At 34.0% G+C, this 61,818-nt stretch overlaps 1 protein-coding gene and 1 long non-coding RNA gene across 3 annotated transcripts; one reads left to right on the top strand and one right to left on the bottom strand.

Annotated features, from left to right (window-relative positions):
- Window positions 1–8,093: 8,093 nt before the first annotated feature.
- Window positions 8,094–19,001, top strand: LOC143243045 (uncharacterized). Of its 2 annotated transcripts, none has more exons than XR_013023795.1 (3): window positions 8,094–8,185; window positions 11,712–11,783; window positions 18,523–19,001. It is a non-coding gene; the product is annotated as an uncharacterized LOC143243045 (long non-coding RNA). The 2 variants fall into 2 exon arrangements; XR_013023796.1 differs by lacking the exon at window positions 18,523–19,001 and adding an exon at window positions 15,766–16,253.
- Window positions 19,002–23,539: 4,538 nt separating this feature from the next.
- LOC143242795 (uncharacterized) lies at window positions 23,540–30,688 on the bottom strand. The gene is made up of 2 exons (XM_076486294.1): window positions 29,833–30,688; window positions 23,540–24,124 (listed from the first exon to the last, which is right to left on the bottom strand). Exons 1-2 carry the CDS (start codon window positions 29,923–29,925, stop codon window positions 23,846–23,848), a joined length of 372 nt encoding a protein of 123 aa, XP_076342409.1. The 5' UTR covers window positions 29,926–30,688; the 3' UTR covers window positions 23,540–23,845.
- Between the last annotated feature and the right edge of the window lie 31,130 nt (window positions 30,689–61,818).

Below are 61,818 nucleotides of genomic sequence, written 5' to 3'. Positions count from 1 at the left end.
CCTGACGATGACCGAAAAAGGTCGAAAGTTGTTCGCTCCTCCACATAAATATTTCTCAACCAATACTCAGCTGTTTTAAAATATATATTTCTTTCTTTACAAGTTGTTTTTTCTCGTCATCACAGATTAAAAAAAAATGTGTTTGTTTTTTCCCCAATAACACGTAACTAAATACATGAAACCCAGTTTATGTGTGTCTGTGTACGCATGAAGACCTTTTCACATCTCAGAACACATCAGTTCATTATATACGTATGGACAACACAAAACCACCCGAGCAGAACATTTAATATACTGAAACGAAACATAAAACATAGAAACTAAAACAGTTTAAAGTTTCTATCTTACAGTAAATCAAAGATCTTAAAAAAGATAAATACAATGGAAGCTATACCCGTTAACGATATAAATATAAAAATAAACAGATACAATGGACGGTACATGTAATTAAACCGATGTTCAAAAACAACACACAATAGCAATATATTTGATATTATTACTTTTACTTTAACACTTACATATTGTAAAGTATCACACAATATTACAGTTTGTTTTTATCACAACTAGAAAATTGTGTATCCTTTCAACTTTAAAACACAGAAATAGATGCTGCTAAAAACAAACTAATCAGAAAACAATCGTGGTTCTCTTTATTTTTATATTTCATGTAATACAAACATATATATACGTTTAAACTTGTATATGCAGAATAAATCTACAGACGAGAAACATCTCAAACTTGTTTCTCTGTGATTTACACCAACAAATCGTTACATTCGTCGTGAAGAACGACCTTTATTTATACTCTAGGTACAAATTGTTAACTAAGTTTAAGAGAAACTGTCTTTTGTATAACTCTAATTTTAAAATATTCACTTTTCAGTTTGATATTTCTCTTTTGATTTTCCTTTTCTTTCATTACGTAATTTAACAATTGATTGAGCAGTATTGTTTCACTTCTAACCAATATAAATTGTGAGACAAAACAATAAAGTTGAACCACGATACTATTAAATATCTGTATGTAGTAACTATGGAGACGAAATATTAAAATATAAACCGAACTGTGCGAAGAAAGAACAAAATATTTATGGTCAAAGGCTGCTCACCTCGTATTCCCCGTGTTCTTCGGCCATTACAGTTTGTAGGTATAATGTTTTGCATAAATATTTTAAATGTGAATTAAATTCTTGAAATGAGAAACAAAAGTTAGACAACTGGTAACATTTACTTTACTCTGCAACCTATGAGAAGGTTAGCGATTACTGGGCTGTTTTACATCACGTCGTACTGGAAAACTTTGAAAAAAGTAAAAATTTTCTAAAAAAAAAGATTCAGTTTACAGCAAATACTGCAGGGGAAAAGTGTTCAGGTTGTGCTGATTCAAACAGTCATTTTGTATCTCTTAAATGTGCTACACTTTGTTAAAGAAAACACACCAGTTTTTCTTTTCTTAAAACTATACTTATAAATTACATCATTAAAATATAATCAAACCTTCAGGTTCAGTCCAGGTTCTTGTTACAAGAAGAATACTTAAAATTATATCTGTGACAAACAAAGGAATTTTATACGTATCGTACTTATTTTTGTAATTGTCTGAATCTAGAATACCAAAAGTGGAAATTTTAAATAGATTTTTGTTTGTGGTGCCATTTGATAGATATGCCATAACTCATTTATTGTTTCGGTCACATACACTGATAGATACAGATATACATGCCATATTATAGTAAGATTAGAAAATGTGACGTTATTAATTCTTTATATTGGACTCACCAAACATATATATCTTCAACACTATATAATGCTCCAATTGGTAATACATAGCCGATACTATGTTCTTGTATTATTAATTAACTTTGCATTTACTTCGTGATTTTAGTAAATTTATAATAATTATTTTACAACAATTACGCTAACAACTTAATATACTGTGATGGTTTACCCGGTGTCTTCTCATCATCAGACAAATGTCTACAACACTTTTGTTACTAAGTTTTCTCAAGCATTTTTGTTCATTTTGAAATTTCACACAAAGATACATGAAGGTTATATGCGATAGCCGTCCTCAATTTAGCAGTGTTAGACGAAAGAGAAAGCAACCAGTCATCACCACCCACTACCAATTCTTCGGTTACTCTTTTACCAACAAATAATAGTATTGACCGTAACATTATCACGAACCCACGGGAGAAAGGACGAGCATGGTTGGTGTGATGGGATTTGTACCTGTGACCCTCAGATTACGAATCAAGCGCCTTAATCATCTGGTCATCTTTGGAATGTTTCCTTAAGTAATAATTTAAGGATCATTGATAAGGATATTAAATTTGGTAAAGTGGTCAAGAATAACCACTTTTTGGTTAAGTGGTCATTTCGGGTAAGAATAACAATGGTACTCTTGGATGATATAACCTGAATATTTTTATTCAGTGATTGTTCTTTTAAAATATTTCTTTCGGGCTCAGAAGGTTAGGATGAATCTAAACATAAATTTATAAAAAAGTAGAAAAGGTAGAATTTTCTGTAAAGGAAGAATAGGGTAGACAACTTTTTATTGTTTTCTTGGAAAGTTCCAAATGTTTAATAGCTCTTACTATTTGGTTTGGTTTCGTCAGTATAACAGACCATACGGTCTTCATACGTATAAAATATATACAAGCTTCGAGTTAAGAGAAATTCGGATGACTTTAGTCAGAAGAAATCTTGTGTGTATGATATGGGGTTAAAACTAACCTGGAACTAAAACGTAATTTGTGAGTTATAAAATAACCATTACTAATCATCTACTGCAATGCATTTTTTTAACTTTTTTGATCTTTTACTGCACCTGTTTTTTTATCCTTCCACAACTTGTGAGCATCTTTCAGGTTTTGAGTGCGCACCAACATATCATATTTTAAACTTTAAGTAAAAAATAATTATAAATCTGTATGAACAGTTTTACTCAGACATACATTATAATTTTGTAACATTTAGTGAGTGTAAGTCACAAAGAAGTAAGAAACCAATCCAGACTTTCATGTTTGTTAACATGCACGTATGTGTATTTTCTTAGAACAAAACACATTGGGCCATCTGCTGAGTCCACCGAGGGGAATCAAACGCCTGATTTTAGCGTTGTAAGTCCGTAGACTTGCTGCTGTACTTGTGGGGGACTGTTTAATATCTAAACTCTAACGTGTTTCTCCAGTAGACAATTTACCTATTAATTATTAAATCATAATCCCAAATCCTATGATTGTATTTGTTAATAAATGTTTATTACTTAACATACTAATTACTCATGTTTTGGTTTTCTTACAGTTTTCTTTGTGGTTTATTTGCTATAAACTTTATGTTTTACAACTCTATGATATTACAGACTTCGATCTGAACAACAACCAATGAAGATCGACTTTGAAAGTATCTATCGTCAACATCTGAATATGATTGGACATTATATACTACTATTATATATATATATCGTGAGCCGTAGTGTCTTTCCAACAGTTTATCTTTGTCTCCTGTTTATAGTATCTTTTTCTCGCGCTAAGTTTGAAAACCTCGGACGAAGACAGAGCTCAACATTTTTTTAAATAACGAAATAACAGGTATGAATAATGTTAACAACAAACAGAATATTCTTCGCTAACTTGTAAGGAATTAATTACACTGTCATTCACATTTTAAAATGTGACGTAACGGTATGTTATTGTTGAGTGGCTTTTAACAGAACACTTCCTATACAAACTTGAAACATAAAATATGGAAAACTGACACCCTTTTGACACACTTACTCTTGAGCAGTGGTTCCCAACCTTTTTTATGCCCCGCACCCCTAAAATTTTTTTTAGAGTATCACAAAATAACTCAATTTGTTTTTATTACTGGTAGTAACTTGTGTATCCTTTCAACTTTATATGTTTGTTTCTTAGTAGTACCTATTTATGTATTTTAATCTAATCATAAAACATTTTGCGGTTCTTTCTATTTTTATTTTTCACATATTACGACTGGATAATAAATATATATATATATATATATGTATACACACACATATATATAAATCTACAGACGACATGTATGATTTGTCACATCTCAAACTTTTTCCTCTGAGATATACACCAACAAACGGTTATACACGTAATCGCGAAGGGCGACCCTTCATTCATGCTCTAGGTACAATTTGTTGAAAAAGTTTAAAGGAGAAATTGTTTTTTAAAACTCAACTTTGAACATCTTCCGTCTTTTCCAACTGCTATCCCTCACTTGTCTGTTTTATATTTCTGTCTTCATTTTCCTTACGTCATATATATACAACAATTGATTGACAAGTATTGCTCAATACAAACTGAGAAACACAATAACGAAATTGTTGGGAGTCTGTTGATAGAAACGGACATCTGTTAAACTTGCTACTGTTTATTGATAAAAACAAGTTTGTTTTATTTTTTTAAACTGCGTTTCTTAAAGCACCCCGCTAGTGCAGTGGTATGTCTCCGGATTTACAACGCTTAAATTAGGGGTTGGATTCCCTTTGGCTTCACTGTAAGAAAGCACACACCATTTCTTATAACTATAAGTTACATCAATAAAGATACAATCAAACTTTCAGGTTTAGTCCAAGTGAAAGCTGGGTTCTTGTCACAAGGAGGGTACTTAACATTCTATCGATCTTAAACAAAGGAATGTTATAAGTATCGTATTTAGTTTTATAACTGTATGAATCTAGAATAGTAAATGTGGGAATTTTTAAATAGATTTTGATTTGTGGTGACATTTTATAGATATGCTATGATGTATTTATTGTTTCTGTAGATAGATACAGATATAAACATCATCTTATAGTAATATTAAAAAATATGACGTAATTCTATATATTGAATATAGAATATATTATGATGTATTTATTGTTTCTGTAGATAGATACAGATATAAACACCATCTTATAGTAAGATTAAAAAAATATGACGTAATTCTATATATTGAATATAGAATATGCTATGATGTATTTATTGTTTCTGTAGATAGATATAAACACCATCTTATAGTAAGATTAAAAAATATGACGTAATTCTATATATTGAATTTACCAAAAATATTTTTATTCAACATTGTAACATGCTACACTTGTTAATATACAGCCTATACTATGTTGTTGTATTATTAATTAACTTTGCTTTTGTTCGTGATTTTAGTAAAGTTTGATAATTATAATTATATAACCCACAACAACTTAATATTCTGTGAGGGTTCACCTGGTGTCGTATTATCATTACTAACAACAACTTAATACACTGTGATGGTTCACCTAGTATCGTATTATCATTACTAACAACAACTTAATACACTGTGATGGTTCACCTGATGTCGTATTATCATTACTAAAATGTTTACGACATTTCAATTTCTCAGCTGTGTATGGAACATTTTCTCACGTTGGGTGATACTCAATTAAGGGGCAGTGATAATGTGGTTGAGTTTACAACAACAAGCAATATTTTGATCAGGTAGTCATTTTAGTTAAAATAACAATTTTAGGTAGAATGTTGTTGTTTTGAATTAAGCACAAAGCTATACAATGGGCTATGACTCGTGACTGGGCGGTATGCTGTAGCGGTCAATCCAATTATTTCCTTGTAAAACAGTGTTTTGACACACCTACTCTAGAACAACCCTTTATTTATAACCTAGGTATAATTTGTTAACTACCTTTAAAGGAGAAATTGTCTGTTTTATAACTCAACTTTGAACATCTGAATTTTCCCACTGCTATCTCTCACTTATCTGTTTTATATTTTTGTATTCATTTTCCTTTTTGTTCGGTCCCCCATGGTACAGCGGTAAGTTTACGGATCTACAACACTAAAATCACGCGTTCGATTCTCCCCTGTGGACTCAGCAGATAGTTTGGTGCGGCTTTGCTATAAAAAACATACACGTTCTCTTTAGGTTACGTCACGTATTTACAACAATTGATTGACGAGTATTGTTACGCTTTTAACCAATACAGACTGTTAAAGACAACAATAAAATGTAGCTATAATGTTATTGAATATTTGCATATAGTAACTAAGGAGACAAGATGTTAAAGTAGGAACCGAACTGTGCGAAGAAAAAGTAAAATTTTGTAGTCGAAAGTTTCTAACATTACATTTCGTTGGTATTTTGGCCAGTACAATTTGCAGGTATAAAGTTTTGTATAAATATTTTAAATGTATATTCACATGAGATTATTATATAAATCTGAATTAAATTCTTGAAATGAAAAACAAAACTTAAACAATATGTAGGGAACATTCATGTTACTCTACAACCTGTGAGAGGCTTAGTAATTAGGGTAAGCAAACATGGGGCTGTTTTTGATAGTATGGCACTGAAATATTTAGAAAAAGTGAACATTTTATGAGAAAAAAGATTCTTCTTACGGCAGCTACTTGATTGTGCTAATACAAACAATCATTTTTTATACAATAAATGTGCTACTGTTTATTGAATAATTTGTTTGTTTGTTTTGGAATTTCGCACAAAGCTACTCGAGGGCTATCTGTGCTAGCTGTCCCTAATTTAGCAGTGTAAGACTAAAGGGAAGGCAGCTAGTCATCACCACCCACCGCCAACTCTTGGGCTACTCTTTTAGCAACGAATAGTGGGATTGACCGTCACATTATACACCCCCACGGCTGGGAGGGTGAGCATGTTTAGCGCGACGCGGGCGCGAACATCTCTGTTATTTCTCTAAATCTTAATTGCTGTTAACGACACATCTTTTATCAGTAAAGTTATGCTTCTAATCTTTACTTTGTTCCACAGATTTATTTGATAATACTACTACCCTAACCCTGATTCTTCTGCGTACGCGAGTTAAATAGAACCAGTCGGTGGTTTCTGAACTACTGCATTACACGTGTACAAGAGTGTAGTTTAAGTAAATATGACACCTAACGTAACATTTAAGCGTTATTAATGGTAATGTTGGCCATGTAAATTCAAATATTACGTAACAATAATTCTGGTCATGTAAATTATGTACTGTATTTGAAGTTTTATGAACTGCATTTTCGTGGAGTTTAGGATTATATGAGATTTCATTAATATATTTTAAACGTGTGGTAAAAGTTTGGTGAAACGGAGAGCGCCTAGAGACAACAGTTGGTTCGTTTCGTGATACATAGATAACGTACCCTCTTTTGTCTCTGTACTGGTAGTTTCGTTAATAATATTAGCTATAGTATCTAATTATATTACTTGTTAAATATTTATTTATTAGTAAATTTTAGTTATAGATTTTGTTTCGCATTATCAACTTAATATACGTATTTAGGACTAACCTGAATCTCCTAGGCTGGTCTAGCCTCTTGAGATGTTATTGAGATTAAGGCCGAAAATAATACTTTTATAAAAAAAAAGAACGTTAGAAAAGACATTTAATTATCTATACTTATTAAAAGGGTTATTTGTTGTTGTTTTTTTAGAATCACTCTAAGTAGGTAGCTTGCTTTGATCTTAAGTCAATATTAATGTAATTTGTACAACAAAGCTATTGTATGTATTATTAATAACTATTAGCTTGTGTGTACCTCTTGATGTACTTTTAAAGTTACATTTCACATTATGTGCAAGTTATTCAGTAGTTTAATTAATACCTTACGTCTAGTCCATTTAAGTGGTTTAACTGCTCGTGTGTAAATTAAATACAATGACTTTGTGTAATTTATAATAATTTAATCACTTACGTATACCTTCCAAGTTGAAGATGTTTTACCACTTATCAAATTTGTGTGATAGATGTAAGTAGTAATCTAAGAATATTTTAAACTTTGTAGAATTTAAAAGAAAATTGTTATTACCCACTGGTATTTAATATAAGGAATGAAAATACAGCCATTAATTCATTTATATAAGCCTTCAAAGTATTATTTTAAAATACCTTAAGATACACAAAGAACAACACAACTCTGAAGGATGCGTTTTGATTTCTAGTGTCTTACTAAAATATTTTCATCATTATTCAAAGTATGTCTGATTCGTAAGCATTTTGAGTCTTGAGTTATTTTATTTACAGGACTGGTTATGTAAAACTACATTATTCCTCAAAATGTACGAGCAAAACTGAATGTTCATAGAATGTCTCCTACTACATTGCAGTCTGTTTTCAGTAAGGATGCACCACTCAAACTTTACTACTTGATAGGTTGAGGTAAGTAGTTGAGAATAATACGAATCTTATTCTTTTTATTTGTTGTGCCTTGCTACGATGGGTTTAGTTTTAAACCATAGCTACGTGACGTCTTTAATTAAGTAGTACTATATAAATTACTCAATTTAGCTCTTGTTACATGGAGCTTAAACATCATACTGCTATTGTTCAAGCAGTTTCAACATCATTATTATTACCGAAACCAAAGGTAGACTGAGGTTATGTTTGCATCCATGTGTTTGTGTGTTTATCAGCAATATTTCTCGAAAACATTTGGGTAGATTTGAACGAAAGTTAGTATACAATTGGACTATGACCCAACTCAGAAGTGATTAATATTTGGAGGGCCGATGTCAAAGATAACAGCGAGTTCACGAAAAAAAATCATATTTGTTACCATGGAGACCGATTTTGTACACTACTTTTGTTTTATATCTTATTTAAAAACGAACGGATTTGTTGAAACTTTGTAATCATGTAGAATATCATTACTTTTTGGTGTTGAAAACGACAAACATTCAGACACATTTTCAAATGTTTCAAGGATTAAATATGGTCAACGCCATTCAGGTACTGGTATTATTATTTAAAAAATCAATATTATTGTTTTATTATTGACTGAGTTAAAGGTATTGCGTTGAGCAGGTTACAAAATCGTAGTTTAGAATGCACTTGATTACTGATAAATTTAACGCCATCCTTTTGTTTCACTTTAAAACATCCTGTACCGAGTTAGTAACATTGTTAGCACTTGGTTGAATGAGGCCTTACAACAATAACGTTATTTAAACAAACCTGTTTCTAAACGATACAAAACATGGAAACTTACCAACTTGTCGGGATCAATATAAACCAGTGAACTAAATATTTAGTTTGTGAGTTATTTTTTATACAAGCATGATCATGTTTTGTTTATAACAAGAAGCCTTGACTATACCATTTCTTTCCAACCTGAGAATAAAAGATTTAGTCTCAATTGTTAAGTTGGTTAAGAATAACGATATGGATGTCAGATATATAAAAATTATTAAGAATGGATATATGAAGTTCAAATAGCAAGACGATGAAGAATATAGATCTTGGTGAGAAGTGGTCGGTAATACAATGAATAATAGGGATTTGGGTGTCAAATAGTTAGCAAGACGATTAAAAATAGAGACGTGGATATCAAGCAGTCAAGATAATGCAAAATGGAGATCTGATAGTTAGAAAAGAGGTGAACAATAAATATTTGGTTGCCAGATAGTTAGTGAGACGATGAAGAATAAAGATGTGGATGTCAAACAGTTAGAAAGTTAGAATAATGATGTGGAAATCAGATAGTTATAACAATATGAAGAATAGACATATGAAGTTCAAATAGCAAGACGATGAAAAATACAGTACTGTGGTCTTTAATACAATGTATAATAGGGATTTGGGTGTTGTATAGAAAGAAGGACAAAAATAGAGATTTGTGTGTCAAATAGTTAACAAGACGATAAATAATAGAAATATGGATATCAAACAGTTAAAACAGAGTTGAAGAATAAAAATATAGAATCCAGATAGTTATAAAGATATGAATAATAGATATATTGATTTGATATAGCAAAACGAAGAACAATAGAGATGTGGATGGGAAGTTGTGAGTAACATAACAAAGAATAGAGATCTGGGTATTAAACACATAAAAGGACAAGAATAAACATTTCAGTGTCAAATAGTTAGGAAGACGAGGAAGAATAGAGATCTGCATATCAAATAATTAAAAGTTGTATGTCAGATAGTTATAAAATTATCAAGCATAGATTTGTGACGTTGAAATAGCAAGACGATGTCAAACAGTCGTTAAGATAATGCAAAATGGAGATCTAAAGAATTAATAGTTAGAAAAGAGGTGAAGAATAAAGATATTGAAGCCACATAGTTATAAAGATATGAATAATAGACATATGAATATCAAATTGCAAGGATAAAAATAGTTTGTTTGTTTTGGAATTTCGCACAAAGCTACTCGAGGGCTATCTGTGCTAGCCGTCCCTAATTTAGCAGTGTAAGACTAGAGGGAAGGCAGTTAGTCATCACCACCCACCGCCAACTCTTGGGCTACTCTTTTACCAACGAATAGTGGGATTGACCGTCACATTATACACCCCCACGGCTGGGAGGGCGAGCATGTTTTAGCGCGACGCGGGCTCGAACCCGCGACCCTCGGATTACGAGTCGCACACCTTACGCGCTTGGCCATGCCAGGCCTTTCCCATTGCTACCCCTCACTTATCAGTTTTATTTTTATATATCATTTCCTTCTTTTTTGGCTTACGTCACTTTGTTACAACAACTGATTCAAGAGTGTAGTTACACTTGAAACGAATACAAACTGTGAAGAAAGGCAACAATAAAGTGGAACCACAATATTACTGAATATTTGCATATAGTAACTATGGAGACCAGACATTAAAATAAAAGCCGAACTTTGAGAAGAAAGAACAAAATTTTATAGCAAAAAATTACCCACCTTACATTTCATAGGTATTTCGACCAGTACAATTTGTAGGTATAAAGTTTTGTATGAATATTTTAATTGTATATTCACATAAGATGATTCTAAAAATCTCAATTAAATTCTTGAAATAAGAAACAAAAGTCAGACAACTAGTAACATTCATTTTACTCTGCAACCTGTGAGGCTCAGCAATTAGAGTTAACAAGTACTGGGCTGTTTCAGATAGCGTCGTACTGAAAACTTTAGAAAAATGTGTAATTTTCTAAGACAAAAATATTATTTTATACAGTAATTAATGCAGTGGAAAACTGTTCTCATTGTGTGAAGCAAACATTATTTTTGGTCTATTAAGTGTGTTATCGTTTATTTATAAATTAAGAGTTGTGTAACTTCTTTCCTTAAAATTATATTTACAAATTACATCAATAAATATATAAGCAGATTTAGTCCTAGTGAAAGTCTGGTTCTTGTTATGAGGTCAGAACTTTAAAACTCTGTTCTTTCATTAACAAAGGTTTGTCGTACGTATCGTAATTATCATCAGTCAAATGTCCACGATATTTTTCTTTCTAAGTTCCATCAGGTATCTTTAGAATGTTTCCTCACGTTGGATGATAATGAATAGGCTTTGATAAGGAATTTAAAAGTGGTAGAGTTGTCAAGAATAACGACCATTTTGATCAAGTAATTATTTTAGTTGAGAATAACATTGTTATTGTCGGACGATGTAACATAAATATTTTTATTTAATGATAGTTCTTTTAAAAGATTTATTCAGGGCTTAAATGGTAAGGACGAACATTAGAGCTAAAATCATAAGAAGTAGAAAAGGCAGATTTCATTATTTTCGTCATGAAAAAAATTATTGATTCGACAAAGAGTTACTTTGTCTTTCACAAGAAGGTCCTTTAGGTGTCTGTATTGTGATTTAAAAGTGTAAACTATGTTAGGTACATAGAGTTTACGTGGTGGAAGAGAGAACTGAAGACCTTTAGCTATCACTGATTTACACTGATTATTTGTGTTATAATTACATAGGTTAACAATCTGGTCGCCAGGATGAAACTAGGAATGAATGCTGTAATCAACACTGGTATCAATGATTCTAAGGTTAGTACAGTAGACTTTAAACTTTTTTCAGTAAATTTTATGTTCTGTTGACGTTTGGTTCGAAATTCTTGATCCAAACTTTTACTCCACCAAACATGCTCACCCTTTATGATGTGTGTTAGGGGAGGGAGAATATTGTTAGGGTCAGTCTCACTATTCGTTTATGAAAGAGTGGTTAGTGGATGGTGATGACTAGGTACATCTATTCTTTGTTTGTTTTTTGTTTGTTTGTTTTTGAATTTCGCACAAAGCTACTCGAGGGCTATCTGTGCTAGCCGTCCCTAATTTAGTAGTGTAAGACTAGAGGGAAGGCAGCAAGTCATCACCACTCACCGCCAACTCTTGGACTACTCTTTTACCAACAAATAGTATGATTGACCGTAACATTATAACGCCCCCCACGGATGAAAGGGCGAACATGTTTGGTACGACGGGGATTCGAACCCGCAATCCTCAGATTACGAGACGCACGCTTTAACACGTTTGGCCATGCCAGGCCTCTATTCTTTCACTGCTGAATTACGGACGGCTAGCATAGATAGCCCTTGTGTAACTTTAAGCCAAATTTAAAACAAACTCCACCAAAACATGCTCACCCTTTATGATGTGTGTGGGGGGGAGAACATTGTTAGGGTCAATCTCACTATTCGTTTGTGAAAGAGTGGTTAGTGGATGGTGATGATGAGGTACCTCTATTCTTTCACTGCTGAATTACATACGACTAGCGTTGATAGCCCTCGTGTAGCTTCAGCCCAATGTAAATCAAAGCAACAGTATCTTCAGACAAATCTGATAATCTAACAACTTTTGAACATTTTGGTTTGGTTCTTTAAAGTGGAGATACTTTGGATTCACGTTTCGAAGAATGCATTCTGAAGAAAAGCAAATTTCAAGGTTGATGATTAATGGTATAACTATATTGAAGATGAAGAAATAGATTCATACAACAGAAGGGAACAGAGATAAAGTTTTCAATATTTTACAGATTCAGTATTTAAAGCAAAAAAATAAAAAATCTTGATAATGAGAAACCTACTTCAGATAAAATGTATATCAGAATGGCTGGTATGGGTACTAACACTTTTACTGAGAAGGAGAGAAAAACATTTCGACCTTCCAAGATCATCTTCAGGTGAAGAAAGAGAGAGTTCGCAAGTGGCCGTTGCTGGACATATGTCTCAGGGACGATGGTATAAACCAGTGGTGCACAAACGTTTAGAGTCAGGGGCCACAAAAAGTGAAGATTAAAATTGTCCCACAGTTGTTTGACACAAGATGGACATCACATTTAAGAACACACAAATGACGATTACATTAAAGTGTTTGCACATTATTCTGAGAAATGTTACAATACGTCAACTGTCACAAAGTCAATGCGATGGATGGTGCTGCATGTCATCTACGAACTCAGAAATGTCCAGCTTGATGCTTGACGTTGAAAGACGCAAGATTGCTTCCAGATGATCATCAGTCAGCTGATTGCGAGTGTTGTTTTATTCAGTTTCATATACGAGAAAGCCTGTTCACAGGTGGTGTGGACAAGTGCGTTCTCTTTCAGATTAGCAAATGTATCAGGCAACGTTTTGTAGAAGTCAAGCAAACTGTTTTCTCGGTAAATAGCACGCAGTTCATCAGATGCTTCGAGATCAGTAAGTTAAAGCTGATATTCTGCTGAAAAGTCATCCACTGACACACTGAACGGATCAGCAAAAAGTTTCATCAACAATCTGCATTGGTCAAAGTCGTGAGTGAAACCGTGAGTTGAAGGATTGGATCAAAGTATCTAGCTTCCCAACATAAACTTGTGTGTCAATGTCCTGATTCTTCTGTAGCTGTGACTGAAAAGTGGGAAAGTGCACGAAGTTGCCTGATGTTGTTTGCTGCCAGAATAACTGCAACTTTGTCCTGAAAGCTGAGGCGTAATTTGCAAGCTGACAGACAAGCTGATCTTTGCCTTGCAACTTCAAATTCAGATCATTCAAGTGTTGTGTCATGTCGACCAGAAAGGTCAAATCAGCTTACTATGTTGGATTAATCAACTCCAATAATCTTCTGAGCATCTTCCCTCGACTCAGCCAGCGTACTTCACAGTGATACACAAGGTCACCATAGTCTTAATAAATTTTTTCAAGAAGACTTTGAAACTGACTGTGCTTGAGCCCTCGTGATTTGATGAATTTAATGGTTTTCGTCACTAACGCCATCAGTGCCTGAAAACGAAGTTCTTTAATGCACAGGTTCTGTTGGTGAATAATGCAGTGCAACTTCACCAACTATTTGTTCTGCTTTCCTCAATGCTTCATCAACAGTGCTACCAGCCCGCTACTTTCTCCGGTCATGGCTGGTGCTCCATCAGTTGTCACACTTACCAGTTTCGTGAAATCCAATGAAACACTACTATACTACTGTCTCCTCGAACAGAGCAGACCCAGTTGTCTGACCCTTCATGGAACCTTGCTGATTTGTTCCTCTGTGATATCAAACGATGACGACACACCATGAAAAAAAAACTAGTAGCTGTGCTGTTGAACTGATGTCAGTCGACTCGTCTGCTGCTAAAGAGAAGTAGACAAAGTTGGCTGCTTTATTTGAAAGCGGTCTTGTCACATCTGCTGAGAGGTGTGAAATTCTTCACTGAACTGTCGTGCGATTCAAAGCCACCATCTGTAGCTTGCGGACTGCTTCCGGACACAACTTTTCCGATACAGTAATCATGCATTGCTTAACAAAATAACCATCAATGAACGGTTGGCCAGATTTCGCTATCATCAACGAAATATCGTAACTGACCTCACATGCTGCACCTAAATCTGCTGACTGCTTTGAGAAAACGTTCTGCGACTGCCGCAGAGATTCTATTCGAGCTGTTCGTTCATCAGTGACTACGTTGTGGAAATCTTTATGCTTCGACTCATAATGACACTTTATATTGAATACCTTCGCCACTGCTACTGTCGAATGACACAGCAGACAAATCACGTTCTTCTGTTCTTAAAGAAAACAGTACTGTGCAGTACAATCATCATGAAACTGCCGGTTTTCGTCATCAACTTTTCTTTTACGATTAGCTACCATTTTGTGACGAAATAATATCAAAATAGGGCTCGTAAGTAAATCTCGAAGAACAATTGGAACGCGTGAGATTTCGTAATTAAGGAAATATTACGTCATTAAGCCAAAGATTAAATGCCTATGCATTAACGAGATTTTTTTATTAAATTTTCTTTATTGCTCGACACAAATATGGAACCATCAAGTGTCTAATCTAATGCATATTCTTCTATAGCGCTTAATCTTCGCGAATTCTAAGTGCGCGAACTCTCTATGTTTGAGTTTCCTATTGGACATTGCGGGCCTGATTTTGTGCACCACTGACATAAACAGATACGGAAAGTTATTTACCCGTTGATAAAATAAAACGTGGTTATTTTGCTGTCGAAACAAGGGTAAACTGCTATCTGCAGTGTCGTGCATAGAAACAACAAAAACCACAAGAAGGTCTTTCCCCGAATTTTAGTTAAGCTATAGCTAGCAGAAAGGCCGAATTTACACCCTGAACTGGTCTCGCGGGCAGATTGAAATTTTTACTATGTGACTAAGTATCGGGAATGTATTGCTCGTGCTAACTAGACACTGCTAGACAGATCACAGCCAAAAGGAGCTTGCTTGATCGATGTTCATAGGTGTCCGCGACACACACTTCAAAACCCCAGTCGTAATGTTTGTCTGCTCATTCTGTCATTGTTAATTTGTTATGTTACTTAATAGCATTACATACAAAGTAAGTTTTATGTGTGTAAAAACGGCTCGTTTGGGTTGAGAAAATATTTTACGTAGAGGAGCGAACAACGTGGTCAGCTTCCGGTCAGTTACCTCTTTCTTTCTTTGTGAACCTGACGATGACCGAACTAGCCGTTTTTACATATATATTTCTCTACAAGTGGGTTTTCTCGATATCATTAAAGTAAGTTTTACTTTGCAGGTAACATGTTTACCAAACAAATGAAGACAACATGTACTACTCAGTGCACCTCTTTATTGAATCACTAAATGCCAGCACAAATATATATTATGTACACTGAAAGTTTGCCAAATTTCATACAGATACATAAGTCGTATCAATACAGTCCTCTCGAGTTCTTCATGGTAAGTACTCGGATGTTACTCTTTTACCAATACATTTTTAATATTTAGTGTTTGAATTAATTAAATACAGAAACAGATAAGGAAAGTTATTCAACCATTGATGAAACAAAACATGCTTATTGTACTGTCAAAACAAGGGCAAACTGCTATCTGCAGTGTCGTGTATGGAAGCGTCATTAACCACGAGAAGGTCTCCCCCCCTGGTACATCTGTAAAACATACATATCGTGTTGATTTATTTACTGATACCGCTCAACAACATGCATGCCTGGTTCACTAAATTACCCTGTACAACTGAACAACACAGACACCGGGTTCACTAAATTACCCTGTACAACTGAACAACACAGACACCGGGTTCACTAAATTACCCTGTACAACTGAACAACACAGACACCGGGTTCACTAAATTACCCTGTACAAGTGAACAACACAGATACCTGGTTCACTAAATTACCCTCTACAACTGAACAACATAGATACGTGGTTCACTAAATTACCCTGTACAACTGAACAACAAAGATACCTGGTTCACTGAATTACCCTGTACAACTGAACAACATAGATACCTGGTTCACTAAATTACCCTGTACAACAGAACAACAGAGATACCTGGTTCACTAAATTACCCTGTACAACTGAACAACGTAGATACCTGGTTCACTAAATTACCCTCTACAACTGAACAACATAGATACCTGGTTCACTAAATTACTCTGTACAACTGAACAACGTAGATACCTGGTTCACTAAATTACCATGTACAACTGAACAACGTAGATACCTGGTTCACTAAATTACCATGTACAACTGAACAACATAGATACGTGGTTCACTAAATTACCCTGTACAACAGAACAACAGAGATACCTGTTTCACTAAATTACCCTCTACAACTGAACAACATAGATACCTGGTTCACTAAATTACCCTGTACAACTGAACAACAAAGATACCTGGTTCACTAAATTACCCTGTACAACTGAACAACATAGATACCTGGTTCACTAAATTACCCTGTACAACTGAACAACAGAGATACCTGGTTCACTAAATTACCCTGTACAACTGAACAACGTAGATACCTGGTTCACTAAATTACCCTGTACAACTGAACAACAAAGATACCTGGTTCACTGAATTACCCTGTACAACTGAACAACATAGATACCTGGTTCACTAAATTACCCTGTACAACTACCTGGTTCAACCCTGTACAACTGAACAACATAGATACCTGGTTCACTAAATTACCCTGTACAACTGAACAACACAGATATCTGGTTCACTAAATTACCCTGTACAACTGAACATCATACATGCCCAGTTGACTACTTCACTGGTACAACTGAACATCATACAACTTTAAATAATAATTATGAATCTGTACGAACAATTTTACTCACATATACTATAGACTTTATAATTTTGTGAGATGTGAGAAACCAATCGAAACTTTCATGTTTCTTTATATGTGAAGTCTGACAAGATTCCCAGTATACAATTTACCTGTTGTTTTAACCCTTAATCCCAGAGCCTATGGGCGTATTTTTAACAATAGATAATTTACCTATTGGTTTTTTAACTTCTAATCCCAAATTCTGTTGTTGTATTTGTTATCTAATTCTCATTTCTTGACATAGTAAATACTCAAGCCTCGTTTTTTGTACAATTTTCTTAGAGGTTTACTTTTGACAGACTTTTTATCTCATCCTTTTATATTGTTACAGAATTCGATATCAACACCAATCAGTGAAGACTGACTTTGAAAGCAGCTGTAGACAATATTTGATTGGACAGAGAACATTATGTACTGCTTGTTTTATATATACTGTGAACAGTGGTGTCTGTCCATCAGTTCATCTGTCTCCTGTTTATAACGGCTTCACTTCTCATGTTGAGTGTGAAAAGCTATGGATGAAGTCAAAGTACAACATTAACTTTTAAATAACAGTAGAACAGGTATGAATAATGTTAACAACAAACAGGATATTCTACACTAACTTGTTATGAATTAATAACACTATGTATCAGAATTTGAAATGTGACATAACGGTTTGTTATTGTTAAATTGTTCTTAGCAGAACACTTACTATACAAACATAGAAAATCAAAACTCATGTAACACCCTTACTCTAGAGTATCACACAATCTTACAATTAGTCTTTAGTCACTGCTACACGAGGGCTATTTGCGCTAGTCGGCCATAATGTAGCAGAAAGACCAGACATCGCTACCAACCGCCAATTCTTGGTCTACTATTTTATCAACGAATAGTGGGATTGACTGTAATATTATAATGTCCTCATGGCTGAATGGTCGATCATGTTTGGCGTGGCGTGGAGAAGTACACCGGACTTTTGTACCATTTGCTGGTGTATAACTCATCACATACAAACATGGATCACCATTAGGTTCCTCGACTCAAATCACTACAAGTTGGTGTATATATAAATAATTTACGTAGGTTCTCATACACTTTCTCACTCAATTATCACGATAACTGTATTTATATATACACATATATATGTATGTACATAGTTGTAGATGGACGAGAATTTAAATAGAAATGTTGTTGGTTGTTTTTTTTTAGGGTAACACTGTCTTCTCAGTCAACGTTGTACGAATGTTGATGACGAAGCTACATATGGATAATTCCACAGAAACTGCGCATGTCAGGTAGATATTAGTGGTTGTCTTATTTAATAACAAACTCAGCGATGGTAAAACCTATTTTAAAATTTGAAGAAAAATAAACATATGAGTATCTAGAAAACTATGGGAAAATATCAGTATATTTAGTGAAGTAATTGTTGTATTTTTTACTTTATAAGTAATTCTATCTTTCTAAAAGTAGTGACACAGAAATTCAAAAATGTTCTGGTGTTTGTCCTGTTTTGAATTATTAAGATTTTTATTGATTACATCAATTACCACTCCTCAACATATTTCACACCTGAACATTGATAATAAAACTGTAAACAGTTTCAGGTTTGATTTGTTTTCTTTTAATCAATAGCTTAACCTTTTAATGTACTTCTGTACATCAGAATTCCCAGATGTTGAGTGATTTATAGAACTGTGCATTCTTAAAAACACATTAACTCATTACAATAAAATTTATATCAGGCTGTGACTGTTATACAAGATTAAATATTAAAATAAATAGATACAGCTTAAAGGATTTACCGGAGTTTTCAAAATCTATAAAATAAAAATTAGTCGTAGAATCACTAGAAACAAAAGTCCACGAAACGTATTAGGGATTTTATTGGAAAGAAATGTAAACAGCTTTCCAAAGGAAAATAAATGTCAGAAGAGAATAAATAACTGTTTTATAGGAAAGTCATCAAAGCTACTGCGCTTCTTTTCCGTTTACTCGGAATCACTTATCTTCTGCATCAGTCCTCATGACGATACTCACCTAGAGAGGGAGTACATGGTAACTAACGCCTTGTTGTAGTCCTCCAAGTAAGTATTTCAAGTCTGATTTTATATGAACGGGGAAAACAGAAAAATGTGGGTGTGGTTCTTACTGGCCATAAATCTGTTATTTTCACATCGCTTCCAAGTCCTTGACAGTGCTGGATATTAAACCTTACGGTCCGTCCAGTTACTATTATTTCTGTATCTTACACAGTTAGGACTGGCATGGCTTAGCGCGTTAAGGCGTGTGCTTCGTAATCTTAGGGTCGCGGGGTCGCGCCAAACATGCTCGCCCTCCCAGCCGTGGGGGCGTTATAATGTGACGGTCAATCCCACTATTCGTTGGTAAAAGAGTAGCCCAAGAGTTGGCGGTGGGTAGTGATGACTAGCTGCCTTCCCTCTAGTCTTACACTGCTAAATTAGGGACGGCTAGCACAGATAGCCCTCGAGTAGCTTTGTGCGAAATTCCAAAACAAAGAAACAAAAAATCTTACACAGTTCGTAAGTTTGTGTGTGTGTTTTCTTACAGGAAAGCCACATCGGGCTGTCTGCTGAGCCCGCTGAGGGGAATAGAATCCATGAATTTAGCGTTGTAAATCCTAGACTTTCCGCTGTACCAGCGGGAGGGGGGAGAGTTTGAAAACTGTCTGACAGAATATTTATTAATCATTTCTCTAATATGTCAATGTATGTATAATCACAACTATCTGGCTATAATTCTTAAGCCTCCTGAACTGACTAAAAGAACAACAGTGGGAAATTATCATTACTTAAACTTAAGTCAAATTATTTACCGACAAACTAACTCAGTGTAACATCTGAACTGGTCATCACCAACCACTGCCTAATCTTGGGCTACTCCTTTACTTACGAATAGTGTTATTGAAGGTCACATAATGACACCTCAACGTCTGAAAGAGCGGCCACGTATAGTAACTAAGGAGACAAGATATTAAAATGAGAACCGAACTGTGCGAAGAAAAAACAAAATTTTATGGAAGAAAGTTTCTCACACTGCTGTTCATGGGTACTTCGTCCAGCACAATTTGTAGGTATAACGTTTTCTATAAATATTTTAATTGTATATTCCCATGGAAACATTTTATACATCTGAATTAAATTCTTAAAATAAGAAACAAAAGTTAGACAATTAGTAAGTAACATTCACTTTACTCCACAACCAGTGAGAAGCCTAGTAAATAATGTTAGCAAATACTTGTCTGTTTTCAATAACGTCGTGTTGAAAAGTTTAGAAAAATTGAACATTTTCTATAAAAAAAAGAGAGAATCTTTTTACGACACGTACTGCATGGGAAAGGTTTTCGGACTGTTCTAATATACACTATATTTTATTATCTGTTAAATGTGGTACCGTTTTTAAAAAAAGATATAATCAAATCTTCAGGTTTAGTCCCAGTGAAGGTAGGGCTCTTGTTATACGAAGAGTACTTAATATTCATTTCTATGGAAAAACAAACGCTTGTTGTTTGTATCATAGTTACTTTTAAAATTATCCGAATTTAGAATGTTAAAGTGAGAATTTTTTATAGATTTTTCTTTATAGAGACATTTGATAAATAGTGACACACTGTATTTATTATTTCGGTCAAATAGACACAGATATGCACGTCATGTCGTTTATGTAATAGTGAGATTAGAAAATATAACTTAATTAATTTTTTATATTGGATTTACCTAAAATATATATCCTGAATGTTATATAATGCTGCAATTGTTAATATGTAGCGTAAAATATCTTACATATTCCACATTCACTATTTAAAGCAAAACAAAAATAATACATTATTTCTACCTAAATAACTAAAATACATTGCTGAAATAACAATTATTTAATCAAAACTAAAATATATCGAAAGTTAATTACTAAAAATAAAAAAAAAATCTTCATATATTAAATGGAACGATTTTAATGAAGACCACATGATATTTGGTGTTGGTTAAAGTTGTTTGATGTAGATGGTTTCTTTAAGTATAAATTCCAGATCAGTATCATCCCCACAAAGAATATTTATATTTTATCGTTCGTGTCCTGTTTCTTCACATGTTAGCGTATAAACGAAAACCATGTGTCACCGAACATTTCTGTGTGTTTTCATGAACAATCCCGTATTTTATTAGTTCTTACTACTAGATGGCGTTCGGCTTTCTCAGTACATCAGGCCATGCAGTTTTCTTGGGTGAAAATATGGACAAGCCCTGAACAAAGATAAATTTGGATGTCTTTAGTCAGAAGAATTCCCTTCTGTATGATATGGGGTTAAACTTAATCTGGAACTAAAACATAATTTGTGAGTTATAAAAAGCGGTTACCTATCACCATATTGATCTGTATTTTTTATCCTATTTTTAACTTAACTGTTTTTTTTATCCAACACGAACTTGTAAGCACCTTTGACATGTTGTGTGCACACCCACATATCATATTTTAAACTTTAAGTAAAACATAATTATAAATGTATACTAACAGTTTTATTCATAAATACTTTAGACTTTATAATTATGAATCATTCATTCAGTGTATGTCAAGAATTAAAACCAATCCAGATTTCATGTTTGTTTAAATGTGAACGAGTTTCTTCAGTAGACAACCAACCTATTGATTTTGACTCCAAATCCTATGATTGTAGTTGTTAACTAATTATCATTTCTTCACATACTAATTACTCATGTCTTGTTTTTCGTACAATTTTCTTAGTGGTTTACTTTCTGCAATCTTTTTATCTTACCTTTTATGATATTACAGAATTTGACCTGAACAACGACCACGACTTGTGAGTAACTTTCAGATGTAGAGTGCACACGTTTATATTAAATATTAAACTGTAAGCAAGAAATAATTCTAAAGCTGTATGAACAGTTTTACTCAGAAATACTTTGTAATTTATAATTTTGTGACATCCATTGAGTGTTAAGTCACAAAGAAAAAAGGAAATCAATCCAGATTGGACAGAGAACGTTATCTACTACGTTTTATACAACATACTGTGAACCGTGGTGTCCGTTCATCTGTCTCCTGTTTATGTTGAGAATGAAAAGCTACACCAACGTGTTATAAATTAATAACACTGATTCACACATCAACATGTGACGTAACGGTATGTTATTGTTGAGTGGTTCTTAACATGACTGAATCATTACTTCTTGTAGTTGTTGGTATAAGGAATATAGGTTCAGAAAGTTTGATTAATAACAACAAAATTTACCAATCATTCAAATTAATATAGAATTTTGTCTAATGAACAATTAATTTTATGTTTAAGGACATTAAAGTCATTTATTCTGTTTCGTATTATATCTGAGATGATTACCAACTTTAGGTTCCAATTACATACAGATAATTTGAACACATTTAATCCTAGCATTTCGTTACCATTATATAACAAATACTATGCTTCATATATTTTAATATAATTCATTCCCCATATGGTACAGCACTTATTGTACAGAGTTACAACGTAAAAATCATGGTTTAAATTATTATCAGTTAACAGATAGCCAGATATGGCTTTACTACAGAAATAAGACACACATCATATAATTTAATTTTATTTAATGTTATACTTGGAAAAATGTTTATTTCACAATATATTTTTCAACAAATTATTGACTAATATTTTTATTCAGATATTTTGTACTCGATATAAAGTTAATAGTCGTGATTTTATTTAAATATTGATTTCAGATATTATTACATTATTATTTGTCATGTAAAAGGTTGAGTTTTGTTTACATAGTTGTATTCATAGTTAATGGTTTGTTTTGATTTACAGAATTCTACCGAATATACTGCAGCATAATTATCTGAGATAACTTGAAATTACTGGTTCAAGTGTTAATGGAAACTATAAGAAGAAACGAAGGAGAAAAGATATTTCTGTTTGTCTGCCACATTAATTGGTTGAATTCAGAGTATTAGAAATGTTTGATTGGCAGACACAAACTTTATTTTGGAAGGACAATGTAATAAGATTCGCAAAATGTTTTTTTAGGCATCATTTTGAAAAATATTTAAAACTATATACTCATAGAAGATTATACCAGATTATTGTACATAGTCTAAAATATCTAGTTTCATACTATTTTCGATAGAATATCTTTTTGTTCTCACATAACAGCTATTATTGTTCAGTGCAGCCTTCAATATGCGAAAATATTTTGGTTCCACTAGCCTTGAAAATCTCATCTACCGCACGTTTCAACAATGGTTCGTCTGCGTTGTAGCATGTAAATAAACAAGCACAACGCTTCACTGAAACATACTCTACTATCAAAGCTGGAAGCTGGCTTCCTATTTACTGTAGAACACAATCTTCAAAGTTGACAGAAAAGAAGTACCAGAAGTGTGAGGAGAGTAAAGTATCAATGGGAAATATATTTTCACTGTAAGAAAACATCAACTTTGACTCGATATCTTACCTAAAAATAACAGGAATCACATTGAGAAGCTCATATTGACTTGGTGGAGGAACCTAGATGAGCAGTCCTCGGAAAGTGTCCACAAGATGCCCTCGGAGTGTGACTTCTCTTCTTGGAGGAACGCACTTGTGGGATAACGTGTAAATAATTAGGTACACTATTTTTCCTATCTTGAAAGTACGGGTCACGACGCTGGGTGTAAAATGACATTTTAAACTGTAGATATCCGGGCTGATCCACCTTCTTTCCCATGTTGGGGGGAGGGACATCTTAGCAGATACAGTACATATAAAGTTGTCCATCTTTTTTTCCCATGGTAGAGTGGGGAACATCTTAGTAAACACAATACATATAAATTAGTCCACCTTCTTTCCCATGGTAGAGTGGGAAAAAAAGATGGACAACTTTATATGTACTGTATCTGCTAAGATGCCCTCGGAGTGTGACTTCTCTTCTTGGAGGAACGCACTTGTGGGATAACGTGTAAATAATTAGGTACACTATTTTTCCTATCTTGAAAGTACGGGTCACGACGCTGGGTGTAAAATGACATTTTAAACTGTAGATATCCGGGCTGATCCACCTTCTTTCCCATGTTGGGGGGAGGGACATCTTAGCAGATACAGTACATATAAAGTTGTCCATCTTTTTTTCCCATGGTAGAGTGGGTACATCTTAGTAATCACAATACATATAAATTAGTCCACCTTCTTTCCCATGGTAGAGTGGGGAGCATCTTAGCAAACACAACACATATAAATTAGTCTACCTTCCTTCCCATGGTAGAGTGGGGAACATCATAGTAAACACAATACATATAAATTAGTCCACCTTTCTTCCCATGGTAGAGTGGGGAACATCATAGTAAACACAATACATATAAATTAGTCCACCTTCCTTCCCATGGTAGAGTGGGGAACATCATAGTAAACACAATACATATAAATTAGTCCACCTTCTTTCTCATGGTAGAGTGGGGAGCATCTTAGTAAATACAATACATATAAATTAGTCCACCTTCTTTCTCATGGTAGAGTCAGGAGCATCTTAGTAAACACAATAGATATAAATTAGTCCACCTTCTTTCCCATGACAGAGTGGGGAGCATCATAGTAATCGCAATACATATAAATTAGTCCACCTTCTTTCCCATGATAGGGTGGAGAGCATCATAGTAAACACAATACATATAAATTAGTCCACCTTCTTTCCCATGGTAGAGTGGGGAGTATCTTAGTAAACACAATACATATAAATTAGTCCACCTTCTTTCCCATGACAGAGTGGGGAGCATCATAGTAATCGCATTACATATAAATTAGTCCACCTTCTTTCCCATGATAGGGTGGAGAGCATCATAGTAAACACAATACATATAAATTAGTCCACCTTCTTTCCCATGGTAGAGTGGGGAGTATCTTAGTAAACACAATACATATAAATTAGTCCACCTTCCTTCCCATGGTAGAGTGGGGAACATCATAGTAAACACAATACATATAAATTAGTCCACCTTCCTTCCCATGGTAGAGTGGGGAGCATCTTAGTAAATACAATACATATAAATTAGTCCACCTTCTTTCCCATGACAGAGTGGGGAGCATCATAGTAATCGCAATACATATAAATTAGTCCATCTTCTTTCCCATGATAGGGTGGAGAGCATCATAGTAAACACAATACATATAAATTAGTCCACCTTCTTTCCCATGGTAGAGTGGGGAGTATCTTAGTAAACACAATACATATAAATTAGTCCACCTTCTTTCCCATGAGAGAGTGGGGAGCATCATAGTAATCGCATTACATATAAATTAGTCCACCTTCTTTCTTCCCATGATAGGGTGGAGAGCATCATAGTAAACACAATACATATAAATTAGTCCACCTTCTTTCCCACGGTAGAGTGGGGAGTATCTTAGTAAACACAATACATATAAATTAGTCCACCTTCCTTCCCATGGTAGAGTGGGGAACATCATAGTAAACACAATACATATAAATTAGAACACCTTCCTTCTCATGGTAGAGTGGGGAGCATCTCAGTAAACACAATACATATAATCAGTGTTGTCGAGAAACCCACTTGTAGAGAAATATATATGCAAAAACGGCTCGTTTGGGTTGAGAAGATATTTTACATAAAAGAGCGAACAACGTTTCGACCTTCTTCGGTCATCGTCAGGTTCACAAAGAAAGAGGTAACTGACCGGAAGCTGACCACATGTTTCAAAGGAATTGTGTAACTGAAAGTTGGAATGTAGAGGGCGGTGTTAGATGTTTGAATATATAATTTTATTTATTTTATTATATTAATATAGGTATAAAGGCGTTCCTTTATATTCGTTTATTTTGAGTTTTAGTTGTTGTATAAGTAAGGCTTTTTTAATTTTGCGTTTGTTTATGTTTGTTTCTTTATTTAGTATTTGAGTGTTTTCTATCGTTATGTTGTGTTTATTTGACTTGCAGTGTTCGAAAACGTGTGAAGGTGACTTTTTATGTTCTTTGAATCTGGTTTCCATTTTTCTACTTGTTTCTCCAATATAGAAGTCGTGGCAGTTATCACATTGTATTTTATAAATAATGTTGGTGTGGTGTTTGTCAGTGTAGTTTTTACATAGTATAGACCTCAGTTTTGTGCGTTGCTTTTGAATAAATTTGGTATTAACTAGAATGTCGTATTTTGTTACTAGTTTTTTGCCAAATGTTGGTTATTTGTTTGCTGATGTCAGGAATATATGGTATACAGCAGTATATGGTTTCGTGATTTTTTGATTCGTGAGATGTGTTTACTTTAGTTGGTTGATTTTGCTTTCTGTCTAGGTGTTTGCGTATAATGTTTTCTACGGTTTGTGGAGGAAACTTATTGATGTTTATGAAATATTGTTTTATTTTGTCTGATTCATCGTTAATTTTATCTGGTGATCATCGGTTTTTGGCTGAGTTTATTTGGTTTTTTAGTATGTTGAGTTTTTATTTTGTTTCATGTGCTGAGTCCCAAGGAATGTATAGTCCAGTATGGTTGATTTTTCGGTAGATTTCTGTTTGGAATTGTGTGTCGGTTCTTGTAATTTTGAGGTTAAGAAATGATATTTGATTGCTTTCTTCCTGTTCATTGCGTTCTTCCTGTCTATACTATGTAAAAACTACATTGACAAACACCACAAAAACGTTATTTATAAAATACAATGTGATAACTGCCACGACTTCTATATTGGAGAAGCAATTAGAAAAATGGAAATCAGATTAAAAGAACATAAAAAAGTCACCTTCACTCGTTTTCGAACACTGCAAGTCAAATAAACACAACATAACCATAGAAAACACACAAATACTAAATAAAGAAACAAACATAAACAAACGCAAAATTAAAGAAGCCTTACTTATACAACAACGTAAACCCAAAATAAACCAATATAAAGGAACGCCTTTATACCTGTATTAAATGTAATAAAATAAAATTATATTGTATATTCAAACATCTAACACCGCCCACTACATTCCGACACCCAGTTACACAACCCCTTTCAAAGATGTGGTCAGCTTTCTGTCAGTTACCTCTTTCTTCATGAACCTGACGATGACAGAAGAAGGTCGAAACGTTGTTCGCTCTTCTATGTAAAATATTTTCTCAACCCAAACGAGCCGTTTTGCATATATATTACAATTCATATAAAGTAGTCCACCTTCTTTCCCATGGTAGAGTGGGGAGCATCTTAGTAAACACAATACATATAAATTAGTCCACTTTCTTTCCCATGGTAGAGTGGGGAGCATCTTAGTAAACACAATACATATAAATTAGTCCACCTTCTTTCCCATGGTAGAGTGGGGAGCATCTTAGTAAACACAATATATATAAATTAGTCCACCTTCTTTCCCATGATTGGGTGGGGAGCATTCTTCTCAACGCGATACATCTAAACGGGTTCACCTCTTTTACTATGATAGGGTGGGAAACATCCGAGCTAAAACATTACATCTAAAGTGGTCCACCCTCTTTCTCATGATTGGGTGGGGGGCATCCTAGCCAACACAATACATCTAAACTGGTCCACCTCCTTTCCATACCAGATCTCCAAAGAACCAGCCTGCAGGAGATGGTATGAATGAAGTTTCTCGGCCGACTGGTATATTCATTGGCTGCTACAGCTCCTTCTGAAACAAGATAAACCTTTTAACACAGTTAAGATGTCTTCTCTGTTCGTTTACCTTAGAGATTTTTGTCTTTAAACAATTGCCATCTTGGCTCATGAGATTTCTCATCGTTCAGCATGCGTCTTCCAACAATCTTAGAAAAACTAACTTCCTATTTTCTCGTTCTCTCTGTGGTATTTAAAATTTGTTTTGTAGATTTACTCGTTTTTAATAACAGAGATTTGCTTTGTTTCTCGAATTACATTTTTTTTTCTATTTATTAACGTAGAAGTCCATATCACTATTTCTCTATCCTTTGTGAGAGAAGAATGTTTACATAAGTGAAATTTCAACAGTGGCGAGGAGATGAAAGTTACGTATTGATGACGTGACAGCCACTTTTCATATATTAGTGAACACCATTATGTAGTCTGTAACTTTATTCACATCTATTTGACATGACAGTCACTTTTCATATATTAGTGAACACCATCATGTAGTCTGTAACTTCATTCACATCTATTTGACGTGACAGCCACTTTTCATATATTAGTGAACACCATTATGTAGCCTGTAACTTTATTCACATATATTTGACACTCTTTCATCCCTTCGATGTCAATAGGAAATTCAGCAGAAGGTCAGCTTGTTTGTTTACGTTCATCTACTTCTAAGGCTATGTGAACTTCCCACTGAGGACAGTATTCGACCATCCTCTCATTATGTGGGCTTAATTTCCCGTTTGTATAAATCTAATCCTGATGTATTATTTGTTTTTCATCAGTTACTTATATCTGCATACATACTGATTTCTTTTTTACACCAACTACATTTCCAGGATTATATGTCTGGTCCTCGTAGTCTTACTGATTCATTGATTAAGAATTATAGTTATTTTTACATGCACTATCTAGATTCACAAACTGTGGTATAAATTTTGAATTTTTGGAAAGCTGACCCATTTATTCAGTTCAACTACCCAGTACACAATTACCCTGTCTTTTCCCGAACCTTCTTTGTTTGCCTTCTTGCACTTTACGTCTTCATTTCATGTCAGAAGTACTTCATAGAGATGCTGTTCCCTTTGGAATGATTCTTGTTCCATTCTGTTTTCTGCTGTGGCTTGTTCCATACAATGTTTCTTCCTCTGGTCCTCCATGTCAAATAATGGATGGATTTCAATACCCAAGTGTTCTGATAGTTATCTAATCAGTGAAATACTCAACCTCTGTACACATTTACCACCCATCTCAGAAAGAACAGTCATAACTTTTTGGTCTCCAATACCACATCGTTTTGCTTAGATAGTAAATTAATTCTATTTAGTTAGACCAAGTTACTTATATATGTTTCCTTCTCAAGGTTTTATACGTCACTCAGTCCACACCTGCATCTGTCCTTTTGATAACACATTTATGGCCAGCTCAAACTTAATTTCCAGTCCTTATCCTTCACAAAATACTCCCTCTAAGTATTTCCCCTTAAATATCACTCATTCATCAGACTCGGTGTCAAATTATCATTCCACTATCACCACTCTCCGGTTTCAAACGTGGCTTTTGGATTAACTGTACATGTAGCTTATTTACTTTTCATTTCTATATATCATTTTTCCTATACTATACTACACTAGAGAATGTTATAACTGTACAATCTCCTGCTGGTTAGTTTGTGGTAAAACTGGTTTTAGAAAAGTACTGGACCAACCAAATAGTATTAGTTGGTTAAGACACCCCTGTCATATCTTTTTCAAAAGGTTGATTCCAAGGTGGTCTGGTATAGAAAGGAGACAGACTGGTCTAGATGCACTGTTTTGGCTAGGCCATGGGAAAGGTGGACCAACCATCATATCTACAACTAAGGATGCCATCCTCTTTTTGACACCCAGTTTAGTGAAACGTACTGTCAACGTGGGCGAAGACTTTATCTGGTTATGAGCGTTGTCCCACATGTGTTTTCCTCTGGGTTGGGATGTTGCACTCCAATAGAGATGCATTTGGACACTTTCCGAAGGGTGCTCATCACTGTTTCCTCAACCAAGTCAGTGTGAGTTTAGGTAAGATATCGACTCACACTTCTGGTACTTCTTTTCTGGGAAGCGGCTGCGACAGTAGAAGTAGTCACGTTCCTGTTGAAACCTTGGGTAGGTGGAACTAGTGTAGGCAGAAACTGAACAGTAAAGCCATCTTATGAGAAGTGGTATCTATCGGAAATATATTTAGGGTGTATAAGAAATATTAAGTTTTCATAAATTCACAATCAACGTACAATAACTTTTTTTAAAGAAATATAGACACTACAGATGAAAAGCAAAGCTGAAAATTGACATTACCAAAACTGTATTCAAATTTTATGTGTGTATTCTAGTGTATATATAAATAACTATAGATAAACGTATTTATTGGTCCTTCTGTTTGTAAGTTCAAATGTAGAATTATTTGGTTTTTTTTATACAAAATACTTACCATCATAACTTATCAGAGTGTTTAACCTGTAAAGGCAGATCGCAGATATAATGACACATTTAAATGAAATAACAGTAATATCTGATTCTATGTAGTCCAAAACATCAATTATGGTAAGGATATTGTTGAAACATGTTATTCAGAAGAGATTCAAAGAGACTATGTTCACATGTTCAGATTATTTATTGATACGAATAATTTAAATCATGTATATGTTTTTGCAACAAAATTTTATCAAAACTGTTGGTATGTTGTATAAATAAAATTATAAAAACAAGAACTAAAGTCTGAATTATTTAAACAGTGAACATACAGTTTGACATATTTTTATTGCATTGGTTCTTGACCAACATGAGGAATGCCTTTACATTTGTTAATTTCAATACGAGTATGTACTGAAAATACAAAGTACTAACTAATTTACATTTTATCGTATCTTTTTAAGAGTGCTACTATTATTAGATAGGCTTGTCTGAAAGATTCTAACAAACAAGTTTTTAAATCTTCATAACATGTTCGATCCTACCTGATTCATTCAATACTAAATTATTATTTAACAGAAACTGATCAAGAAAACATTTCTATATTTACTGAAATATTAAAATTGTTCGTGTATGATGATTTAACACGATCACATTTTATATGTTTAGTAGTATACACAGCGTTCAGAATGTTATAATAACCAAATCAACATCTTGAATATAAGGTTCCAGTGGTACAGTAGTAACATTATTTGTAATTAAGTTGTAACTTAGACTTTGTCACATTTGGGAAAGTATGTGATGGTCATGAAAAATAATCATGCACATGGATTGTGAAGATGTGTTCACATGAAGGAGTTTTCAAGATGGAGATAGTCCTTAAACTTAGTTGAATTAAGAAACAAGGCAACATACATCAACATTTAAATATCTTTCACTTACACTATATTATTGGTATAACTTAATTAACACTATATTAGTCCTGTAGGGCCAGATGAGTAGTCGCTTGACTCCCAATTTGAGGGTGACGGGTTCGAATCCATATCCCACCAGACATGCTTGTTCTTTCAGCCAAGTGACAATCAATCCCACTATTCATGACTAGCTGAAGAGTTGGCAGCTTTTTACTGCTAAATTAGGAACGGCTAGCGGAGATAACCCTCGTGTAACTTTGAGAAATGCTATTCCAACCTTGCAACAATAACTGCAGACTAATTTAAAATTATATATTCAAACATATAACACCACCCTCTGCATTCCGACACTCAGTCACACAACCCCTTCCAAACATGTGGTCAGTTACCTCTTTCTTTGTGAACTTGACGATGACCGAAGATGGTCGAAACGTTGTTCGCTCTTCTATGTAAAATATTTTCTCAACCCAAACGAGCCGTTTTTACATATATATTTCTCTACAAGTGGTTTTTCTCGACATCAATGGTACTGAGAAATTATATGAACACCTAACAGCTCTATTCAACTTATCATTTTCAGCATCACTGTTTCTGGGAAGGCAGCAGTAATTTTAATGTTCTAGAAAGAAGGAAAACCAGCAAATAAACCAAACAGTTACCGCCTGATTAGTCTAACTGGCTGCATAGGAAAAATATTATAAAAAATAATTAGTAACCGACTATCTATATACTTAGAAATAAATTCAAAATTACCTGAAATTCAAAACGGATTTAGAAAATACAGACAAACAACCTAATCAGATTAACTGAAACAATTGCAGACAGCTTTAACAAAAACGAATGCACTGTAGCTTGCTTACTCTACATTGAGAAAGAATTCGACACGGTGTGGCATAACGGATTACGTCACCGGTTAACGTAAATGGATTTACCCCAGGATTCGCTGGCTATCTAACTTTCTGGGACAATAAAACGTGTAAAGTAGATGTGAATGGGGCCCACTCAGGGTCCTTTTCACCTGAGGCAGAAGTCTTACAGGAAGGGATAGTTAGCCCTATCTTATGTATCATGTATGTGAGTATTATGGAACAGTCGGACCTAAACTTAGGTTTTGCATCACAATTTGCTGACAATGGAAAACTTATATGCAAAACGGCTCGTTTGCTGAAGGTCGAAACGTTGTTCGCTCTTCTAAAAGTGTTTTCTCAGCCCAAACGAGCCGTTTTGCATATAAATCTCAACAAGTGGGTTTCTCGTCATCACTGACAATGGAAAACTGCCTCCACTCCTTCAATAGCAGCAACAAACCTCCAGCCAGTCTTGAATAATTTAGAAGAATACTGCCAGAAATATAGAATAAGAATAAATATTCCGAAAACCCAAGTAATATTATTCACCAGATTAAATACACTTAAAATATACACGAACGGATCATTTTTACAGACTGCTACTTCGGCTAAATATTTAGGATTAACTTAGGACACCAAATAAACGTGGATACAGCATACTAACAATATCCTGACTGGAATCTGGAAAAGATCAAATGATGCAAGAAGTTTTTCAGGTAAAAATAAAGGCACCTGATAATATAATAAAAATCTACAAAACATATATTAGACCTATAATAGAATACGCATTACGTTCAAAGATTTGGCTTGTTTGTTTCTGAATTTCGCGCAAAGCTAGTGGTCCCTAAGTTAACCAGCCGTGGGGGTGTATAATGTGACGGTCAATCCCACTATTCGTTGATAAAAGAGTTGGCGGTGGGTGGTGATGACTAGCTGCCTTCCCTCTAGTCTTACACTGCTAAATCAGGGACGGCTAGCACAGGTAGCCCTCGAGTAGCTATGTGCGAAATTCCAAAACAAATAAATAAACCCTAAGTTATCAGTATAAGACTGTAGGAAGTCAACTAGTCATCATCACCCACCCATGTTCTTGGGCTACTATATTATACCGTATAGTTTTCACTTTAAACAGAATTTATACACTGGTCTGAAGGTCAACATAACAAACTACAAACACTGAATATCTACAATCACCTAGTGTATGACTTCTCTGAATTCTAATTCATTTCTATTCAAATGAATACTTCACTGTAAATTAATGAACTAATTGTTTAACTGTATGTATATCGATGTACCTAAATATATCTTAGTGTAGTTTACTGAAACTTAACTTTATGTTCCCTCCAGCTAACACCTAAATTAAAACATTGAAAACATAATTTAAAATCATGTATGTTTGTATGAAATAACTTTTTAAACTCTGTTTATTTTATGGTTTTCTATAAAAATCAAGAAAAGTTGAGCTGTTATGTTTGTTCGATTTCAGCTTCGATTCAAGTTGTTTTCTTCGATTTCAATTTTCCAGTTCAATTCAGTTTTGATTTTAATTCCAGTTTTTCATATTTTTTAAAATGGTTATTACTTTCTACTGCACCATTGTGCACTCTTTTTGTAACTTGTGACCTTATTATACATTACATTCACACCTTTTTTGAAAGAAGATATCTTTTTCATCTCCATGTATAAGTTTTTATAGTTAACCTTTATAAATTCCACACTTAGTAACATTATCTATTTTTCCTTCTACTCTCCTGTTTCTTTTTTCTTTCTGAAGGATGAAGCACCGAGTTTGTCTCCTCCTATTCATTATCATTTTTGCTTCTGTTCAGTTACAATCTTTTTATACACATTTAAGACAAGTATTAATAAAATCAACATATTTAACAGAAAACCACTCATTCTTTCCCATACTGTTTTATTTAATTTTCATATTTTGTTTAAACTCTTTAGTAATGCCATTTTTTAGAGTACTCGAGTTTTCATTGCTTTTTACAGCCAATCTTAACATCTTTTCCAACTGATGTACTGGATGCCATCTGCTCTTCACATTTCCAAGTTACTTGAAGTTCAAGTTTAGGATTCATTGCACACAATATGACGTTAAGTTTGATCAAATGATTTACGGCTTGTTCCTGTTCTGCTTCACATATCAAAACACTAAATCTATGATCTAGATATAACGATGCCAGTATTACTTCATTTTTAAGAAGTTTTTTCCTAACTTTCATTAATTCTGTGATGTTGTGAGCCAGCAGACGTTTGATTATGGATATTTCACTTTTACAAACAAGCCACACTTTATAGAAGTCTCCAGGAGTTAAATTTTCTTCTTGTAACTGTACTGTAGCTTTTAAGCCGGTTCTAATACGAGTTTAATTTATTGTAATTTATTTCAGGATTGAAGAGAATGTTTTCAATTATTTCAATAAACGGTGGAAGTTCCACTAAACGTGAGATCACATCACATGTTGAGCACCAAGTTCCACTAAACGTGAGATCACATCACATGTATAGCATCAAGTTCCACTAAACGTGAGATCACATCACATGTAAAGCACCAAGTTCCACTAAACGTGAGATCACATCAGATGTTGAACACCAAGTTCCACTAAACATGAGATCACATCAGATGATTAGCACCAAGTTCCACTAGACATGAGATCACATCAGATGTTGAGCACCAAGTTTTACTAAATGGGAGACCACATCACATGTTGAGCACCAAGTTCCACTAAACGTGAGATCACATCATATGTTGAGCACCATCGCATCTCCCGTCCACAATAAGCATATGATATTTCTTTGTCTTTGAAATATTCTTCATAGCTGGAGTTCGCAGCTTTTACGCCTGAGAAATAGTAATTGCACACAGTTCTTTTACTGCAAGTTGGAAAGTGTAAGCAGCACATTTAACAGAAATAACAGTCTAGTTTAATATAGTTCACTTATATCACTTTCATCACTAACAGTCTCATTTCCTTCATCGGAAATTAATTCCACAACTTTAACTATATTTCTAACATTATCAGTAGTAATAGAATACACTCAAGTTGTTTCGATATTTATAACTATTTCAATGATGTTTTTTTTACCAGAATGTATATAAGTTTGTAACAGCTAACGTTTTTATTTGAAGAAAGTCGCTATCAATGACTTAGACATTAATGACTAGCACAGACCTATCCGGACAAGATGAGATGTTAATGTTCAATGAAAACATCTGTTTTGCATCTCTTCACTTATTTGCTTTACAATTTCTATAGCTTTTTATCATATAAATCTACTATTGTGTCAAGAACATTTGTAATTGATCACTTTGAAAACACACTCTCCTCTACTGTAGGAAAAGGTCTCAAATTTAGAATAACCAACTCTAACATAGCATTATGAAACCTTTTTCTGTCCATTGCAATATTTATCGTTGAAAAAAACAACTCGTGAATAGTTTTTCTACGCTTGGTGTCGCTGTGGTCTTGAGTCTTCTCATATTGCAGAGGTGTTTTAGTTTGTTTTAGCAGTTTTCCATTGTCAGCAAACTGTGATGCAAAACCTAAATTTAGGTCTGACAGAGGCATATTACTCACACGCATGATAAATAATATAGGGATAACAACCCCTCCCTGCGAGACTCCTGCTTCGGGTGAAAAGGACCCCTATTCACATCTACTTTTCAATTCGGTTGTCCAGAGAGTTGGACAGCCAGCGAATAATTTCCTGGGATAAAGCCATTTCCTGTAACCTACGTCGTAATCCATTATGCCACACTGTGTCAAACGCTTTCTCAATATCGAGAAAGCAAGCTACAGTGCATTCATTTTTATTAAAACTGTCAGTAATTGATTCTGTAAGTCGAATCAGGTGTTCTGTAGTTTGGCGGTTTTTCGAAATCCGTTTTGAATTTCGGGTAATTTTGAAATTTCTTCTAAGTATACGGAAAGACGATTACAAATTATCCTCTCTAATATTTTGCCGATACAACTGGTTAGACTAATTGGGCGGTAGTTGTTCGGTTTATTCGCTGGCTTTCCTTCTTTCTGGAACATTAATATTATTGCTTCCTTCCAAGAAGGCCCGGCATGGCCAAGCGTGTTGAGGCGTGCGACTCGTAATCTGAGGGTCGCGAGTTCGCATCGCGGTCGCGCCAAACATGCTCGCCCTTTCAGCCGTGGGGGCGTTATAATGTACGGTCAATCCCACTATTCGTTGGTAAAAGAGTAGCCCAAGAGTTGGCGGTGGGTGGTGATGACTAGCTGCCTTCCCTCTAGTCTTACACTACTAAATTAGGGACGGCTAGCACAGATAGCCCTCAGCTTTGTGCGAAATTCAAAAAAGCAAACAAATTTCTTACGGGAAAAATTGATTCGGTTAATGAACTGCCTTCTGGAACGGACTAATTTCGAGAACCGAGTTACCATTGTATTTGTAAATACTTATCTGTTGTCGTTTATAGTTAAAACAATGGTTTAAACAATGTATTACGTAATATTTTAAAAGTAATGCTTTTTTTCACAGTGTCTGTGAACATTTTCTGAAGGTGACGTCATCAAATTGTAAGAAGCGAAAGTGTGTAGATGAAAACAGAAATTTTAAGCCAGAGTGGGCGGAATATTTTACATTCACCGTTAAAGGAGGTAAATCTTTATATATTACCTGCAACATGTTACTCAGTCATTACAAAGCCAGTAACTTGAAACAACACTGTGAAAAAAATAACAAAAACGTATCGTCTGATTATCCACCTAAATCATAATTACAGATAAAACAAGTTAACTGTGTTAAAATCATCAATAAATAGCCAGCAGACACTGTTTACAATGTTCAGTAAGGAAGTTGATACAACGACTGAAGCTAGTTCTGTTATATCATGGAATATTTCTCGTACTAAACGCCCATATTATCATGGTGAATTTGTTAACAAGAATACAGCTGAAGTTGCTGCAGTGTCACTTTCAAATAACACAAAACTTCAGTGATTAACAGCACAACCAGTAGCTTCACGCCACACTAAAGAGAGACTATCTCCCAGATCAGTACTGAAGTCGCACGCAAAATGATTTAAAGAATTCTCTTGCATTCAGCTTAGCCCTTGACGAATCTACAGACATACAAGACAACTCACAACTGGCGGTATTTATTCGTTATGTTTCCTCTGATGTAACTGTGAAAGAAATGTTGGACTTTCTGGCACTAAAAAAAACAACTCATGGTGTTGACATTAAATATGCGTTTGACAGAACAAATACTGATATTCCACTGGGTAAACTCGTCAGTGTGCAACAGATGTAGCACCTGCAATGGTGGGGAAAAATGAAGGATTAATTGCACTTATGAAAAGTGATCCCAGCTTTACAGAGTTTCTCCTTGTTCACTGTATTATTCATTGTGAACATCTGGCAGCCAGGTACTTCAAGCATGATATATTGCTTGATTTCTAACCAATACAAACTGAGAAAGACAACAATAAAATGTAACCATAATATTATTGAATATTTGCATATAGTAACTAAGGAGACGAAATCTTAAAGTAAGAATCGAACTGTGCGAAGAAAGAACTAAATTTTATAGTCAAAAGTTTCTCACCTTGCATTTCATGGGTACTTCGACCAGTACAATTTGTAGGTATAACGTTTTGTATAAATATTTTAATTGTATATTCACATAAGTTCTTTGTATGAATATGAATTAAATTCTTGTAGTAAGAAACAAAAATTAGGCAACTAGTAAGTAACATTTACATCACTATATAACCTGTGTGAAGCTAAGCAATTAGGGTTAGCAAACTTTGGGCTGGTTTACATTATGTCATACTGAAAACAAAAGTGAAAGTGAATATTTTATAAGAAAAAAGATTCTATTTTACAGCAAGTACTACGGGCGAAAAGTGTTCAGATTGCACTGATATAGACTATTTTTTATCAATTAAATGTGGTATCATTTGTTGAAAAATTACTTTTTAAGAAAAACTCCATTCCTTAAAACTATATAAATTATACCATTAAAGATATAATCACATTTTCAGGTTCAGGTCCAGTGAAAGGTCGAATACTTTTACAGAGTTAAATCTTATGTTTCCTACAACACTTACAAAAGAAATTTCGAAAGGTAATAAAATTGTAATTAAAATGTGTAAAAATATTAATTATATGGTTCAAAGTTTCGCCGGTTCAGTAAACACTGTAGGACAGTGGTTCCCAACCAAATAACATATTTTTTGTTGGCCATGTAGGGTTTATGCAACTTTTAGTTTGTTGTAATATTTTTTTCTTTTTCAAATGTTTCGTTTTGTTTACATATCAATAAAAACTAATTATAAATATTTGCTTTGATCACCTTCACCTTTATTCTTAAATAAATAATTAATGTGAGGGGTGCGAGAACATATTAAAATTTTTTATAGGTGCGGGCCATAAAAAGGTTGGGAACCATTGTTGTAGAATCTGAAGTCGCAGGTGTTCAGTGCTACTGCTCATCCATTTTATGTATGTCGAATTTCGCAGCATATGTGTATGAAAGTGTTATTTGTGCACTTGCTCATAAAATTTACTGTTCTCTTGTTTTAAAGTTGTCAAGTTTTGAATGCGGTGTTAAATTTATCTTAGTTTAAACAATAACACAAATGCAGTAGGCCTAACAACGTATTTGCCTACAAAACTACACTACTTCGGCTACCGTACATTACTGTATAATGTATACATGCATATTACTATTTATTCATTAATGTTTACATTTTTGTTGTGTTTCTTAAAACATAGAAAGTAAATGAGAAATACGTTAATTTCAAGGGCTCCATGAATTATAGTTTAACACTCCTACGAAAATTGGGGCCTAATAGGCCCCAGAGCAACTTGAAAGGTTATTAATATTAGGCTAATAATTTTGTATTTAAATGAAATTACCATTAACTGACCCTATCCCTTTATATTTTAAGGAGCAATAATATTTTGACTTTTCAGACATTTGCGAAATAATATTTAAATTTTTTTTTAAACATCCACTGAGGGTATTTTGGGGCCTATTAGGCCCCAGATCGAAAAACATAAAAATGACTTTATTTATTTCCTGAATAATTCTAGAACAGGCCTGGGCAACCGAAAAAAGCAAATTATCGTAAAAATATATTAATTTTACAACTTCTTTTCAAAAGATGTATATTTAGAATAATAACTCTACTCCAACAATAATTTTAGACGGTCCTGATTATTGCCTAGTTTGCCCACGCCTGTTCTAGAACATTCTAGAAACTTTACAGAAGTATTTAGAATAAACAAGAATATTCTTGAAGCTTCTAGAATATTCTAAAAGAATCCACAAATCCTATATATACAGTAGCTGAAATCTTCAAACCGTGTCAAAAATGATATCTCTTGATAAGCTATACATTTACTGACAAAACCATCCGACGATGAAAGTGAACATGATAATTTCGAAGACTACTCTGAAAGTTGTGATGATGATCCTTCTGAAGCCGAAAATGATGAACAAATCGCTCTGTACCCTTCTGAAAGTGAAGAAAGTAATCAAGAAGATCTTACTACGATGCCAGTGAACGAACTTTTGTCCAAAGATAAGAATTTTAGTTATTCAACAACACCTTCAAGGATCAACAGGAGAACCGCAGCTCTCAATATATTCAATGGGAACCCAGGCATTACAAGGCAAGCTGCTCCAAGAGTCTCTGCACCATTTGAAACATTCAAAATTTTCATTTCTGATAATATGATGGAACAGATCATTCACTCAACAAACACCGTCATGAAAGAACCAATTTTTGAAGAAGACCTCTGGAAATGGATCGCAGCTAATCTTTTCCTTGGAATAAGCAAATCCAAAAATGCATCGATAGACGAAATGTTTTCAACCGAATTCGGTTTGCCATTTTTTGCGAAAACTGATTACGCAAGACAAATTCAAAAAAATGAGCGCAAAAATCAGATTTGACATCCACTCTCAAAGAAATAGAGAAATCAAAGATGCCACCATCTTTGGAGTCTGGAATTTTTTCATTGAAAATTGCAAAAAACAGTTACAACCCAAGCGAATACCTGACAGTGGATGAACAACTATGTAACGGAAATCAAGAACCTTCCTGCCTCCTGAAATAAATGCAAAATCTAGAGAGTTATCACCAAAGTTTTTCTACCATGACGACATCACTCTTCTCAGGCACTCAGACAAACCAGGAAAATATGTGCTACTACTGAGTTCTCAGCATCAGTCTGGTGAAGTAGAAGAGAATGGAAAGCCCGAAATCGTCAATCTTTACAATGCAACGAAGGCAGGTGTCGACCCTCTCGATCAACTGGTGAGATATCATACAACAAAGAGGCGATCAAAGCGCTGATCAGTCTGCATATTCTATAACATTCTAGATCTTGCTGCGTACAATGCTTTCGTTCTATACTCGACAAAACATCCAGAATTTCTTCGTCAACATAAATCAAGAGCCAGAAGAGAATTTATACGGCAATTGGTGCTTGAAATCAAAAAAATTTACTGCAAAGATAATGACAAAACAATCTCATGTGAACCGCCTGCAAAGAGGGCAAAAAAGAGGACGATGCCATTTGTGCGGCAGATCAAAAGATAGACAGTCGAAAATTGTTTGCTCAACTTGTAAAAAAAATGTTTGTCAGAGCCATTCTAAAGTTGTTTGTAATGAATGTTGCTAAATCACTGTGTTTCTATTGGAAAAATATATGGGGCCTGATAGGCCCCAAAATCACTTTAGTGGATGTAAATATTTTTTTCGTAGGAGTGTTAAAAAAAACCACGAGTATCACCCAATCTTACACTTTGTTTTCTTCACTGTTAGTAAACGTGTATATCTTTAAACTTTAAATGCTTGTTTCTTAGCAGAATCTATTTGTTTACTGTAATATAATCTTAAAATATTTGTGGTTCTCTCTATTTTTATATTTTATATAATACACGCATATAGTGAATATAAATAAATATATATAAAAGGTTAAAGTCGTATGTACAGAATAAATCTACAGACGATAAAAAAACTTGTCACATTTAAGATCTTACACCGACAAATCATCATACACGTGATCGCGAAAAAAACCTTTTATTTATAATCTAGGTACAATTTCTTTATTAGATTTAAAGGATAAAACTTCGTTTTCATCACTCAACTTTGAATATCTTCTGAGTTTTCCCATTGCTACCGCTCACTTATCAGTTTTATTTTTGTATCATTTCCTTCTCTTTGGCGTACGTCATTTCATAACAACAATTGATTCAAGAGTATAGTTACACTTAAAACCAATACAAACTGTGAAGAAAGGCAACAATAAAGTTAAACCACAAAATTACTGAATATTTGCATATAGTAACTATGGAGACCAGATATTAAAATAAAAGCCGACTTTGAGAAGAAATAACAAAATTTTATAGCAAAACATTACCAACCTCACATTCCACGGATATTTCGACCAGTACAATTTGTTGGTTTAAAGTTTTGTATGAATACTTTTATTGTATATTTACATAAGATGATTCTAAAAATCTCAATCAACTTCTTGAAATAAGAAGCAAAAGTCAGACAAGTAACATTCACTTTACTCTGCAACCTGTGAGAGGCTTATCAATTAGGCTTAACAAGTACTGGGCTGTTTTCGACAATGTCGTACTGAAAAATTTAGAAAAATTGGTCATTTTTTAAGATAAAAATACTATTTTTACAGTAATTAATGCAATGGAAAACTGTTCTCATTGTGCGAAGCAAACATTATTTTTGGTCTATTAAGTGTGTTATCGTTTATTTAAAAATTAACAGTTTTTAACTCCTTTCCTTAAAACTATATTTAGATATTACATCAATAAAGATATAATAAAACCTTCAGATTTAGTTCTAGTGAAAGTCGGGTTCTTGTTATGAGGACAGTACTTTAAAATTCTGTTCTTTGATAAATATAGGTTTGTCATACGTATCGTAGTTATTTTTATAATTGTCTGAATTTAGAATACCAAAGTGGGAATTTTTATAGATTGTTTTGTGTGGTGCCATTTAGTAGATAGTGAAACAATGTATTTGTTGTTTCGGTTACATAGATACAAATATGCACGCCATGTCGTATAGATAATAGTTAAATTAGAAAATATAACGTAATTAATACTTTATATTGGATTTACTAAAATATATTTTTTCAGTATAAGATAATGCTGCTTTTTGTTTTGTTTTGAATTAAGCACAAAGCTACACAATGGGCTATCTGTGCTCTGCCCACAACGGATATCGAAACTCGGATTTTAGCGTGTAAGTCCGCAGACATACCGCTGAGCCACTGGGGGCCCAAAGGGAGAGCATATTTGGTGTGACGTGGATTCGAACCCGCGACCCTCGGATTACGAGTCGAATGCCTTAACCACCTAGCCATTCCAGGCCAATAATTAATGGGCTATCTGTGCTCTGCCCACCACGGGTATCGAAACCCGGATTTTAGCGTGTAAATCAGCAGACATACCGCTGAGCCACTGGGGGTCGATAATTCTGCAATGGTTAATAGATAGCCTGTACCATGTTGCTGTATTATTAATAAACTGTGCTTTTAGTTCGTGATTTTAGTCAATTTAGGATAATTATATCTATATAACCCACAATAGCGACTTAATACACTGTGATGGTTTACATGGTGTCGTCTCATTATCAGTCAAATGTCTACGATATTTTTCTTTCTAAGTTCTCTCAGGTATCTTTGAAATGTTTCGTTACGTTCGATGATAATGAATTAATAGGTATTAATAAGGATTTTAAATGTGCTTTTGTTGTAAAGAATAACCACCATTTTGATCAAGTAATTAATTTAGTTAAGAATAATAATGTTATTGTCGGACGATGTAACATAAATATTTTTATTTAACGACAGTTCTTTTAAAATATTTCTTCAGGGGTTAAACGGTAAGAACGAACATTAGGGATAAAATCACAAGAAGTAGTTCTTTATTTTCGTCATAAAAATGTTACTCAATCGATAAAGAGTTATTTTATCTTTCATAAGAAGGTCCTTCAGGTGTCTGTATTGTGATTTGAAAGTGTAAACTAAATTAGGTACGTAGAGTCTACGTGGTGGAAGAGAGAACTGAAGACCTTTAGCTAGCACTGATTTACACTGATTATTTATGTTATAATTACACAGGTTAACAATCTGGTCGTCAGGATGAAGCTAGGAATGAATGTTGTTAGTCAGTCAATTCATCCTCAAATTTTGGACATGTTTACACTGAACAATTTGTCTTCGTTCTATTAGTTCCACTTGTACAGTACATCGGTGTAATCAACACTGCTATCAACGATTCTATGGTTAGTACAGAACACTTTGACTTTTTCAGTGAAATTTATGTTCTGTTGATGCTTTGTTTGAAATTCTTGATCCAACTCCACAAAACATGCTCACCCTTTATGATATGTGTGGGGGGAGGGAGAACATTGTTAGGGTCAGTCTCAATATTCGTTTGTGAAAGAGTGGTTAGTGGATGGTGATGACTAGGTACCTCTATTCTTTCACTGCTAAATTTCGGACGACTAGCGTAGATAGCCCTCGTGTAGCTTCAGCCCAATGTAAAACAAAGCAATAGTCTCTTCAGACAAATCTGATAATCTAACGACTTTTGAACATTTCGGTTTGGTTCTTTAAAGTGTAGAAAGCAAATTTCAAGGTTGATGATTAATGGTATAACTTTATTGAAAATGAAGAAATAATACAACAGAAGGGAACAGAGACAAAGTTTTCAATATTTTACAGATTCAGTATTTAAAGTAAAAAATTCTTGATGACGAGAAACCTACTTCAGATAAAAATGTGCATCAGAATGTCTGGTATGGGTACTAACACATGTATTGTGTATCAGAATGGCTGGTATGGGTACTAACACATGTATTGTGTATCAGAATGGCTGGTATGGGTACTAACACTTGTATTGTGTATCACAATGTCTGGTATGGGTACTAACACTTGTATTGTATATGTGAATGTCTGGTATGGGTACTAACACATGTATTGTGTATCACAATGGCTGCTATGGGTATTAACACTTGTATTGTATATCAGAATGGCTGGTATGGGTACTAACACATGTATTGTATATCAGAATGTCTGGTATGGGTACTAACACATGTATTGTGTATCACAATGGCTGCTATGGGTACTGACACTTTTATTGAGGAGAGAAAAACGATTCGACCTTCCTAGGTCATCCTCAGGTTAAGAAAGAGAGAGTTTGCAAGTGGCCGTTGTCGGACACATGTCTTAGGGACGAGGGTATAAAGGAATACGGGAGTAACAGATACGGAAAGTTATTCAACCATTCGTGTAATAGAACGTGGTTATTTTACTGTCAAAACAAGGGTAAACTGCTATCTGCAGTGTCGTGTATAGAAACAACATAAACCACGATAAGGTCTTCCCCCAATTTTAGTTAACCCATAGCTAGCAGAAAAGCCTAATTTAGACATTGAACTGCCCTCGCGGGCAGACTGAAATTTTTACTTGGGGCACTCAACCCTGTGACTAAGCATCGGGAATGCATTGTTTGTACATCTATCTAAACAACATACATGTCTGATTGAGTACTTAAGCATCTGTAAAACATACATATCGTGTTGATTACTTTACTGATACCACTTAACAACATACATGTCTGGTTCACTAAATTACCCTGTACAACTGAACAACACAGATACCTGGTTCGCTAAATTACCCTGTACAACTGAACAACACAGATACCTGGTTCACTAAATTACCCTGTACAACTGAACAAAACAGATACCTGGTTCACTAAATTACCCTGTACAACTGAACAACACAGATACCTGGTTCACTAAATTACCTTGTACAACTGAACAACATACAACATTAAATAACAATTACAAATCTGTATGAATAATTTTACTCAGATTTTCTTTGGACTTTATAATTTTGTAATATTTATTTAGTGTAAGTCACAAAGATGTGAGAAACCAAAGTCTGACGAGATTCCCCAGTGTACAATTTACCTTTTGTTTTTTAACTTCTCATCCCAAATCCTATTATTGTATTTGTTATCTAATTCTCATTTCTTGACATAGTAAATACTCAAGCCTCGTTTTTCGTACAATTTTCTTAGAGGTTTACTTTTTACAGACTTTTTATCTCAGCCTTTTATGATGTTACAGAATTCGATATCAACACCAATCAGTGAAGACTGACTTTGAAAGCAGCTGTAGACAATATTTGATTGGACAGAGAACATTATGTACTGCTTGTTTTATAAACATCGTGAACAGTGGTGTCTGTCCATCAGTTCATCTGTCTCCTGCTTATAACGGCTTCACTTCTCATGTTGAGTGTGAAAAGCTATGGATGAAGTCAAAGTACAACATTAACTTTGTAAATAACAGTATAACAGGTATGAATAATGTTAACAACAAACAGGATATTCTACATTAACTTGTTATGAATTAATAACACTATGTATCAGAATTTGAAATGTGACATAACGGTTTGTTATTGTTAAATTGTTCTTAGCAGAACACTTACTATACAAACATAGAAAACCAAAACTCATGTAACACACTTACTCTAGAGTATCACACAATCTTACAATTAGTCTTTAGTCACTGCTACACGAGGGCTATTTGCGCTAGTCGGCCATAATGTAGCAGAAAGACCAGATGGAAGTCAAGTAGTCATCGCTACCAACCGCCAAGTCTTGGTCTACTATTTTGTACTATTTGCTGGTGTATATCTCATCATATACAAAGATGGATCACCATTAGGTTCCTCGACTCAAATCACTACAAGTTGATGTATATATAAATAATTTACGTAGGTTCCCATACATTTTCTCGTTCTCATTTACTATGATAACTGTATTTATATATACACATATATACGTATGTACATAGATGTAGACGGACGGGAATTTAAATAGAAATGTTGTTGGTTGTTTTTTTTTTAGGGTAACACTGTCTTCTCAGTCAACGTTGTACGAATGTTGATGACGAAGATACGTATGGACAATTCCACAGAAACTGCGCATGTCAGGTAGATATTAGTGGTTGTCTGATTTAATAACAAGCTCAGCGATGGTAAAAACTATTTTAAAATTTGAAGAAAAATAAGCATATGAGTATCTAGAAAACTATGGGAAAATATCAGTATATTTAGTGAAGTATTTGTTGTATTTTTTACTCTATAAGTAATTCTATCTTTTTTAAAAGTAGTAACATAGAAATTCAAAAATGTTCTGGTGTTTGTCCTGTTTGGCATTGTTTAGATTTTTATTGATTACTTCAATTACCACTCCTCAACATATTTCACACTTGAACATTGATAATAAAACTGTAAACAGTTTCAAGTTTGTTTTGTTTTCTTTTAATCAATAGCTTAACCTTTTAATGTATTCCTATACATCAGAATTCCCAGATGTTGAGTGATTTATAGAACTGTGTATTCTTAAAAAAACACATTAACTCATTACAATAAAATTTATATCAGGCTGTGACTGTTATACAAGATTAAATATTAAAATAAATAGATAGAGCTTAAAGGATTTACCGGAGTTTTCAAAATCTATAAAATAAAAATTAGTCGTAGAATCACTAGAAACAAAAGTCCACGAAACGTATTAGGGATTTTATTGAAAAGAAATGTAAACAGCTTTCCAAAGGAAAATAAATGTCAGAAGAGAATAAATAACTGTTTTTATAGGAAAGTCATCAAAGCTACTGCGCTTCTTTTCCGTTTACTCGGAATCACTTATCTTCTGCATCAGTCCTCATGACGATACTCACCTAGAGAGGGAGTACATGGTAACTAACGCCTTGTTGTAGTCCTCCAAGTAAGTATTTCAAGTCTGATTTTATATGAACGGGGAAAACAGAAAAATGTGGGTGTGGTTCTTACTGGCCATAAATCTGTTATTTTCACATCGCTTCCAAGTCCTTGACAGTGCTGGATATTAAACCTTACGGTCCGTCCAGTTACTATTATTTCTGTATCTTACACAGTTAGGACTGGCATGGCCTAGCGCGTTAAGGCGTGTGTGTCTGAGGGTCGCGCCAAACATGCTCGCCCTCCCAGCCGTGGGGCGTTATAATGTTACGGTCAATCCCACTATTCGTTGGTAAAGAGTAGCCCAAGAGTTGGCTGGGTGGTGATGACTAGCTGCCTTCCCTCTAGTCTTACTGCTGGGACGGCTAGACAGATAGCTCTCGAGTAGCTTTGTGCGAAATTGAAAACAAACAAACAAACAAAAAAATCTTACACAGTTCGTAAGTTTGTAAGCAAAGCCATCGGGCTGTCTGCTGAGCCCGCTAGAATCCATGAATTTAGCGTTGTAAATCCTAGACTTACCGCTGTACCAGCGGAGGGGAGGGACAGTTTGAAAACTGTCTGACAGAATATTTATTAATCATTTCTCTAATATGTCAATGTATGTATAACCACAACTATCTGGCTATAATTCTTAAGCCTCCTGAACTAACTAAAAGAACAACAGTGGGAAATTATCATTACTTAAACTTAAGTCAAATTATTTACCGACAAACTAACTCAGTGTAACATCTGAACTGGTCATCACCAACCACTGCCTAATCTTGGGCTACTCCTTTACTAACGAATAGTGTTATTGAAGGTCACATAATGACACCTCAACGGCTGAAAGAGCGGCCACGTATAGTAACTAAGGAGACAAGATATTAAAATGAGAACCGAACTGTGCGAAGAAAAAAAAATTTTATGGAAGAAAGTTTCTAACACTGCATTTCATGGGTACTTCGTCCAGCACAATTTGTAGGTATAACGTTTTTTATAAATATTTTAATTGTATATTCCCATGGAAACATTTTATACATCTGAATTAAATTCTTGAAATAAGAAACAAAAGTTAGACAATTAGTAAGTAACATTCACTTTACTCCACAACCAGTGAGAAGCCTAGTAATTAATGTTAGCAAATACTTGTCTGTTTTCAATAACGTCGTGTTGAAAAGTTTAGAAAAATTGAACATTTTCTATAAATAAAGAGAGAATCTTTTACGACACGTACTGCATGGGAAAGGTTTTCGGACTGTTCTAATATACACTATATTTTATTATCTGTTAAATGTGGTACCGTTTATTGAAAAATAAGCTTTAAACTCCATTTCTTAAAACTGTATCTATAAATTATATCAATAAAAAAGATATAATCAAATCTTCAGGTTTAGTCCTAGTGAAAGTAGGGCTCTTGTTATACGAAGAGTACTTAATATTCATTTCTATGGAAAAACAAACGCTTGTTGTTCGTATCATAGTTACTTTTAAAATTATCCGAATTTAGAATGCTAAAGTGAGAATTTTTATAGATTTTTCTGTATAGAAACATTTGATAAATAGTGACACACTGTATTTATTATTTCAGTCAAATAGACACAGATATGCACGTCATGTCGTTTATGTAATAGTGAGATTAGAAAATATAATTTAATTGTTTATATTGGATTTACCTAAAATATATATCCTGAATGTTATATAATTCTGCAATTGTTAATATGTAGCGTAAAATATCTTACATATTCCACATTCACTATTTAAAGCAAAACAAAAATAATACATTATTTCTACCTAAATAACTAAAATACATTGCTGAAATAACAATTATTTAATCAAAACTAAAATATATAGAAAGTTAATTGCTAAAAATAAAAAAAAAGTCTTCATATTTTAAATGGAACTACATGATATTCGGTGTTGGTTAAAGTTGTTTGATGTAGATGGTTTCTTTAAGTACGAATTCCAGATCAGTATCATCCCTACAAAGAATATTTATATTTTATAGTTCGTGTCCTGTTTCTTCACTATGTTAGCGTATAAACGAAAACCATGTGTCACCGAACATTTCTGTGTGTTTTCATGAACAATCCCGTATTTTATTAGTTCTTACTACTAGATGGCGTTCGGCTTTCTCAGTACATCAGGCCATGCAGTTTTCTTGGGTGAAAATATGGACAAGCCTTGAACAAAGATAAATTTGGATGTCTTTAGTCAGAAGAATTTCATTCTGTATGATATGGGGTTAAACTTAATCTGGAACTAAAACATAATTTGTGAGTTATAAAAGCGGTTACCTATCACCATATTGATCTGTATTTTTTATCCTATTTTTAACTTAACTTTTTTTTTATCCAACACCAACTTGTAAGCACCTTTCACATGTTGAGTGCACACCCACATATCATATTTTAAACTTTAAGTAAAACATAATTATAAATGTATACTAACAGTTTTATTCAAAAATACTTTAGACTTTATAATTATGAATCATTCATTCAGTATATGTCAAGAATTAAAACCAATCCAGACTTTCATGTTTGTTTAAATGTGAACGAGTTTCTCCAGTAGACAACCTACCTATTGATTTTGACTCCCCAAATCCTATGATTGTAGTTGTTAACTAATTATCATTTCTTCACATACTAATTACTCATGTCTTGTTTTTCGTACAATTTTCTTAGTGGTTTACTTACTGCAATCTTTTTATCTTACCTTTTATGATATTACAGAATTTGACCTGAACAACGACCACGACTTGTGAGTAACTTTCAGATGTAGAGTGCACACGTTTATATTAAATATTAAACTGTAAGCAAGAAATAATTCTAAGTCTGTATGAACAGTTTTACTCAGAAATACTTTGTAATTTATAATTTTGTGACATCCATTGAGTGTTAAGTCACAAAGAAAAGGAAATCCAATCCAGATTGGACAGAGAACGTTATCTACTACGTTTTATACAACATACTGTGAACCGTGGTGTCCGTTCATCTGTCTCCTGTTTATGTTGAGAATGAAAAGCTACACCAACGTGTTATGAATTAATAACACTGATTCACACATCAACATGTGACGTAACGGTATGTTATTGTTGAGTGGTTCTTAACATGACTGAAATACTCAATCATTACTTCTTGTAGTTGTTGGTATAAGGAATATAGGTTCAGAAAGTTTGATTAATAACACCAAAATATACCAATCATTCAAATTAATATAGAATTTTGTCTAATGAACAATTAATTTTATGTTTAAGGACATTAAAGTCATTTGTTGAAACACTACACACAAAGAGATAAAGAGAACTTTAAAACGGATTGTTTGAAAAATTCTGTTTCGTATTCTATCTGAGATGTTTACCAACTTTAGGTTCCAGTTACCTACAGATAATTTGAACACATTTAATCCTAGCATTTGGTTACCATTATATAACAAATACTATGCTTTATATATTTTAATATAATTCATTCCCCATATGGTACAGCACTTATTGTACAGAGTTACAACGTTAAAATCATGGTTTAAATTATTCTCAGTTAACACAACAGATAGCCAGATATGGCTTTACTACAGAAATAACACACACATAATATAATTTAATTTTATTTAATGTTATACTTGGTAAAAATGTTTATTTCACAATATATTTTTTAACAAATTATTCACTAATATTTTTATTCAGATATTTTGTACTCGATATAAAGTTAATAGTCGTGATTTTATTTAAATATTGATTTCAGATATTATTACATTATTATTTGTCATGTAAAATGTTGAGTTTTGTTTACATAGTTGTATTCATAGTTAATGGTTTGTTTTGATTTACAGAATTCTACCAAATATACTGCAGCATAATTATCTGAGATAACTTGAAATTACTGGTTCAAGTGTTAATGGAAACTATAAGAAGAAACTAAGGAGAAAAGATATTTCTGTTTGTTGCCACATTAATTGGTTGAATTGAGAGTATTAGAAATGTTTGATTGGCAGACACAAACTTTATTTTGGAAGGACAATGTAATAAGATTCGCAAAATGTTTTGTTAGGCATCGTTTTGAAAAATATTTAAAACTATATACTCATAGAAGATTATACCAGATTATTGTACATAGTCTAAAATATCTAGTTTCATACTATTTTCGATAGAATATCTTTTGTTCTCACATAACAGCTATTATTGTTCAGTGCAGCCTTCAATATGCGAAAATATTTTTGGTTCCACTAGCCTTGAAATTCTCATCTACCGCACGTTTCAACAATGGTTCATCTGCGTTGTAGCATGTAAATAAACAAGCACAACGCTTCACTGAAACATACTCTACTATCAAAGCTGGAAGCTGGCTTCCTATTTACTGTAGAACACAGTCTTCAAAGTTGACAGAAAAGAAGTACCAGAAGTGTGAGGAGAGTAAAGTATCAATGGGAAATATATTTTCAGTGTAAGAAAACATCAACTTTGACACGATATCTTACCTAAAAATAACAGGAATCACATTGAGAAGCTCATATTGACTTGGTGGAGGAACCTAGATGAGCAGTCCTCGGAAAGTGTCCACAAGATGCCCTGGGTGTGACTTCTCTTCTTGGAGGAACGCACTTGTGGGATAACGTGTAAATAACTAGGTACACTCTTTTTCCTATCTTGAAAGTACGGGTCACGACGCTGGGTGTAAAATGACATTTTTAACTGTAGATATCCTGGCTGATCCACCTTCTTTCCCATGTTGGGGGGAGGGACATCTTAGCAAATACAGTACATATAAAGTTGTCCACTTTTTTTTCCCATCTTTGAGTCTGGTCTTAGTAAACACAATTTTCTTTCCCATACCACCTTGACTGGTGAGCATCATAGTAAACACAATACAATAAATTTCCACCTTCTTTCCCATGAAGTCGTGGCATCTTAGTAATCACATTGTAATCAGTTTATAAATAATGTATATGGTGTGGTGTTTGTCAGTGTAGTTTTACATAGTACAGACCTCAGTTTTGTGCCTGGTTTTGAATAAATTTGGTATTAACTGGAATGTCGTATTTTGTTACTAGTTTTTGCCAAATGTTGGTTATTTGTTTGCTGATGTCAGGAATATATGGTATACAGCAGTATATGGTTTCGTGATTTTTTGATATCGTGAGATGTATTTACTTTAGTTGGTTGATTTTGCTTTCTGTCCAGGTGTTTGCGTATAATGTTTTCTACGGTTTGTGGAGGAAACTTATTGATGTTGATGAAGTATTGTTTTATTTTGTCTAATTCATCGTTAATTTTATCTGGTGAGCATAGTTTTATAGCTGTGTTTATTTGGTTTCTTAGTATGTTGAGTTTTTATTTTGTTTCATGTGATGAGTCCCAAGGAATCTATAGTCCAGTATGGATGATTTTTTTGGTGGATTTCTGTTTTGAATTGTGTGTCGGTTCTTGTAATTTTGAGGTTAAGAAATGATATTTGATTGCTTTCTTCCTGTTCATTGCGTTCTTCCTGTCTATACTATGTAAAACTACACTGACAAACACCACAAAAACGTTATTTATAAAATACAATGTGATAACTGCCACGACTTCTATATTGGAGAAACAAGTAGAAAAATGGAAACCAGATTAAAAGAACATAAAAGTCACCTTCACTCGTTTTCGAACACTGCAAGTCAAATAAACACAACATAACCATAGAAAACACACAAATACTAAATAAAGAAACAAACATAAACAAACGCAAAATTAAAGAAGCCTTACTTATACAACAACGTAAACCCAAAATAAACCAATATAAAGGAACGCCTTTATACCTATATTAAATGTAATAAAATAAAATTATATTATATATTCAAACATCTAACACCGCCCTCTACATTCCGACACTCAGTTACACAACCCCTTTCAAACATGTGGTCAGCTTTCGGTCAGTTACCTCTTTCTTTGTGAACCTGACGATGACCGAAGAAGGTCGAAACGTTGTTCGCTCTTCTATGTAAAATATTTTCTCAACCCAAACGAGCCGTTTTTGCATATATATTACAATACATATAAATTAGTCCACCTTCTTTCCCATGGTAGAGTGGGGAGCATCTTAGTAAACACAATACATATAAATTAGTCCACCTTCTTTCCCATGGTAGAGTGGGGAGCATCTTAGTAAACACAATACATATAAATTAGTCCACCTTCTTTCCCATGGTAGAGTGGGGAGCATCTTAGTAAACACAATACATATAAATTAGTCCACCTTCTTTCCCATGATAGGGTGGGGAGCATCTTAGTAAACACAATACATATAAATTAGTCCACCTTCTTTCCCATGATAGGTGGGGAGCATCTTAGTAAACACAATACATATAAATTAGTCCACCTTCTTTCCCATGATAGGTGGGGAGCATCTTAGTAAACACAATACATATAAATTAGTCCACCTTCTTTCCCATGGTAGAGTGGGGAGCAATCTTAGTAAACACAATACATATAAATTAGTCCACCTTCTTTCCCATGATAGGGTGGGGAGCATCTTAGTAAACACAATACATATAAATTAGTCCACCTTCTTTCCCATGATAGGGTGGGAGCATCTTAGTAAACACAATAACACAATACATATAAATTAGTCCACCTTCTTTCCAATGATAGGGTGGGAGCATCTTAGTAAACACAATATATATAAATTAGTCCACCTTCTTTCCCATGATTGGGTGGGGAGCATTTAGTCAACGCGATACATCTAAATTAGTTCACCTCTTTTCCCATGATAGGGTGGGAAACATCCGAGCTAAAACATTACATCTAAAGTGGTCCACCTTCTTTCCCATGATTGGGTGGGGGCATCCTAGCCAACACAATACATCTAAACTGGTCCACCTCCTTTCCATACCAGATCTCCAAAGAACCAGCCTGCAGGAGATGGTATGAATGGAGTTTCTCGGACTGGTATATTCATTGGCTGCTACAGCTCCTTCTGAAACAAGATAAACCTTTTAACACAGTTAAGATGTCTTCTCTGTTCGTTTGCCTTAGAGATTTTTCTCTTTAGACAATTGCCATCTTGGCTCATGAGATTTCTCATAATTCAGCATGTGTCTTCCAACAATCTTAGAAACACTAACTTCCTATTTTCTCGTTCTCTCTGTGGTATTTAAAATTTGTTTTGTAGATTTACTAGTTTTTAATAACAGAGATTTGCTTTGTTTCTCGAATTACATTTTTTTTTTCTATTTATTAACGTAGAAGTCCATATCACTATTTCTCTATCCTTTGTGAGAGAAGAATGTTTATACATAAGTGAAATTTCAACAGTGGCGAGGAGATGAAAGTTACGTATTGATGACGTGACAGCCACTTTTCATATATTAGAACACCATTATGTAGTCTGCAACTTCATTCACATCTATTTGACTGACAGCCACTTTTCATATATTAGTGAACACCATCATGTCTGTAACTTTATTCACATCTATTTGACATGACCACTTTTCATATATTAGTGAACACCATTTGTAGCCTGCAACTTTATTCACATCTATTTGATGACAGCCTTTATGTAGCGATTATATTAGTGAACACCATTATTTATTCACATCTATTTGACACTCTTTCATCCCTTCGAAATTTCAGCAGAAGGTCAGCTTGTTTGTTTACGTTCATCTACTTCTAAGGCTATGTGAACTTCCCACTGAGGACAGTATTCGACCATCCTCTCATTATGTGGGCTTAATTTCTCATGTATATTCCATTCCAGGTCTTTTTTCCTCTTTCACAATCCCGTTTGTATAAATCTAATCCTGATGTATTATTTGTTTTCATCAGTTACTTACATCTGCATACATACTGATTTCTTTTCACACAAACTACATTTCCAGGACTATATGTCTGGTCCTCGTAGTCTTACTGATTCATTGATTAAGAATTATAGTTATTTTTACATGCACTATCTAGATTCACAAACTGTGGTATAAATTTTGAATTTTTGGAAAGCTGACCCATTTATTCAGTTCAACTACCCAGTACACAATTACCCTGTCTTTTCCTGAACCTTCTTTGTTTGCCTCCTTGCACTTTACGTCTTCATTTCATGTCAGAAGTACTTCATAGAGATGCTGTTCCCTTTGGAATGATTCTTGTTCCATTCTGTTTTCTGCTGTGGCTTGTTCTATACAATGTTTCTTCCTCTGGTCCCACATGTCAAATAACGGATGGATTACAACCATTCTTACACATAGGATTTCTCTCCAGTTCTTTTCTCTCTAACGATCAGTTCTAAACCTGTTCAATTTCATCCACTTTGAAATCTATTCTGTTTTCTTTAGGTGTGAAGAAATTTACCAATCATCTTACAAGGTTTTACTTGATGTCCTTAAAAGACACGAACGGATTTAGTTATTAATCTGTGCAAAGTTTTCTTTAGAAAAGTTCTCTTCACTTCGTTGGATCATTATTCCATATTCAGGTCTATATTACAAACGCCTTTCTTCCTATTCCCATTACAGAGTTCTCTAGATGCTTCCTTTTCTTCATCCACTGATGTTATAATTTATTGTTTCAAACACTACATTGTCTCCTATAATTTCAGTCACGTGGTCAAAGCGTGTACTCTACATCTCCGTTGACTTCTGTGGTTTCGTTATTACATGCAAGATAGCCTTCTGTTTTCATACTCATGGAAAGAGTCCTCCAGTTATATCTTTGATGGTAGAAACCCGTTTTGGATGAATTGACAAAATGTTCAAATCCTTACTCACTCCAACCCAATACTTTATCCTCTTGACCCAACCATTTTCACTGTTTCCTACTGTGCTCGAGAAACTCGTTGTGGCTAGATAATCTATTACCACTGTTTTGGTTCCTTCACTTTGAATCGTACCAAACCCACACCTCTTCAGAAATGTTATGTTTACTGGTTGTGATACATCATTGAACAACAATCTCATCTTAAACATATGTACCAGCATAAGCAATTCTTACACATTAGTGTACCCGACCTCTGTTCTGTTCATTGGACATGTTTGTATTCCTTACCACTGCTAGTGAATTGTTTGATTATGATCCATTCTGATAAATTCGTGGTGATTTTTTACATCAATTATAGAGCAGGTATCAGATCTTTAATTCCTTTTAAAACACTCGACCGTCATGATTCGGCATCCATCCAATGGATTTGCTGTATAGATTCTCATGTATTTGAAGCGATTAATTTGAAAACAGATCATTTGTATCATGATCTGCCTATCAAATAGCCGCTTCACTCACAAGTTTTCTGATGCGTATGTGTTCATTTGGGTAATTACGACTTATTTTCTCTTTAATAATGAAATTTCATGAGTGGAGCAGTATAGAGGGAGCTATTAAACAATAACATCATTATTCATTAATAAGAATCACGTGAGTTCAGATTGAAGTTGCCTAAAACTAGTGTCACGCAGATACTCAAGGCAGATGTTCACAGAAGATATAATCTCTGTGTGAAATGGTAAGTGTCTAATGGAAACACATTTTCATGTAAGAAAATGTTAACTTTTTCCAAAACCAGATGTCTTCTGAACTAACCAGTTGGAGATAATAAAATGGGGGTTCCAATCTTCATCTCTACATTTGACACAATAGTTTTATGATGTGTTAAAATTTTTCCTTCTTGTTTTTACTTTAACGTTTTTCATGCTGTTTATTACTGTTTATTTTGTACAGTTATTAAGTAATTGTAGTTTCAAAATTCACTCCATTTAAACACGAATCTTAAATTTCGTGTTACTGTTCATACACTTTTCACCTGGGATATTTTTCAACACATTTCTCAATCGGCCTGAATTTTCTTTCTTTTCATTGATGCAGTCTTAATCTGTCTACTAGTGAAGTAATTTCTTTACTGGAGGTAATAGCTGTAATGGAAGTCCTTATACCTTTGAGTCACACTCACTTTCACATCTGTTACTGAGTATAACAGAATCAATGGAACCTGGTATCCATTACTCAATACCTATAAGATCCTTTGTACAGTGTGTTCTTTCAATACCCAAGTGTTCTGATAGTTATCTAATCAGTGAAATACTCAACCTCTGTACACATTTACCACCCATCTCAGAAAGAACAGTCATAACTTTTGGTCTCCAATACCACATCGTTTTGCTTAGATAGTAAATTAATTCTATTTAGTTAGACCAAGTTACTTATATATGTTTCCTTCTCAAGGTTTTATACGTCACTCAGTCCACACCTGCATCTGTCCTTTTGATAACACATTTATGGCCAGCTCAAACTTAATTTCCAGTCCTTATCCTTCACAAAATACCCCCTCTTAGTACTTCCCCTTAAATATCACTCATTCATCAGACTCGGTGTCAAATTATCATTCCACTATCACCACTCTCCGGTTTCAAACGTGGCTTTTGGATTAACTGTACATGTAGCTTATTTACTTTTCATTTCTATATATCATTTTTCCTATACTATACTACACTAGAGAATGTTATAACTGTACAATCTCCTGCTGGTTAGTTTGTGGTAAAACTGGTTTTAGAAAAGTACTGGACCAACCAAATAGTATTAGTTGGTTAAGACACCCCTGTCATATCTTCTTCAAAAGGTTGATTCCCAGGTGGTCTGGTATAGAAAGGAGACAGACTGGTCTAGATGCACTGTGTTGGCTAGGATATCACACATTACCATGGGAAAGGTGGACCAACCATCATATCTACAATTAAGGATGTCATCCTCTTTTTGACACCCAGTTTAGTGAAACGTACTGTCAACATGGGCGAAGACTGTATCTGGTTATGAGCGTTGTCCCACATGTGTTTTCCTCTAGGTTGAGATGTTGCACTCCAATAGAGATGCATTTGGACACTTTCCGAAGGGTGCTCATCACTGTTTCCTCAACCAAGTCAGTGTGAGTTTAGGTAAGATATCGACTCACACTTCTGGTACTTCTTTTCTTGGAAGCGGCTGCGACAGTAGAAGTAGTCACGTTCCTGTTGAAACCTTGGGTAGGTGGAACTAGTGTCGGCAGAAACTGAACAGTAAAGCCATCTTATGAGAAGTGGTATCTATCGGAAATATATTTACGGTGTATGAGAAATATTAAGTTTTCATAAATTCACAATCAACGTACAATAACTTTTTCTTTAAAAAATATAGACACTACAGATGTCAAGCAAAGCTGAAAATCGACATTACCAAAACTGTATTCAAATTTTATGTGTGTATTCTAGTGTATATATAAATAACCATAAATAAACGTATTTTCTGGTCCTTCTGTTTGTAAGTTCAAAAGTAGAATTATTTGGTTTTCTTTATACAAAATATTTACCATCATAACTTATCAGAGTGTTTAACTTGTAAAGGCAGATCGCAGATATAATGACACATTTAAATGAAATAACAGTAATATCTGATTCTATGTAGTCCAAAACATCAATTATGGTAAGGATATTGTTGAAACATGTTATTGAGAAGAGATTCAAAGAGACTATATCCACATGTTCAGATTATTTATTGATACGAATAATTGAAATCATGTATATGTTTTTGCAATAAGATTTGATCAAAACTGTAGGTGTGCTGTATAAATATAATTATAAAAAAACAACAATTAAAGACTGAATTATTTAAACAGTGAACAGACAGTTTGTCTGATATATTTTCATTACAATGGTTCTTAACCAATATGAGGAATTTCTTTACATTTGTTAATTTCAATACAACTACGTACTGAAAATACAAAGTACTAACTAATTTACATTTTATAGTATCTTTGTATAGTTTTACTATTATTAGATAGGCTTGTTTAAAAGATTCTAACAAACAAGTTTTTAAATCTTCATAACATGTTCGATCCTACCTGATTCATTCAATACTAAATTATTATTTAACAGAAACTGATCAAGAAAGCATTTCTATATTTACTGAAATATTAAAATTGTTCATGTATGATGATTTAATACATTTTATATTTTTAGTAGGATGCACAGGGTTCAGAATGTTATATTAAAATAATGTTGAATAACCAAATCAACATCTTGAATATAAGGTTCCAGTGGTACAGTAACAACATTATTTGTAATTTAGTATGTAGTTGGATGTCACTAATACTTTGTCACGTTTGGGAATGTATGTGATGATCATGAAAAATAATCATGTACATGGATTGTGAAGATATGTTCACATGAAGGACTTTTCAAGATGGAGATAATCCTTAAACTTGAATTAAGAAACAAGGCAACATACATCAACATTTTCAACAACTTTCACTAACACTATATTATTGGTATACCTTCATTAACACTATATTAGTCCTGTATGACCAGATGAGTAGTCCCAATGTGAGGGTGACGGGTTCGAATCCCTGTCCCACCAAACATGCTTGTCCTTTCAGCCAAGTGACGATCAATCTCAGTCTTCATGACTAAAAGACCAGGTGAAGAGTTGGCGGCCTTTCACTGCTAAATTAGGAACGGCTAGCGGAGATAACTCTCATGTGACTTTAAACAAAGTTCAAGCTACACCAAACCAATTAACACAATATCACTGATATACTTTATTATGTAAGGGATATATTCGACTTTTATTTTGATATAGTTTCGTTGAAGTGGGTGTTTAATATAAGCTACTTTATTAATACCATTTTTTACGATATTAACACCAATAACAGCTTCGCTTCAGTCACAGTGACACCCATGTTGATGTCTCAGAAGTCACAGTGACACTTGTAGAGGTAACTGAAAGCGGAGCTAGTTTTACTATCTGGCATTTTGTGTGTAAATATGACGAGTTTCTGTAACGTTTATTGCATACAGGAAAACCTTCTGTTTACAGTTTTGACTGATGATTTACATAAGGTAAAATGTCAATAATTTGGAATGTCTATGACGAACTCCTATTTCAACCTTGCAACAATAACCACAGACTTAGCTGCCGTTCACAGAGACACAGTTATGGACATTCCAGACACAGAATACCTAGATGTTTTCTAATAGGCTGGGTGTACAGTGTCAGACTCGTTCATTTTGGTGAGGTAGTCGAAAGTAAAGAACTGGTATAAAAATTGTTAAACTGGACCCAGATGTGTTCTATATAATCACCTGTACTTACTTAGCAGTATTTCATGTGTGGTGATGGGTGATATCTTTCTTTACCTAAAGAGAATCAGCTTGTTTGTCAGGTTGTTCGATAACGTTTACCACATTTTTTTGTGTTAGACCTATATTGTTTGTTTTTGAAATTTCTCGCAAAGCTACACAAAGACTATCTGAGCTAGCCGTCCCTAATTGAGTAGTTTAAGAAACGAGGAAGGCAGCTGGTCATCATCACCTACCGCCAACTCTTGGGCTACTATTTTATCAACTAGTACTGGGATTGACTCATTTTATAACGCCACCTCGACTGAAAACGCGAGCATGCTTGTTGTGACAGGGATTCGAGCCGTTTTCTTCAGATTACAGGTCGAGTACCCTAACCACCTGGCTATACCGGGACGTTAGACCTGGAATCTAGATCTAATTGTTTATCTACACAACGCTTGTATTGTAACGATACGCTACATGTACATTTTTAATTTACAGACCATATACTAGTAAAGTTTTTAATGTGTGATTTGATCCAAATATTCACATTTCGCGTAAAACAAGCACCACCTTCAGGCTGCTAAATATACTTACAGTTTCTGAGATAATATAATGTGTTGATGATATATGTGTAATTAATTTGTTAAAATGACTCAAAACTTACAAAAGTTCTATCTTCATATTGGTGAACTACTAATCCTGTTTGACAATAAAATAGTGAAAACATTAGGACCAACACGGTGATTAACTTACCAGTAGTTCACATATGAACAAAAGTTTATATATTAAGGGTGTATTTCACATGCTACCCAATATATGTAATCATAACTTATGGTTGGGATAGAGTATTGTTTTAGTTGGGCTTGGTTGGGTCTGTATCACAAAATGTCTGTTTTTGAAGCATTTGTGATTATAATATTAATATTCGTGATGTACTCCGATAAAACAGTGGTGCATATTCAGATGTACATCTCTAAAATCAGTGGTTCGATTCTCTCGGTAGACGCAGGAGATAGCCCAATATTCATGATAATTTCATTCTCCGAAAGAAAACATTTTAATACGTTACGAATATGTTTGTAACTACGTCAGTCACAACCACTGTCCTACAGTCGTTTGTATGGGTTGTAGTTCAACTAGAGGGTCAGGACTTGACTGTAAGTAGCACGTGCATAACAGGAATATGATGGTGTTACTCACGTGCAGCAGCCACATTATTCTGCATGGAGACACCAACAAAGATAACCAAAGGTCAACCCTGTATTTTTTTTAACCAACTAGTATTATTACACGATTCATTTCTAAGTATTTAACTGAAAATAGGGTTTCTGTTTTTTTATTATTTTGTTATTAGGTCCAATATAGCGGAATAAACAAAGCCGACCAGGTGCATGAAGTCACGTGCATAACCTTTATAATGATCTCATACACGTTACTCTGACACCTACATATAGACTCAAGCCAGTCACAGTGACATCTATAACAGTCTCAGTAATGTTGACATTCATAACGGTCTCACACTAGCCACTCTCACCCATAAAATAGTCAAATCAGTCACACTGACGAATATAATCATCAACTGTCATTCTGACACCCAAATCGTCTCACACCAATTATACTGGCATAAATAATATAATCAACCGTAGTTCCACTGATTCTCATCGTGGTCTTACAACAGTCACATTACCTCTAATTTAAATAATAAAACATAGATGGGGTTACTGTTATACTTTTATTAATCTCGAAGTGGTACGTTAAAAATAATATTAAACACATGTTTATTGATTCCGAAACAATTCTTTTACCAATGAATCATTTTTGAACATTTGTTTTTGTTTTGCTTTAAAT

This window comes from Tachypleus tridentatus, unplaced genomic scaffold, assembly GCF_004210375.1.
Source record: "Tachypleus tridentatus isolate NWPU-2018 unplaced genomic scaffold, ASM421037v1 Hic_cluster_2, whole genome shotgun sequence".
Classification (NCBI taxonomy): Eukaryota; Metazoa; Arthropoda; class Merostomata; order Xiphosura; family Limulidae; genus Tachypleus; species Tachypleus tridentatus.
Note: the sequence above shows the minus strand (reverse complement) of the source record. Positions and strands in the feature narration are given on the sequence as shown.

Coding starts and splice junctions, on each gene's coding strand:
- LOC143242795 (XM_076486294.1), bottom strand. CDS start 29,925: ATGCATCTCTATTGGAGTGCAACATCCCAACCCAGAGGAAAACACATG. Junction 24,125..29,832: donor AGTCTTCGCCCACGTTGACA/GTACGTTTCACT, acceptor GTGTTTACTAAG/ATGTTCCCCACTCTACCATG.